The sequence below is a fragment of the Mercenaria mercenaria genome, unplaced genomic scaffold (genome assembly GCF_021730395.1).
Source record: "Mercenaria mercenaria strain notata unplaced genomic scaffold, MADL_Memer_1 contig_633, whole genome shotgun sequence".
Taxonomy (NCBI): Eukaryota; Metazoa; Mollusca; class Bivalvia; order Venerida; family Veneridae; genus Mercenaria; species Mercenaria mercenaria.
Window position 1 is genome coordinate 1,704 of NW_026463519.1, and position 67,467 is coordinate 69,170.

Sequence of the window (67,467 nt, forward strand, 5' to 3'; positions counted from 1 at the left end):
TCGGTTTGATTCACTGTTCATGAGAGGTAGTGCAACACCTCTCACGCCCCCTAGCACCGGCTTAAGCGGAACTCTATTACAGATATATTGAATGGGTGAAGTCAAAGCCTCACTCAAAGCTTTCATGAAAACCAAAACTAGTGACTTCAAATCTAAGCGTGACAGATCAAAACAGACACTTAAGGAAATTCAATTCTATCCGTGACTGCCACAAATTAAAAATGGTGCAATCCCTGGCAACAGATGCATTTTGCATTAATACAATCAGACAAAAAGCTGTCACTTGATGTGCATCAAAGGGCCTGCCAACATTAGAAGACTGAAGTATGTTTGTCTGTAGGTTCATGTACATTACTGTGCTAAACCAGAAATTGTATAAGAGTCAACAGCCCATAAACAAAACAAAATTATATACAAGGGGTGTTCAATAAATACCAGAAAAAGTGCTCTCATTTCTCACATTTCATAAAAAATGATTAAACTGTTATAACATGTAGAAAGGGGAATTTAGTTGATATGTCATGTGACGTCATCCGGCCCACTTTTATCTAATTTGCTATACCGCTAAGACATTACTTGCCAGCTGCATGTTCTTAAGTCGGGTGAATATTTATGTGAAATGTAACTGTTATGCCAAAAAAGTAAAATTATAAATGTAGCGTATTGTCTGTAATCGCCCGATAAACTGTGTTGAACAGAGGTCTGCAATACAATTTTTGTTACGAATCAAGAAAAGAGACAAATGCTTTATTACATAAGGTTTTAGTAGGGAACACAACATTTTATCAATGGTATGAGAGGTAAAAAAGTGGCCATGAGAGTACCATTGACGGCTCGCTGTTCAGACGTCGGAAAACAACGACGTTCATTCATATTTTGAAAATTAAAGCTCTCCTTATGTGGATCGATGTATCATAGTTTAGTGTCCAATTTCATCAATACCGAAGAAATAATAGTACATGAACACTTTATTTGTTTGTAGGAAAGTGTAGAAATTATGCATTTAAAAGCTTGATTCACTGGTAGTCACTAGTTGTACTGGTTAGTTTTGTTTCACAGGACAGCGTTATTCTTACATTGGACCGCTTAATTGGTATTGACATAGCCTTACAAACGGCAAATAAATAATGTTCATGGTCTAAAAACTGTAGTTTAAGTTCTCATATTCAATATGTCCTTATCTATCATATTTTAAAAATTTCAGCAGATTGTCCAGAAATAGATATTAGAGCACTTTTAACTTTTCTTGGTAGAACTCATAACTTAGTGACAGTACATTATATGCTTATGACTTTAAACTATGAAACTATTGTTATGACTATGTGCTTTTTTGACAAAAAGCAGAATAAATTAAACAGGAACATACAAATGTCATGTCTATACAAATGTCATGTCTCATGTACGAAGAAGCAGTCACATGCTCCATCGCACTAACATATTTTTTTTCTAAAGTGTCATCAATTCTCTTTGTTTAAATAGATTATATGAACACAGCAATACTAACAAAATTCTGAGTCGCGAAAACTAATGACAAACTGAAACACATGTCATTTTATTCACTAATACACACCATTTAAAATATTTTACAATTGTTGTAAAGTTCTACATGGGACTGTTGCCATTTTAAACATTCTTGATATGTCAGTTCCCATTGGTTACTTGATTCTCGCTCACATAAATGCATTCTGATTTTTCTTCTGCTTGATAGCAAATTTGTATCAAGAGGAGACAACTTTTTCACTTTTGTTGGAAGTATAGTATTTTTGATAAAACAATATGTTTGAATTTATTCAAACAGTTGATTTTACCTAATTATAGTGATGACTGTAAGTTTATATAAGAATTATAGATGATATTAGGTATTTATTAAAAATATATACATGTATGGCGGCCATCTTGGATTTTTTGGAATGAATCGCATGCTCTTTTTGTTTTGCCCTAAAGCAGTTATGTACCAAGTTTTGTGCTTTTCCCATTTTCTGAAGTATTTTTACACGATTTTACTGGACTAAAACGTATGCTTCATTCATTGCATCTAAATTTTCCTCTAGTATTTAATTTTAAAGTTTACAGCATAATTTTTCAACCATAGCGTTATTATTTTCTAAAAGTTTTTAAATCTCGTAAATCCATGACAATGTTCCGATTTTTTATCTATGAAATGTACACACAATTGTTTGAAAGGCACATATCTGGGTTCTTTTTTTAATTTCCTGTAAATTTTTCATTATTCTTATAGTCAGTAGTAGTAGGAAAACACTTCGTAGGAAATTTTAATACTTTCACACTTACGTGTGGTGGTGGTGGTGGTAGTGTGTAGGGGTAGTGTGTGGTGGTGGTAGTGTGTAGGGGTAGTGTGTGGTGGCGGTGGTAAGGTGGTGGTAGTGTGTGGTAATGTTAGATAGTGGTGGTTGTGGTGGCAGTGTGTAGTGGTGGTGGTAGTGTGTGGTGGTAGTGTGTTGAAGTGTGTAGTGGTAGTCTGTTGTGGTGGTGGTAGTGTGTGGTAATGTGAAGTAATAGTGCGTGGTGGTGGTAGTGTGTGGTAAGGTGGTGGTAGCGTGTCGTGATGGTAGTGTATGGTAAGGTGGTGGTGGTGTGTGGTGGTAGTATGTATTGGTGGTAGTGTGTGTCGGTGGCAGTTTGTTTTGTGGTGGTGGTGGTAGTAGTGGTATGTGGTGGTAGTGTGTGGTGTTGGTGGTAGTATGTGGTGGTGGTATGTGTCGTAGTGGTGGTAGTGTGTGGTGGTGGTAGTGGTAGTGGTTGTGGTGTAGGTAGTGTGTGGTGTTGGTGTGTGGTGGTAGTGGTTGTGGTGTTGGTAGTGTGTGGTGGTAGTGGTGGTATGTGGTGGTAGTGTGTGGTGGTGTTAGTGTGTGTTGGTAGTGTGTTGTGGTGGTTGTTTTTGGTAGTGGTGATTGTTTGAAGTGGTAGTGTGTGGTGTTGTTAGCGTGTGTTGGTAGTGTGCTGTGGTGGTTGTGTGTGGTAGTGGTGATTGTTTGAAGTGGTAGTGTGTGGTGGTGTGTGGTAATGGTGGTAGTATGTGGTGGTGGTAGTGTATGGTGGTAGTGTGCGGTAGTGATGGTAGTGTGTGGTGGTGGTGGTGTTGTGTTGTAGTGGTGGTAGTGTGTGGTGGCGTGGTAGTTTGTGGTAGTGTGTAGTGGTGTGTGGTGGTAGTGGTTGTAGTGCGTAGACCACACACTACCAGTACAGACATACACACACTACAGCCACCACCACACACTACCATCACACACCACCACACACTACAACCACCACACTACCAAACCACCACCGCCACACACTACCACCACACACTACCACCACCTTATCACACACTACCACTATCACACACTACCACCGCACATTACCATCAACCTTACCACACACTACCACCACCACACACTACCACTACACACTAACACCACTACCACTCACTACCATCACCACACACTACCACCAAACACTAGCAACACCACAGGCTACCACCACACACTATAACAACCACACACTACCACCACCACCACCACACACTACCATTACTACCACCACCACCATACACTATCACTACCACAACACACTACCACCACACACTACCACCACCACCACACACAACCACCACCACCACCACACACTACCTTTTGAAAGTATTAAAATTTCCTACGAAGTGATTTCTTCTAAAAACAGTGTATCATAAAAGATACATCTTTGAAAACTTCATTACAAGCTATAGGCCACTAAACCTGTATAAATCCAGTATAACAGAGGAATTGTTAAAATAAATGTTCCGGACACTAACGGAAGTGTTTCACAAGCTTATGCAATATTAATGATTTTAAGAATAATAGGGAATTACAGGAAATTTAAAAAAACAGATATGTGCTTTCAAACAATTATGTATACATTTGATGGATAAAAAATCGGAACATTGTCATGGATTTACGAGATTTTGGAAGCTTTCCAGTGGAAAAACAATTACTACAGACATGTATATATATTGACAAAATCATTACTCCATGGAGCACTATTTATTAATAACGACATCGTATCATGAATTATCTCATAGTCTTCTAAAGTTTAGGCATGCGCATGATTTCAAATGGATGGTAACATGTTCTTTTATTATTTATTTTGTCTCACAAAAAGTTAATGTTAAAAATGGAATTGCTTTCTGTCCTTTTAAACGAGGCATAAATTTGATAAAAGTAAGGGATTGTAAAGAAATATTATATGGTTATTAAAATACTGGTACTATAAAACAAATTATGAGTTATCTTTTATAATTTGGTCTGCAGTGATCTATGTAACAATAAAGAATCTGTCTTAACGTTTAGCTAGGGAGGATCATATAAAAAACTGCAAAATATAGCTCATATCTTAAACATTATCATATTCTCTTAGGCTATCAAAGCGGACCCGTGATCTATTCATTAAAAATCACGCAGCACGTCTTAACTTTTGGCCATTTTGGTACAATGCTGGACCCGTTTATTTGTCATTAAATTCAAATACTATGACAGATTTTCTCAGTATTCGTGTTAGCTACCTGGAGAGAAAACGATTTGTAATGTTTATTTCAATACTGGCCCTGCCAAAAATAAAACAATTAGCAATTTCTTTCTAGTAATAACAGATTTGATCAAATACATCCCCAAGAGTATTATAATTTCAACATGATTTGATGAACTTTTGGTAATAAATGTAAACTGTGACCGTCAATTATTATAACTGTCCGCATGCTGCCGTTAAGAGTCGATTATTAAGATTTGGTCCTTTTACAAGTGGTATTAATTTGACAACAATTTAAGTGTCCCTCAAACTTTTAGAAAACAATAACGTTATGGTTAAAACTTATGCTTTAAACTTTAAAATTTAATCCTAGAAGAAAATTTAGATGCATTGAACGAAGCATACATTTCAATTGAATGAATGGATAACGATGGAAATTCAATTAGTGCCATATGTTACTTGTCAATTACATCTAAAGATTGACCTGCTGTTAAATTTGATTTATTATTTAGTGAAAGACACCATTTAGTAAACAATCAATATTCTCTTCAAATGCATTACAGAAAGAAAAAAAATGTTTTTGAAATATTATTTGTACAAAAATAAAAAATGAACAGAGAGGTATTGCTTGCTATCTTTTCATTATTTCCAATATCTACATAAAACTAAAATGGAGGTCAGTCATACGTCATTTCGTTCAAATGAGTCCCATCCCGAAAATTGATTGCTCCCAATCCAAGATGGCGTCTTTATATAGACAAAGAAGGACAAAATGGTCCAGAGTGTCATCCTTCACTACTATAATGTTTAAATGCAGGAGTATAACAATTACATATATTTCTTTGTGAAACAATAAAGATTCTAAAACACAGATCATACAACAGAAGAGCAGAGAGAAGGTTCCGAGCCAGCTGACTTTAGAACAGTTGACGATTTATCTATAAAAACTATCTGTGAAAAAAGTGTATGGAATTTTACTATTCTCACAAAATTGTTCAGCAGATATCAAAATCCGTTACATTTTGTCCCGAAATCCGTTATACAAAATGTATTTTGTTGAGAAATTCGTGACCGAGGATCTTCAGAAAACTTCATTTCTTTTGACCGACATCCCTTGGCGTGTATTTGTGACAACTATTGATTACTTTATTTCACTTCTTTTGTTATTTTTGAAAGTCACAGATACTTTTTTTCATGAGAATATGAGTACATAGAGGATATTTGTTTGTTTTAGTGTAAGTTCGAAATATATTTCACCGGATGAACACTATAATGCAATATTTTCACGAGTTGCTCTATTTATTTTATGCATTTATAATGGTTTTAACCAAATTATATCCAGTTTGTCCGCGCAACGTTATAATGTCGTGACGTGAGGGTGTCATTGTAGAGAAACTATAAATAGTTCTGTTACGTTTCCTGATTTCTTTTAGATCTACATTTTATTTTGATAAATATTTATAATCTTTTTTTTTATATACATCTTTACCCTTACTGAAGAATATTTTGCAAGGAATTTTCTATCATTTATCATTCATATTATTTCGTATTCAAATGTAGTTCCGTACCAGTGAAAAATAAAAAAAAAATGATATTTTCACTATATCTATTTGAAACAGTGAAAATATCAATTTTATTTCACTGATAAATTTCAGTATTTCACTGAAGAGCACAATATAAATGAAGATTTTCACATTAGTTAATTTTCCTTCTCGTTATTGTACGCTTTGTGTTTTTGTGTAAAATCAAATTTTCTTGTTCGGAAAATTCAGTACGTTTTTGTAACTTTTTTAAAAATGGGGCTTGGTCTTAAGATGAATAATATTGAAATGTTGTTCAAATAACCAATATTATATTTGCAAAAAAAGTTTAACTGGTAAGTGTATGTCAATTACGTTGTACGAAACATCGTATTGCTCTTAAATTGCAGTACAATGTATATATATTTTTAAAGTTATACCCCATGTCATTATTTATAAAACGCTTACCTATTTAAGAAATGGTTATCTCACTGAAGACATAACTTCTATCTTGTACAGCCTGGAATAAGTGCAGTCAAACTTTAGACAAGAAAAAAGCTTCTATGCTTCTGAATTCCGCACAGCTCCCTGACATGAAAACTCTCAACAAATTATGCCAAGAAGACGCATTTGGTAGAAAATCTGATGTTGCGATAGCCGTGTGCACGAAGATATGTGCTTCCATTAAAGGCTTCAGTCCTGCCATCACTGACGTGTGGGCATCAAGAAAAGCAATTCCGTTAAAAAAACATGAGGAATTCAACATAAAATTTGTTGTAATAACAGAGAAATTAGAACAAAAAAGTAGAGAGGACTTAGAAAAGCGTTTACAATCACATTACGACGTACTTCCACTAAGAGACTATGATCAGTTTAGCTCAGAGGAAGAATATTTGATGAATAAAAAGGATATCGAGCTGAATGACGAAGCTCGAGCTAAAATAAGAGCTTGTATTAGACAAAACGCACAAGAATTACTACAGAGACATACATACCTTAGTGTAATTTCTGGATGTCCATTTAGATCAGTTAGGTATGGCACAAGTAATCATCAAATCATAGATACTCCGTGCATTGTTCTGAATGTTCACTACAAGGGCTATATTCCCATCGACGAAGAGCCATTTAGAAGTGAGTACGACGGAGTAAAGGTCGATGTCAGAGAGGACGCTTTTATTCTTTATAACCAGACGGCAAAAGAAAGACATGCTGATTTGAAGGCTGGCTGTCTCATTAGTGGCGAGGAAGACAATAGCGGACGTCCAGCAGGAACACTTGGTGGTTTCGCTATTCATCCCGAATACGGCCTATGTGGACTGTCCTGCTCCCATACCCTGCTATCACCATCTGAACTAAACAAAATTAGCCAGCGAGGTCAAATAGATTGGAGTCTACCTCCGTTGCCAATGGAACAGAACAGAACTCAGAAAAACGTCTATCAGCCATTTAAAAACGATGCTTATGCAGACAAAAATAAAATCGGACAATTGGTAAAAGTAATTTATCGGAGTGGTACTGCAGATTCACAAGACATGGATGCATATGGTATGGATGTTGCGCTTTTTCAGTTAAACAAGAGGTTACCAGAGTCGAGTGACTTTCCAGTTGTAAAAGGTAAAAAAGAATTTGCGAAGGTAGTATTATTTATTCTGCATAAAATAAAACAAGAAGTGAATTAGCCGCACATTACACAAATATACACTGCATTATTGAAAAATTTAAGCTTGGATTGCACGGCTATCCTTTAATCAATTCAAACTTGCTAACTTAAGTAATTGAAACAAAGTAAAGGTCAATTATATCACAGCAGCATTTAGCAAAGACCTTTTCTATACCTAATTTTATATCTTATAAAATATTTATAAGAACATGTGACCGAAAATAAAAGGTTGTGAAAGAACTAGCATAATGGTAACATATTTTTAATTTTGTAAGAAATCACTTCATAAAATTATACAAAGAATCACGAGACTACATGCAGTTTTTAAAGAAAAAAATATGTTTTAGGAATCAAAGCTGTGTCTAAATAGCCTTTTCTCGATTAATAAGAAAACGAAATTTTTTAAGGACAAAGTAGTTCCAGATGCTATTTATTCACAATATAAACATACATTTGTAAGGTTGAATTCGTTTTAACAGCTGGCTGTTTGATTAACAAGATTTGAAATATTGCAAAAGCCATATAATGAGACACATATGCATGTTTAACATCCATAGTTGCATTAAAGATTTAAAAAGAACAAAATTTAAAAAGCGGACATAAGATTTTTTCTGCAAAACAAGGAATGTTCTTTTATAAGGCATTCTTCCATATTTTGTATTTAATAATGAAATAGACAATAATCTGTGATAGATTTTGTAAAAGGAAGAAAGGAAGGATTCCTTTAACATTTATGTCTTTTTTTCCAGAGTCCGAAGATTCGCAAGGTACGTTATTCAAAATATTTATTTGGTGAATGTGAAATAATGAAAGCGGTAACTACTTCTTCATTCACCGTATAGTTGTTTTTTTTACGTCTATTAACTTGATATTGATAATCAGTAAAATCTGTCGAAATTGTAAAACAAATGTACATGTCACATACTCAAATCTTCAATATTTTATCCAGATTCTTAACTGAAACTATCACAGAAAAACCACGAATTATACTTGATGTCATTGTCAAATGGCCCTGACTGAATAAACATCTAAGTGTGTATATAAAATGAAATCATCAGGTGATTATGGAGCACAGAAATCTCGTGATCTCACGTATGGGAAAGTCAAGAATTCTGAACTTAATCCCTTATTGCAAACTATCCCTATATATTAAGTGTATCCTCGAGATCCAGTTAACGTTCAGAGAGAGAAAATATAGATTGTCTGGTCCAAGTCGGTTAATCTGCTGATTTGTGAGACAAGAAAACACAGATTTTTATGCACATGTTGAACCAGTACGAATGTGTAGTACAATTCGGGTGTGTATATAAAGCAGCATCGAAACTAATCTTATTGGGTTATTAGTGGACTTGCTGTGGCATGTGCGCGCTCGTTTGTACTGCTAGGCGCTTTATATATAAGTTCAATTTCCAAGGAATAACAGCTGTAGACTTCTGAGCTTTTTCAATAATTTTAATTCTTCACTGCAAGTGCTTTCAATTGTACATATCTTCAGGCAGTTACATTTTGTAATGTAACTGCCTGAAGATATGTACAATTGAAAGCGCTTGCAGTAATGTAACTGCCTGAAGATATGTACAATTGAAAGCGCTTGCAGTGAAGAATTAAAATTATTGAAAAAATCTCAGAAGTCTACTGCTGTTATTTGAGCCCGCCCGCTTAACTCAATAGGGAGAGCGCAGGTATACGGATCTCGTGATCGTGAGTTCGAGCACTGGGCGAGGCGTATGGTCTCCGTGGCGATTTGATAAAAGACTTTGTGTCTGAAAACATTCGTCCTCCACCTCTGATTCATGTGGGGAAGTTGGCAGTTACTTGCGGAGAACAGGTTTGTACTGTTACAGAATCCAGGAACACTGGTTAGGTTAACTGTCCGCCGTTACATGACTGAAATACTGTTGAAAAACGGCGTTAAACCCAAAACAAACAAACAAACAAATACTGCTGTTATTCCTTGGAAATTGAACTTTTATATATTTTATACCTGCACAAGGGTTTTACTGACTTTTTTAATATATATTAAATGTCACTACTGATTTGTGAGACATGAAAACAGAGACTTGAGTATATATATGCAAATGTTCAACCAGTACGAATGTGTAGTACAATTCGGGCTCGTATATAAAGCAGCATCAAAACTAATCTTATTGGGTTATTGGACTTGCTGTGGCATGTGCGTGATCGTTTGTACTGCTAGGCGCTTTGCCGTAATTGGTCTGGTATATTGTGGTGGTGATTTAGTTCGTATATATTTTCTCTACTATATATATATATATATATGTGTGTATATATATATATATATGTGTGTGTGTGTGTGTGTGTGTGTGTGTGTGTGCGCGCACTTCTAATTGCATTTTTTGGAGAGTCTGCAGTCTTTGAAAGTGGCATGATTAAGACTTTCGGAAGAGCGATCCAATCTGAGTTTGATTCTAATCTTAAATACATGATGAAAATATATTACGTATACTAAAAAGTTTTTTTTATTACCCAACGTCTGCAATAGATCTAGTTAATAGCGGCTATTACATTGAAAATGAACTGTCACATTGTTCAAAAATTTTGAACTTATTTTTTACTTATTTGAATTTTGTTTTATAATAACAGAACTTATTTTGAAAACCTTTATCAATTTTCTAGAAAATCGCAAAATACAAGTACAGTTCGGGAGAGGAGCAGTTGCAGGGTTTGCCTGGCATGACGAAACAGCATTCTTTTCTAAGTATGGAGCCATCACTGGTTACACTGTCGGAGTACCTTTTGACTCTGGTATACCGGTATCCTGTAAAAAAACTTGCACATGGACTTCTAAAAAGTCAAGCAATCCAGTAGCGGAGTTCGAATTTAAATTACATAACCAATTATGTTTTCGAAAGAACGAAGAGAAAAAATGTCATATATTGCCATTCGACAGACCACTTGAAAGTGAAAAGAGATTTGCTTATAAAGGAGATTCGGGATCATTGATGTATCATGAAACAGCAGATGGTAACTTAGTCTGTGTTGGAATAATTGAAGGTGGCAGAAGAGTACAAACGACGTGTTTTGTTACGCCCATTTTGCCGGTTCTCAAAGCAATTGGTGTAATGGACTTCAAAAATTTTGAAAGTGAGTGTATGGAGAAGAATGTAAAAACATTAGTAACAGATATGAGTCAAGTGAAAGAGGACACGGCATGTTTAAAAAAAGGCATGGCGGATGTTTTAAAAAAGTTAGACCAAATGTCTAACACTTCTCCAGCGGAATCAGATCCAGATGTTAGTATACCATCCACATCCATATGAAATCTATTCATTTCGTTTTCTCTCATTTGATATGCATTCCATGAATTTGAAATTTTAAGATAAAGTAAAAGTGACTCATTTGTTAGTTGAAATCTACATTTTGGATTCACACAGCAAGCCAAATTCATTTTCACCAGATTGAATCTAGGTACTAGACAATGCATGTAATTGTGTATTTTAAACATAAACAGATTTTCAGGTGAACAATTAGAACTAAAAGACAAATGTGAATGTTATTCAAAAGAATAGGAGAGAATTACATATTTTATGAATACTTTATCATATTTAATGATTTAAGAGTCAACAATTGTTTAAACATCAAAGCAAATTCAAAGAATTAAAAACCACACATTTGGAACCACCATCTATGTTTGTATTAAGTGCTCTCAAAAGAATAATCAGCAAAATGAAATTTGGGTTATATATAGTTACATCACGGAATATAATATAAAATGCATTGCGGTGTTGAGAATGTATGGAGACCGAATGCCTTCTCGCTTATTATAAGCAGCTGTGTTTTGGCTTTTGTGAGTATCAACGTAATTTTACTGCTTTGAGGAAAGTGACAGAGAGACCATTTTTATGCAACTATTTTAGGAGTTTCAAGTTGATCAGATTGATATTGAAAATGGTAGAAACAAAAATACTGTTGCTGTAATAGCAAATACCTGCTACTAAATGCATATTTTATATTTTGCCTTTAATATATTGTAAATCTACATGTTAACATTCATGAAAAGTCTGAGGACATGTCATTTTGTAGCTATAGAGAAATCCTGAAAAATGTCCATTTGTTTACTAATTTCTTTGTCAATCTCTTGTTGGCTAGAACCGGCCACTGAAAATGATTTATTACAATATTTATAGAAATGATTTTTTTTCAGGCCTGAAATTTACTTTTATGTCAAGAATGTTATTGTTAAGTAATATTGAATTCTGTTGCTTTTTAGGGACCTTGTTCTCTTAAATTTTTTAAAAATGACTCTTAGGTGTGAAGACATAGCTAGCTTTGGAAGCCATATTAGTTATTGGGAGAGATTGTGTCATTTTAGTGTCGATTATTTGACACTTTTTAATTCTTTGACACTTGATTTAAGTACTTTTAAATCGTCATTTGTTATTTGCAATATACTGATAAGGTTTGGTTTTCCCATAATTAATCCTTATGCAATTGAATTTTAATGACATTTATTCTAGTTCTTGCATATTTGGGAAAATGTCATTGCTTTTTTGCTTGTTTATAAACACGGGCTAATCAGTTATTTCTTTGCTCTTCTAGTGTGCACTTTGGATTTAACACTTTTTCTTGGATTGGAAATTATATGGATAATTAAAGCCAGTTTCAGGAAATTTGGACTTAATTTCCATTGGAAAATAAATAAGAATTTAAGAATCTTATCATAATATTATTATTCACAGAATATACTGATGTAGTATTTGAATTTTATTTGGAATATAGTCATATGCAGTTGTGGAATTTTCTGACAATGTTCGGCCATACTTTTAAGTGAATGAAATTGCAGAATTTTGTATATTATTTCAATCGTCTATTACAGTAGAAGTTTAATGATATCTTTGTAGTTATGAATATGTGTTATGAGTAAAAGATTTAATAGATTGTTTAAAACTGGACTTATTTTTGAGTGTTCTTTTCATTTTACACGTTTGTTGACTTTGCTTAGGGGAAAAAATAGGTGTGTTTCCAGTCACCCGACCGACCTGAACCATTTTCCCCCGACCTCAAACTTTTTTTTATTGGTTTTGAGAAAACAAATATCAAAATTTGTTTCTATGGTCGCACACGCCGAGAGGCGCTACAGTAGTCGTAAAGAAAGGCACGGTACGGTAACGGTTATTATACACGTATCGTATAAGTTACGATATTGTAACAGTAATTATACAGGGATCAAAATGGCAGCGCCCCCATGTACGAAAATAGGACCTGTTTTACAGCTGTAAAACGTCTGTAAAAGACCTGCATTTTGAAATTACAGCTGTAAAAGACATGTTAGTGGAAAAATGATCAGAAATACAGTTGAAATTTATAGGTGTAAAATATGAAGGTCCCAAAAATACAGCTGTAAAAATTTACTGTTGAAAGTTACAGCTGTAAAATGGTCATGTCTCAAAATTACAGCTGTAACTTCTTCGAAGGGAAACATGAGTATTGTAAGCCATCTTTAATGCATTTTGGTGGGATATAACACACAGACATCACTTCTTCTAAAATTTTGGAAGAGTAAGTACAAATGTTTAACAGTCAGGTGTGTAACTGTTTCAAGTTATCGTAGTTTATAACCCATTTGAGTTATTGCTTATACATTCATAACTTGTTTCAGTTATCATAAAATATTACAAAGCCCACCTGTGCCAATTTCTCATTTAGAATGAGACTAATGCAATTATTTCCTGAATGAATCCTTGACCTTTTATCTTTCCAGCTATGCAGTAAAAATTTTTACACAAGGCTGATATAAGTTTTACCCAAACGTTTTAAAGCTATAAAACTCTTAACATCCCATTATGCTTATCAGGTCATGATCAGACTAAAAGAGAATTGGATTAACTACAGTTTGCTACTAATTTCACTTTAAAGGTCACTTTGTAAGAACAGCAAAAAGACTTTTTTTATAACTTACCTGAGTTAACTATATTTTATAACTAATACAGGTTATAAAATGCTTGAATTATGTTGAAAAAGTAACTGAAATAGGTTACATAACTTAAAACATTTACACCCCTGACTGTTTAATTATCTATCATAGTTGTAAAAGGACATGTATAAGTACATAGTTACATTAACTGTTTACACTATAATGGGAGTCGATAAGTTTAAAAGAAATAACTACAAGATTGTCATGTGTTTTCATGACAAAGAAAGTTTTATAAACAAGATCTGCATAGTTTCTACTTTGTATCCTACTCTTGAATTTTGCAGTTGCTATACTGTTAACATACTACATAATGTCCTTTACTTACTAGATCATTTATTTTGCTAATTTTATAGTAATTGCTACCCTATTTAGAAAATTGCAATTCATCCTAAACCTTTTTGTACCTTTGCTTTCGTCCCTTAAAATAATGCCCTCTTTTTCAACACATAATATTTCTACAGCTGTACCTTTTAGGCATTTTACAGTTGTAACATTTTTATTTTTACAGCAGTAACTTTTTTTTACAGCTGTAGCTCATTTGCATAATTCGAACTGTTTTACAGTCGTTTTACAGCTGTAAATTGAAATCTATACAGCTGTAAAATCAATGTTGTTGTATAAAATCTACAGGTGTAAATTTGAAATGATCATGACTGTTATTTTGAATAAAAATACTGGTCTTTTACAGCTGTAAAATTTGTACAGGTCTGCACGGTCATGTTTTGGCAGTAGATTTTCGTTCTGAATCTCAATGTAAAATATTTTGTCTTTAATAATACACCAGAGGATTTGTATATCACTGCATTCACCCAAAAGCCTGACGCATGTGAAAATTGATCCTGCAGGCTTCTGAGAAGTTGAAAAAAATTACCGGTCATTCGGACTGACAAAGCCAAAAATAGTGTCGGCCCAAACGAAAATGTTCGGTCAATAAGTCGCCTCTTCCTTGGTTTCCTAAGATGAGCTACTTCAAACAAATGTAAACTAAAATATGTGAGAAGAACGTGTCAGTAGTGAGGCATTTGTCAGATACAGTTGAAATTGTATCCTGAATGATTGACATGGTATGACTGGATTCGTATTCCGTCTTTAACTTAAATATTTCATTCACAAATCTTCGGACATACGGTCCGGCAGTTGCTCAGAAATCGACGGACCTAACGCAAAAGCTCCGGTCAGGACCAATGACTTTCCAGAAGCCTGTCACATACAATTAGAATTTTGTTGTGCCATCAAATTATTGTTGGGTGAACATTTTTCGCACATGACTTGTATGATGTCACCCACATGTTGGACTCTCTGGTATCATGTAGTAGTGGTAGAGCAGCGGACTCTAAGATCCGGGGATCACTGGATCAAATTCCACCAGAGGGAGATTTTGCTTTTCCTTTGATCCACCTCTTCCATCTCTGTTCTGAAGTGTGTCCCACTAGAGTTCATGGAGCATATTCGAGACTGAACTTGTTCGTTGGTAGTCGTTTTTTGACGAACCCTGCAGCTCTTCGCTGAATCATCTCCAGCTGGCTGATGTAGCTGTCTGCGTATGGGGACCACACAGTGAAAGCATACTCCACCGTAGGACGTAGGCTGTTGCTTTGGCACTTGGTGAACTTGAGCGGATGTTCCTGCGGATGAATGCCATGGTGGTGATGTTATTTATATGGGTTTTCCAAGAGAGATCGGGTGTGATGGTGACTGCGAGATATTCAGCGCCTTCTGTAGGTTTCAGTCGGGTTCAGTCGGGTTCCATGGATGTTGTATGTTTAGTCAAATGGATTTCGTTTGTTGGTTATGTGAATAACTTCACACTTGTCACACTCACGTTCCCAGTCTTGCAAACAATCAAGATCGCGTTGGAGTTGTCTGGCGTCTTCCTGGCTCCAGATTTGTCTGTACATTAGACAGTCATCTGCTATAAGGCGGACTGTTGACCTGACTCTCAAAGGCAAGTCGTAGATGTACGTAAGGAAGAGAAGAGGGCAAAGAACACTGCCCTGTGGGCAGGGTTGGTAAAAACCCGGGTTTTAAGCATATTACACAGCCCAGTGGGTAATACTGGGAAAACCCGGGTTTTACTGGGCAATAGTGGGCAATACTGGGTAGTATAATATTTCAGTTCATACTTCAATACATATTTCAACACTTTAGTTGACTTACAACCCATATAGAGATAACAATGACACCTGCATGCCTAATGTTATAATACCTATAAAAATCTATTGAATATACATTATTATGATGAAGATTGAGCAATTATTGAACAAGATTAAGGGATTATTAAAGTTAGAAGTGTGAACAACTTAAATCTGTCCATTCAGTTTCCAATTTAGATCACATTGTCATTTCTATCATATAACCATGAAACCTAAGGACCCTTTGAGGAATTGTTTTAATGTTACCGAGGATGATTATCAAAAGTTTGCAAAATGTAAAGACTCTGGTGTTGAAAGCATTCCCCTCTGGCGAAACTGATGAAATCAAGCAGATCCATTTACACAAAAATCAGGTGATTGAGCAGAAATCATTTTCAGTGACTGAAAACTTAATTTACTATTAGATCCAACTGTAGTGTACAAGCACATGTATAGTAGACAAGTGAATGAAGTATTGCCATGCGATACAAAGTCCCCTACTTGAGGGCACCTAATTTTCTCTACTGAAGTATAACACAATGAACTGATATCTGTCAATGATGTATAAACAATATTGTACTATATATACAATATGTTATAACAAAACACTTGGATTAAAATGTGCATATACAAAAACCTACAGTTGTTTTCATATTGATGGTTTTTTTTCGGCCGATTATAAAAAGGTTATCATATAAGTTATTTATAGTAACAACAAAGGGAAATCAATCCTAAAAAATATATATAATAGAGATAGGTCAAAATACACCTAAACATTGGATGTAACATTCATGTTGTACATGTATCACAGAAAAGTGGTCTCGATTTTTCCCTACGGCCAGTAATAAAAATGTTACAATATATTCTACTTATAGTGAAAACAAAGGGAGGTAATTCTAAAAACAGGACTGCCTCATGGTGGTGAACATTTCTGCCAAGTTAATCAAAATCCCTCCATGCATGAAGAAGAAATGCTCCGGACAATGTTATTCTTAAATTTGACCTTTAACCTCTAAGTGTGACCTTGACCATAGAGCAAGGGAACTGGGTCTTGCGCGTGACAATCTGTCTTCTTATGGTGAACATTTGTGCCAAGTTACATCAAAATCCCTCCATGCACGAAGAAGAAATGCTCCAGACAGTCATTCTTGTATCTGACATTTGGCCTGTAAGAGTGACCTTGACCTTAGACCTAGGGACCTGGTTCTTACGCACGACACTCAGCCTCATGATGGTCAACATTTGTGCCAAGTAATATTAAAATCCCTTTAAGGATTGTTGAGCTGCAGACTGGACAGGAAAAAAGCCCTTTTGGCTTTTGACTTCCAAGTATGACCTTGACCTTGTCGCTAAGGGCCCGGGTTTTGCGCGTGACACGTTGTCTCATCCAGCGGAATATTTGCGCAAACTGATATTTAAATCCTTTTTTGTATGCCAAAGTTATAGACCAAACAGGAAAAAAATTTTATCGACCTTTGATCTCCAAGTGTGACCTTGACCTTTAAGCTAGAGAGTTTACGCATAACACGTCGTCTCATCATGGGGAACATTTATGCCAAGTTATAGTGTAATCCCTTGATGCATGACAGAGTTCTGAACCAGACAGGAAAAAAAACCTATTGACCTTTGACCTCCAATTGTGAACTTGACTTTTGAGCTAGTGGTCCAGGTTTTGTGCATGACACAGAGTTATGGACCAGACAGGAAAAAAACCCTGTTGACCTTTGATCCCCAAACTGTGACCTTGACCTTTAAGCCAGGGGTCCGGGATTTCCGCATGACACGGCTTCTCATCATGGGGAACATTTGTGCCAAGTGATATTAAAATCCCTTAATGAATGACAGAGTTATGGACCGGACACGAAACAGACCTGTTCATGCCATGTTAACTTTTGACTGCCAAGTGTGACCTTGACCTTTGAGCTAAAGGGCTGAAAGTTGTGCATGGCACATCGTCTGATTATGAGGTACACTTGTGCTAAGTACTATTAAAATCTCTTCATGGATGGCAGAGTTGTGGACCGGACAGGAAAAAAGCCCTGATGACCTTTGACCTCCAATTGTGACTTTGACCTTTGAGATAGGGGCCCGAATTTTGCGCTTGACATGTCGTCTTATCATTGGAAACATTTGTGCCAAGTAATATTGAAATCCCTTCATGGATGACAGAGTTATGGACCGGACAGGAAAAAATCCCTATTGAACTTTGACCTCCAATTGTGAACTTGAATTTTGAGCTATTGGTCCGGGTTTTGCGCATGACACGTCGTCTCGTCATGGGAAACATTTGTGCCAAGTAATATTAAAATCCCTTCATGGATGGCAGAGTTGTGGACCGGACAAGAAAAAAACCCTGTTGACCTTTGACCCTACAACTGTGACCTTGACCTTTGAGCCAGGGGTCCGGGATTTGGGTATTACACGGCGTCTCATCATGGGGAACATTTGTGCCAAGTGATATTAAAATCCCTTAATGAATGACAGAGTTATTGACCGGACACGAAACAGACCTGTTCATGCCATGTTAACTTTTAACTGCCAAGTGTGACCTTGACCTTTAAGCTAGGGGTCTGAAAGTTGTGCATGACACATCGTCTGATTATGAGGTACATTTGTGCTAAGTAATATTAAAATCCCTTCATGGAATGCAGAGTTGTGGACCGGACAGGGAAAAAAAGCACTGTTGAACTTTGACCTCTAATTGTGACCTTGACCTTTAAGCTAGTGGCCCGAATTTTGCGCTTGACACATGTGTCATCTTATCATGGAAAACATTTGTGCCAAGTTATATTGAAATCCCTTCATGGATGACAGTGTTATGGACCGGACACCAAATTGCGGACGGAGGGACGCATTCCTATATTCCCCGAAACTGGTTTTCAACCTGTAGAGTGTATGTGTGTGTTCGGGTTTAACGTCTTTTTCAACAATTTTTCAGTCATATAAACGACGGCGTCTGCTTGTAGCAGTGAGCACAATGCCCAACTTTATAGTGCTGCCTCACTGGAATATCACGCCGTAGACACGTGGCATGATACCCCACCCAGTCACATCATACTGACATCGGGCTGACCAGTCTCAACCAGTAGAGGACTAATAAACCAAAGTGGTAATTGCCAAATAAACTTAAAATGTTCGGGCTACCAGACAAAAATACTGGTAGCCCAATAGGCTACCAAAAATGTGCAGATTTCTGAAACCTCTGTGAACTTGACCTTTGACGTGCCGACCCCTAAAATATAGGATCTCTACTGACCACGGGCAAATAACCTATGAGGTTTGACTATTGTGAGACCAAGCATTTTCTAGCTATATCCGAAACCGAATGGTTCTCTTCTTCGAAGCTAGCGGCAAAAATACTTAATAAGGTTCATCCAAGGAAGCTACAGTCACAAATTTTGTGAAGATCCATCAAATGGCTCATGACAAGAAGTCTTTAAAAGATTTTTCTCTATTATTAGACCTAGCAACCCCTAAAAGGTGTCAAGCAGAACCAGAGGTCAATGCACGGATGATACAGGCCAAATATGGTTTTTGAAGGTTCATCAGGCGGTTCATGAGAAGTTTAAAGGTTTTTCTATGTTTAGCTCTGGTGGCCTTTGAAACAACCTTGAAAGAGGTTCAAGCAATTCATTAGAAGAAGTCGATATACTATTTTTAACTCTGGTGACCCCTGAAAGCGACCAAGCCAAACCATTTGAATCAATTTAAGAGACGAGTATTTTTGCATTTATAGCCCTGTCAGCCCCTAAAAAGGGTCTAGTGGAAACATTGCACAAACTTGAGGGAGGTCTGTACAAGGATGCTATAGACCCAGTTCAGTGAAGATCCATCAGGTGGTTCATGAGAAGTTCTTCGAAGCCTTTCTAATTTGTTTTGCTCTTGTGGAAAGTAAAGGAACCAAGCAAAACCAATTGAGTAAAATTAAGATGTCCATAATAGACTGCTAAAGACCAAGTCTGGTGAATGTTCACGAAGTGGTTCACGAGCAGTTTTTCACAGATATTTTTTTCTTTTTTCAGCCCTGGCAGACCCTAAACTGATCCCCAACCATTAAACAAACATGCGAGATCCATACAAGGATCCAGATCAACGTTGGTGAAAATCCTTCATGTGGCTCATAAATATGTAAGTCATGGATTTTTTTTCTATTTAGCTCTTCCTTACTAGCTGTTCCTAAAAGGCGTCAAGTAGAAATATCTCAACAAAACAGAAAATGTTCTATGCCAGGATGCAGGACGTCAGGAAATATGGTGTAATTCTGGCCGGTACTTTCAGAGGAGAAAACATTGATGCAGGACGATGGATACAAATAGTTCACACTGAACAAAGTCAAGGTGACCTGAAAAACGTCTCATGAATCTTAAACAAATGTGGTTTGTAGTATCTTTGTGTGGGCGGTTATAAGTTTGTTCAAACGATTCTGCCTGGCCTCTTTGAGTGAGGGCGAGAACTGAAAACACAAAAACTTTCAAAAAAACTTCTTCTCATAAAGAGCTTGATGTAATTTCATAATCCGTGACTCACGACATATATTCAAGGTCAAATGGTAATGGTCTGTTAAACGATTTAGGGCCATCGTGGCCCTCTTGTTCCATTTTGCCTTTGATAATAAGCATGGGGCAAATCATGAAGTACATTTTGTAGAGAAATAATTTTATTTGCGTAAAAATAATATGATGCATTACCAGAATGCCATTTATAAGTAACAAATATCACATTTTCCTCTTAACATACAATAAATAAAACGAAATAGAAATATATACAAATAAAATGACTGGTTTCTAAGACAAAAAGGTCCTAAATGCTGTGTTTTCTTACTAGATTTCCCTGTAATTGAATCATTAAAGTTTTCTGATTTTTTTTATTTGACCCAGTGACCTAGCTTTTGACCCCACATAACCCAGATTCGATCATGACCTAAAGATCAACAAGATTAACATTCTGACTAAGATTCGTAAAGATATAGTCATAAATGTGGCCTCTAGAGTGTGAACAAACTTTTCCTTTGATTTGACGTAGTGACCTAGTTTTTAAAGCCACCTGACCCAGATTTGATTATGACCTATAGATCATCAAGATTAACATTATAACCAAGTTTCATTAAGATATGGTCATAAATGTGGCCTCTACAGTGTTAAAAAGCTGTTCCTTTTGACCTGGTGACCCAGTTTTTAATCCTACATGATCCAGATTCAAACTGGACCTTGAGATCATCAAGATTAACATTCTGACAACGTTTCATGAAGATACAGTCATAAATGTGGCCTCTACAGTGTTAAGAAGCTTTTCCTTTGATTTGACCTGGTGACCTAGTTTTTAACCCCAGATAACCCAATATCAAACTTATCCAAGATTATATTGAGGATAACATTCTGACTAAGTTTCATTAAGATTAGGCTAAAATTGTGACCTCTAGAGTGTAAACAAGCTTTTCCTTTGATTTGACCTGGTTACTTTGTTTTTGACCTCAGATGACTCAATATCGAAATTGTTCAAGATTTTATTGAGGGTAACATTCTGACCAAGTTTCACTAAGATTGGGCCAAAATTGTGACCTCCAGAGTGTTAACAAGCTTTTCTTTTGATTTGACCTGGTGACCTAGTTTTTGACCCCAGATGACCCAATATCGAATCCGTCCAATATTTTATTGAGAGTAACATTCTGAACAAGTTTCATTAAGATTGGGCCAAAATTGTGACCTCTAGAGTGTTAACAGTCAAATTGTTGACGCCGACGGACGGACGACGGACACAGGGCGATCACAAAAGCTCACCTTTGAGCACTTTGTGCTCACGTGAGCTAAAAAAGTAATCTTGCACTCTCCACTGACAGACAACAATCATGTTACCCAGATTCTGTACATTTCCTTCAGTAGATGTAAAACTCACTGTCTGAACATTGACATAATTTTGCATTAAAAAAAAATAGATTTGAACAAGATTCAAGATATTGCCATGGTTTCTATGTAATGCAATATCCTTTAATTGTCATGTCAATACTAAATGCACAGTGGTTTTTGATGTTTTTCATCCAATTTTGAATTGAAGCATATAAAGTTAAGTAGAACAGATACATTTTGCTGCAAAGCTGACTTTGGTTAAATTAGAAACAAAAGATGATCAAGCGATGAAAACGATTTGTCAGCTTTAATTCGTCAATGTCTGAATTACTTCCGGTGTAAACGAAAATAGAATTAATGCATGTCGCTGATGGATTAGGGTATGATAAACACGTTGGATTTTAGTTGATTTGTTGATCAGTTGATGACCGAATATCCGAATATTCGTTCGGAAGGTTGACCGAATATTCGAATACCAAAAATGCTATTCGTTGCCGTCCCTAATATATACCAATTTCTGTCACAAAAAAAGTATACAACTGTTGATATAAATGGAAACTTGGACAGACTATCGATTAATCACTGAGTAATTATTAATAAGTATTAAACAGCTGAACGGATGATCAATTAGTAAAGGATTGGATATAACCAGTATATCTACAACAAATACGCTAAACAAGTACTGCAAAACACTTACTATTCACAAGAACTTCATTTTCACAAGTATTTGCGATTTTCAACTCTCAAAATTTCCAAAATAAAATTTGACAAGTTTATAACTGTTTACATTTGGTAAATCCAAACTGCATATCCCTTTCACTTTTCACAACATCACAAGTTTAACACTTTAACAATAAATAAAACAGGAAAAATCATAAAATTAAGTTCTCGCAAATTTAAAGTATTTTACAGTACATAACATTACTATTAACATTAACATAAAAATTTACATATATCAAATACAAGAAGACACGCAGTATGTACCCGACATACAAATGTTATTGCAAAAAAAATGTGATAAAATAAATGAAGACAAAACACATACAGAAAGTAACAGTTGTGCAGAGATAAAAATAAAAGTCTACATATACAATAAAAACCTGATAAATCAAGCTAACTTTATCACTCGAAATAAAGAATTATATAAATGCAAAAGTAGTCAATTTTAGTCATAAATGCTAACAAATGGCCTAACTTGGCCTTAGTCGCTCACCTGAGGAGACATTGACCTTTTGACAGAGTCTTGTTAATACATATTACACAGATTTTAACAGCTTTTAAAAGCTTTTTCTAGTTTTGCTGTGAGGTCCGCAAAACATGTAACCGTTATAGCAAACTTGAGAATCTTGTTCACAAAGTTCATGAGAAGAAATTCTGATGAAGATCCATCAAGTGGCTCATGAGCGCAAGTCATTTAAAGGATTCTTCTACTTTTAGCTCTGGCAGCCCCAAAAAGGGGTTAAATTGAACCACATGTACTGAATAAAAATGAGAGATGACCGTACAACTATGATACAGACCACATTTAGCAAAGATCTATTGAGAATTTCATAAGAAGTAGTTGTTTAAAGTTTTTCCTACTTTTCGCTCTGGCAGTCACTAAAAGGGACCAAGCAAAACTATTTGAATAAACTTGAGAGAAGACCATAAAATGATTAAAAGGTTTCTCTATTTCTAGCTCTCGAGTCAAGCTGACCTAAAAGATAATACTATACAAGGATGCTACAGTCCAAATTTGATGAAAATCCATTCTGTTTCATGAAAACGTTTTTTTTTTATCGTTTTTATATTTTTTAGGTCTTGCTGCCCCTAACTGGTCTCAGCATTACTATTTGAACAAGGCAGTCTGAAAGACAGCTATATCTCCGGCTGTTGTTATGGATAGTGAAAGGGTTGATGGTTGAAAGCATTGACTGTTAAGTATATTTTATAGTCCATGTATGAGGAAATCAATGAATTTGAAAATACTTAAAGGGGTTTAGGAGATACAGAGCATACATAAAATGGAAGGGTCAAACCTTTGACCTTGAGTTGTGACCTTGACCTTTAACCAACAAATGGCTGACTCGTGAATACTGCACACTGTCTTGATGAGGTGATCATTTGACCCAAGTTTCATGAAAATCCTTCACGGGGTTTAGGAGATACAGAGCTCAATCCTTTGACCTTGAGTTGTGACCTTGGCCTTGAATCAACACAGCCGACACATGAGTTCTGCAAATTGTCTTGATGAAGTGATCATTTGACTCAAATTTCGTGAAAATCCTTCAAGGGGTTAAAGAGATACAGAGCGGACACACAATGGAAGATTCAAACCTTTGACCTTGAGTTGTGACCTTAACCTTGAGCCAACATGGCTGACTCATAAGTTCTGCACATCGTCTTGATGATGTGATCATTTGACTCAAGTATCATGAAAATCCTTCAAGGGGTTTAGGAGATACAGAGCGGACACGAAATGGAAGGCTCAAACCTTTGACATTGAGTTGTGACCTTGACCTTGGGCCAACATGGCTGAATCATAAAGTCTGCATATCGCCTTGATCAGGTGATCATTTGACCTAAGTTTCATGAAAATCCTTCAAGGGGTTTATGAGATACAGAGCGGACACAAAATGGAAGGCTCAAACATTTGACCTTGCATTGTGACCTTGACCTTCAGCCGATATGGCTGACTCATAAGTTCCGCATATCGTCTTGATGAGGTGATCATTTGACCCAAGTTTCATGAAAATCCTTCAAGGGGTTTAGGAGATACAGAGCAGACACAAAATGTTACGGACAGACGGAAGGATGGACAGCGACCATTCCTATAACCCCCACCACTCGTGACGAGGGATTAACAAAATCAAAATAGGACCACACAAGGATGCTACAAAGTTTGGTGTAGACCCATCAACTGGTTCATCAGAAGAGGTCATTTATTAAAGACTTTTTAGCCACCAAATAGGGGCCCAGCAGTACTATCTGAACAAATCTGAAATGAGATCTATGCAGAAGTCAAAGTTTGGTGCAATTCTATTTGTTTGATAAGACAAGATTTTTAAGTCAAAATGTTGACAAGACACAATGAAAGCAATGTACAACGGACGATCCACCTACACTTATAGCTCCAGTTTGAACATAGTTCAGGTGAGCTTAAAATGTAAATGCACTACATGAATAAAACCATGATACAACCATGACTTAAAGCTGCACACCTCCAAATTCATATCTGTTTTTGTGAAATTTAGAAAATGCTGAATTAGATAGTAGTCACAATAGAAATATATGAAAGTGATTCTGTATATTTCATCAAGTTTGTATCTATTATATATCCATGTATGCTGAAAACTCTCAAAGGTTTAAGTAATTCTGATATCATATTTATAACTCTCATATAATTTATATAGTACAAGGAATTTAACTGTGCCTTATATCATACACATTAAAATGTTTACTTATCAGGTTTTTAATATCTTATATCCATTATTTCTGTTCATCAGGAGGCATATCCCTTTATGGCAGGTGGAACATTAATTTTCACTGAAACAGTCCTATTCAAACACACATGTATGTCTCGATTTGTGTTGCGTTTTTGTACTAAATGAGTAAATAGTGAAAGAAAATGAGTTCACTATGCAAATCTTGGGCAAGAATGGAGGCTTCCATCTATAATAACCAAGTTATGTATTTTACATTATCATAAATATCACAGTCAACTAACTTTGCAAATTGGAAATACAAAGTTAAGAGATTCTGGTTCACAATAACTGATAATAACTTGATTGATTTTATTTTCTCATCTGTGTCATTAACTTGATTGATTTTATTTTCTCATCTGTGTCACTTAAGTTTACAAAATATGATTGAGATAGTTTCTAAGGGGGAATCTGTTTCAACAATCTATTTCTTTAAAGAAAAATGTATAAGAAAATTGTTATTTTCAATTATTCATAAAAGTCATTGCAAAGAATAAAATGATTTAAGAAATAATATATCCCAAACAGTGATTTGTCAATGTGTAAAATCATTTTTTGGAGTCTAGATGCGAAAGAATTATATCACGAGGGCGCATCCCGAGTTTTATTATAATACGCATCTTAACGACAAACATTGATTTTATTTATAAGCAAATAACTGTTTGAGATGTATTATTTCGATTCTAACACATTATCAACGATTATTGTGTACGTCCTTGACGATATCCATCAAATATGTGCATGATTTGCCGTCTAACTCTATGACGTAATAATTGTGACGTCAGAAAAATGAATTGTTGAATAATAACACACAGTTTTCAGCCTTCTTTGTTTAATAGGAAAACAAATCGGGTCTTGTTAACACGTGCTACATCAAACATCTTAACCTATATAGCCAAATGAATCATGAGGTATATAGTGTCGCAACTGATATGATTACCAAATATATCTTAAAATCTATATGACCCTATCTATTCTCTAAGGAGTGTGTCTACATTTTTTTCAAATTAGATGACATTAAAATCAGTTTTGAGACCAGTCTATAAATTTTAACTTCTGACTGGCTGTTTCTGAAACAAAATCTGGAACTGACCAATGGCGATGTTGCTGTCAGCATCTGGTTAACAAACTCAATATTTATAATGTTGGATCCAGGTAAGATCATATCACAGGTTTACAGAATTGTACATTTTGAGTTTTCTGCTGGAAATTCTACATTATCAAAGTCGTTGTCGCTAGGTAATCTTGGAATGCCGTCAAGAATTTTTAGGTAAGGCAATGTTGCAAACACCCTGTAATACACAAAGTATCAGTAACATGCTACAAGTAAAAGCAATTCTAGTATCAGTGTTTTTTTTTGTAATGTGAATGCTATAGTTTACAAGAGCACGGCAATGCGGAGCAATATATGCCCGACGGTATGATATTTGACCCCTAAGTGTGACCTTGACCTTCATGCCAGCCATCCAAAACATGCACTCTGAAAGTTGTCTTGATGTGCTGAACATTTGTGCCAAGTTTCTTTAAAATCCTTCAAGTAGTTCAAGAGTTAGAGAGCGGACACGAAACAAAGTCATATGACCTTTGACCGCTAAGTGTGACCTTGACCTTGAAACAAGCAATCCAAAACTGGCGCTCTGCAGTCAACATTTGTGTCAAGTTTCTTTGACATCCTTCAAGGCGTTTATGAGTTACAGAGCGGACACAAAATTGCTAACGTATGGACGGATGGATAGGCACAAGCGTCATAACATAATATACCCCATTTGGGCATATAAAAATGTATCAAATTTGTAAAATTTAACTCTGGGTACAGGCTATATTTACTTCAGACATCATACCACTTTACTTGCCTTTATTCAACACAAAGGGTATGCAATGACAATACAAAAACTGTTATAGTTTGCAACCTGCTTTTATCAGTATGATCCATTGGTCAAGAAAGAGTGCTGGTTTTACTGTACTTTTCAAGGACATTTTTTTCTGGAAACATCAACTTAAGTCCAAATAACGTTGATTAACTATATCTAACAGATTATATTCAAATAACATCATTCATATCTACACATCTTCAAATGACCATGTCACCTGATGTGTAACATAATGTTGCATTTGAAACCCTTTTAAATTGTGTATATAGCACATGTCACAATTCATTTGCAATGGACACACTGATGTGCAAGAAACTGAATATTGTCTCCAACAAACCCTTAACTTCAGGGGTGTATGTGGGAAGTGGGGTAATAAAAACCAATCCTCAAAGAAGTAAGAACAGCCAGGTTTATGTTTTACCTTTTTGTGTAATTAATCTCAAAAGAGCAGTTATTGCCGCTGATTTAAAGTTCCTCTAATGGAGTCCCTCTAAGACTCTGCAGACCATCCAAGCTTCCAATATTGTTTTCTGTGGCAATAATTTTCCTTGCTCTAGGCAGGACAGGGAAGTCCTTAAAATTAAAATAAATCTTAACATAAAACTGGCATGTACTGCTTATACATAAAAAATACAAATACTCGATCCTCATGTTATAAGCACATCCACTAAAAAGGCAGTATTCAACTTTGGTTAACGGCCTACTAAATCTGCTGATTTTTTTTCAAGCCAACGGACTGGCTTGCTGACATTCAAAAATAAAGTCAAACTAGTATTGGAACACTGTACCTTTCCAATTATGTAATATGAAAGTGTATCTAAATAAGACAATCCCTGAATTTGTTGATTTTTTTTTCTCAGTTCTCTCTTACATATTGCATCTTAAGGTTTGCCATTTTCTTGTGTTTTTACTTTCTGTGGGGAAGAGGTGAACATGGCTCTTCACTATTTCAGTTCTGTGTTATAAATTGAATAAAAATTTTGGTTACCTATTAACATTACACTATTATTATTACAAATTACTTACCTTTATTGAACCAAGGTAATTTGCATGCAAGTTGATGTACTCACATCTGCAAATACAAATACTTTAGTAGCTAGAATTTACAATTCTTGGCTTAAGATAATGATATCAAATATGACAAAGAAATATCATATAACCTTTTCTCATTTTGTTAGTCAGCTAAACAACTGTAGAATGGTGGCCCTTTTTTATGACTTCATTTTCTAGTCGCTATATTCACATTGTTAAAAATCTTCAAATTGTGACATTTGCTATTTTTAGACATATTGTTGGCAAGTATTCGGACATAATTGTTCTAACCCTTAGCCTGCTGGCGGCAAGTGATTCTACCTTTGCGGCCAGTGCAGACCAGGAACAGCCTGCATTATTTCCGGCAAAGTCTGGCATTTGAGCAGAAACTAGCATCTTTCACAATGCAGCTTGATAGCTTACTCGCATGAGATCTTCACTAGCGAGACCCAAAACCACAAACGTTAGGTGTCAGAAACTATACCTGGCCTTAAGTTAGCAGTGCTCCTGGTCCCTGTGCAAGAACTAATATGTTTTTGCAGAGATAAATGATAATCTTGCTACAATAACCATAGGTGCTGGTCAAACTGACTGTATTGTTGCATACCAGACGGGGATTTCCGGTATTTTTACCGGTGCTGGAAAAATCCCTCTTACACCCCGGGATGTAAGATGACTCTCGTGCTTTAAATGACGTATTACGAATTACATATATGTAGAAGATTTATGTAGTAATTTATCATGATTTATATTTTATTTCAAAGAACGGAATAAAAATCCAATACCTTGACAGTTTCTCTTTGTTCCTGATAGTATATTTCTCGATTCAAAACACGTTATTTTATCAAAAATTCATAACGTTACGCTGCAACTGATAAAACAAAACCGGAACTAAACATTGTTATTTGTCTTTGAAACATCATGACGTCTTTCCTGTTTACGGGCGTTGCTTTCCCGCGCATTGTTTAAATACGCTGCTATAAGAAATAGCTCTAAAAAGAAAGCCGTTTGACTGATTTTATTTTTATCATTATTTCTTGAAATCGGTATGCAAGAAAAAGATTCTGCCACTGGTTATAGGTGCAGATGGAAATATCCCGATCTCGGGCAACTGTTTAGGCGATAACTCGGCAGGGAGCCTCGTTACCGCCTAAACAGTTACCCTCGAGGCCGGATATTCCCATCTGCACCTACAACCAGTGAAGGAATCTTATATTATCCTGTAAAATATACACCTTACAGAGGTACATAAGAGACAGTCATATTCTCCATTGCTTTGTTTTAGTTTTTCAGTCTCAAGGTCCTTGACCTAGACTTCTGACCTGCTGACCTCATAAGAATATGTGTCATCTACTGATTGCAGGCAATCATGCTACAAACACTGAAGGCAGTAGGCCAAAGGGTTCTTTATTTACTGAGCTGAAATCATTTTCAGACTCAAGGTTACTGTGACTTTCACCTTTGACCTAATAAGTCCAAGAACAACAAGTGTCATCTACTGACCACAGGCAATCATCCTATGAAATTTGAAGGTAGTAAGCAAAATGTTTCCTTAGTTGGAAAAGGCAAAGACAATTTATAGCCGAAATGTTACCATGGCCTTGTTATCTGACATACTGACCCCTAAAACAAGAGCACCGCCTTGCGGGTGCTGACGCTCATCTAATTTTTTGTATAATAGAAACATTGTCCTACCCACAATTTTCTAAGTCCAAAAAGGGCCATAATTCTTGCAAAAAGCAGGATGGAGTTATGTTTCTTGATGTACAGAGTCAGCTTTTGATGGTGAACAACAGTTGCAAGTTTCAAAGCAATAGCTTTGATGGTTTAGGAGAAAAGTTTACCTAAACATAAAACTTAACCAATAAATCTGATATTTTTTAAGTCCAAAAGGGACCATAATTCTTGTCAAAAGCAGGATGGAGTTATGTTTCTTGCTGTACAGGGTCAGCTTATGATGGTGAACAAGTGTTGCAAGTTTTAAAGCAATAACTTTGATAGTTTATAAGAAAAGCTGACCTAAACATAAAACTTAACCAAGAAATCTGATTTTCTATGTCCAAAATGGGCAATATTTCTTGCAAAAAGCAGGACAGAGTTATGTTTCTTAATGAACAGGGTCAGTTTATAATGGTGAACAACTGTTGCAAGTTTCAAAGCAATAGCTTTGATAGTTTAGAAGAAAAGTTGACCTAAACATAAAACTTAACCAAGAAATCTGATATTTCCTAAGTCCAAAAGGGGACATTATTCTTGCAAAAGCAGGATGGAGTTATGTTTCTTGTTGTACAGTGCCAGCTATTGATGGTGAATAAGTGTTGCAAGTTTCTAAGCAATACCTTTGACAGTTTAGGAGAAAAGCTGACCTAAACATAAAACTTAACCAGGCAACGCCGACTCCGACGCCGATCAAGTGATGACAATTAGTTATATATCAATTGTTTTCCTTTACAGGGTTTAGCAGTTATGACTTCATTTTTTTTCACCTAATGGTTCTTGGTAATAACACAAGTGTTTCAGTGTCCAGTTGTTCAATCATTTTTTTTTTTTTAAATTTATTTCGAAAATCTAGAATATTGACTTTGTCTTAAAAGCCTATGTCAAAATCAATATGTATTCTACAATTACTGAGTACAAATTGCAATATCTATTCATTAAGAAATTAAAATATAAAACTAGAAAACATTCCGTTCAATGCTTGTATGTAAACAATCCATTTATGCCATTGCTGGCTTCGTTTGGGTTTATCAGCACTGCTTTGTTTATAATAATTGCATGTGCGGTTTATTATTGAAAATTTTAATGGTCATAGATAAATAATGTTCTTACCCAAAGAGGTATTGAACGTTCAGACTCTATAATTTTCAGTCGCGAGCAACAACAGTTGAAATGCAAAGCCGGAACCTACGTAACGTTGTTAAACGTCACCGACAAGTCCCGTTAAAAATCGAAACGTATAAATTTACGATGCACAGAGACTTTCGTTATTTATCTGGTAAATATGAAAGTAGCCCTATATAATTTTACATATTGAATGGACATTATTGGCAACAAATACGTAAATTAATAAATATAAATGTATGCAGATGCATGCCAATTGCACGAAAAGCATCCATGTTAAACTCACAAGACGGCAAAGAGAACAATCAGTATACATGTACTTCAGTTTCGGGATAATCTGATATATGGGGCAGTGTAGATATATATGCTAGTACTACAAATATATTTACAAAAAACAGATGAACGTAAACAAAGATATTGACTGAATTTTATATTCAACCATCAAGAAATTATCTAATCCATAAAATAAATAGTACGAGGCCTAACAAAATAAAAACTATAAAAATAAAAAAGGTTTTAGAATAAAAGGAAGAAGTTTGAAAAATTACTATAAATAACATTAGAACACGCGTGTTAAGGTCTGTGAAATTAAAACCAAAATCTTATAATTGTACCTTAAAAGACAAAATGAAGGAATCTGATATATAAAAATACATTAAATTAATACAAAATGTTATTAAACAAATCGGAAAAGGTATTGCTATTTAAGCTCTTAACGGATTGAGTTTATTTATAGATATTCTCTTCAAAGAACACGAATGTCTGTAAATCGTGCATCCGGTCTAGTTCTTTAATATGTCAGTAGTATCTACTGTCCTCTTTCATGTGCTCTAACATTGTAACACCGACATCATCAATGTTGTGATCACATTTTGAAATGTTCTGTCGGTTTTGTGCGTTTCAGACAAATGTCCTCTTCATGCTCCTGTAATTAAGTGATCTTGATTTTCACCAACATTATGCATGCACACTTTTATCGCACTGAATACTGTTTATCCCATATATCAGACTCTAAAAGGCATATATTTGTTCCTTGCCTTTGTCACTAATGGACGAACACTGACATTATTGAAGACAAAAGACCATATTCTTATATTTTCCCGAAGTTGAAGTATATTGATTGATTTTATTTGCCGTCATGTTAACTTGGGATGCTTTTGGTGCAATTGTCATGTATCTGCATATATTTAAATAACATACTAGCATTGGTTCCCAATAATTTCCATTCAATATGTAAAGCTATATAGGGCTACTTTCACAGTTTCCAGATAAATATTGACAATCTCTGTGAATTGTACATAATACATGATTCGATTTTAGCGGGACTTGACGCTGACGTTTAACAACGTTACGTTAGAGTCTGCTTAGTGTTGTTGTAAAAACGCTATTATGATGAGATTTACTCGAAATTTGTCATTTTGATAAGGGCATAAGGCCCAAACGTTAGTGGAATAAAAAAGAGTGAATAGATAGATAAACAGATATAATGTGTAAAACATTTTTTTCTTTTGCTATATGAAGGCTCAATAAAAATGTAAAGGAATTTAGACTTTTGCGTAATTCCGTTTCAGAAACGCTGCAGAGACATAGAATGTTTATTTCCGAAAACCGTTAAGAATGGCAGATGTGTCAATCTAGTAGAAAATCTTGGAGGTGTCACATACGGCATATTTCTAAAGATGACACCATCTGAAGATATCAATGTTTCTGATCGTTCCGATACTTTGTATATTGCTGGAGACATTAAAGAAGTGATCATATCTTGGTTGAAAGTAAAACTTCAAAATACTGATCTCGTTTCATTATACATTTATAATAAAATTTACGAATCGGAAGTCTTTGACAATTATACCGATTATTCTATTGCATACCTTGTCGTGTATGTTGAGATAGCCTTTGGGCTTCGTTCACCTGTTAATTCAGATGTAATAGACTATATGCTAGCAATTCAAGATACTTATTTAGACACAAGAAATATTTCACAAAATAGCACCGGTGTGAAATATAAAGTAGAGATAGACAAATATGATATTGGCGATGTTGGCGCCCCGCAAATATTTGATGCATCGTCAGAAGAATTAAATGTAACACTGATTTATGGTATTGAAATAAACTATCCAAAAACAGTACTGAGTATTCTACATGTGTGTCCGTCAGTTCGAATAAAAACAACGATTTTAACATTGTACGACTTTCTCACTCTATTTATATACAAGAGCTTAATACTACTATTGACGAAAAGAAAGTGCTTATAGAAAATGTAAATGGCAGTAAAGTATTCTCAGTTCGAATGTGCACTCACATGTTTGAAGAATTAATGAAACCCTTTGCGGAAACTGGGAAGCAGTTGGAGAGGATAAACAAGTGCGTGACAAAAACATTGTCTACGAGCGCTATTTTATCGCCGGTGTGTACTAGCATTTCTTTAACATTTTCGGTGTTAACTCTAATAATTTACTTGAGGTTCAAAGAACTAAAGACACAACCAGGAATTAACAATATCGTACTGTGTATAGCATTGATTATTGCACAGACGTTATTCCAGTTTGGAAGTGGACAGGCATGTAATGTTTCAAAGGTAGCATGTCAAATAATCGGTATTTTGGTTCATTTCTCCTGGCTTTTTCTTATCTTTTGGATGAACTCTTGTTGCATACACATGTTTCGTGTTTTTAGATTAAACCGAACTAGGATGGCTTTATTCAATACCATAAAAACTACAGTTGTCTACATACTTTACAGCTTCATTGCAGCCTTGATATTTGTACTTATTAACGTCAGTGTGTCACTTCAGGGAAGTGCGGGGCATGATATTGGGTATGGAGGGTCCATGTGCTATATCAATAAGGACTACATGGTGGCGTACTTGTTTGCATTGCCCGTAGCAGTTATTGTTTCCATAAATATAATTCTCTTTATTATTGTTACGTTTCAGATGAAAATGTCACCAAAGGTTCAAAATGATAAAAATGAAAGAAATCTTTTATATATTTACGCAAGACTTTCTACATTAACCGGTGGTACATGGATCTTTGGGTTCTTTAGTTACTTTTTCAATGTTGTTGCTTTGGATGTGATATTTATCATTCTTAATGCAACTCAAGGTATATTTTTGTTCATTGCCTTTGTTGCTAATAGACGAACGTTGTCATTACTGAGAAAGAATGAGCATAAACAAGCTCAGAATACTAGCAAAACACAGACATATAGTAATGACAGGGGTACTAACACAGGTAATGAGACCATTTTAAGTACACGAAGTGATCATTATATACAGTCCAACTAAACGCGAGCACTAAATTGTAAAAAGTCGTAACAATTTGCTTTATTAGTAAATTAAGTAATATTTGCTCTATCTACTTCGTGGAATATGAAAAGTAATATATCTTTTTTTGATACATGGGTATGAATGTATCCGATTGCATCGTGGCATATGCATATGGTTTTGCTGTGTAAATATCTTAATAAGACTATAAAATGAACTTTTATTCAATGTAACATGACACCTTATGTTTGATAATTACGTATTCCTTGTTTATACTAATTTTGTTTCTTGTTTTCTCATGTGCATGTATATAGTTGTCATATATGTTATAATCACTGAAAAGTGGTAATAAAGAGTATATATATACCAACAAAACAAAAATTGTATTATATAATATTGTTAGGTATAACCCGTAAAATAACTTCAACTTAGTTGAAGACAAATGCGTCAGTGTTTCACTAGTAAAGGTATTCTGAAAAGTTAGAATCTTTCTACAGGTATGTAGAGGCTTCTATAGTAAGGACAAAGAAGAGTGTAACGTCACATCGGCCCACTTTTAGTGGAAAATGCGGCTCTTCAGTTTTTGGTGGAGGAAGCAGAGAACAGGAAAAGTATTTGAAGCCAGCCACAATAACTAACCAGCCATGGAGGCCCTAAGAAATTAAAATACACTAAAACAATTACTTTTGGTGTGCTAGAGTGTGCTAGAACTATACACTGCTTGAAATCGTGGTTGTAGAGGACTTTAGGAAATGAGGAACCATACAATTATTTGAAAATTATTTAAGTAAAGAATTTCGAAATGGCCATATTTAATGATATTTAATTACAAAAATTTTAAATGCGTTTATTGCTTTAAATTACAAGGGAAAGACAAGGCGTCACCATATCCTTAAAGATATAAAAAATCCCTTTGATTTTTTTTTGCGAATATTGCTCATACATGTTTTCTTTCGAATTTACCTTTCTTATTACGTCTGTCTGGTATTTACATGTGTGGTGTGAGTCTGCGTCTATTTTATACAACTTCTAAGAGAACGTACATATCCTGTCAAGCAATGAACGATTGGTAATTAGGCTTCCCTACCCAACCCCGCCTCGTGACTGTTGCCCTTATTGCGGTATTAACAAATCAACACGTAGTCTTTATAACTTGTGAACAATGAAAAAGTGTCCGCAAAAGAAAGAAGCATTCTACTCACTGACATTTGGGCTAAATTGAAAAAGTATCAAATGTCAGAAGCAGCAAATCAACACTAACCCTTACCCTGCCATATTTCTGTAATGAACTTGTCCCTCTTTCAATTTGGACAGTACCATTACTGTTAAAAGGGGTGCTTACCAAAAAGGTACCGACTGAATGGCGACCAGTGCATATCATGATCTCAATGGTCGCAAAGGCATATTCCATCGTGTTCAGAATGAGAAGGGCTAATAGCTTGAAATGCATAATAAAATGAAAAAAAAGATAAGCTATTATATTTCGGACTGCACTGATATGTTACCATACTAGCTGCTTAATTTGTTGATGTAACTTTGGGAGTACCATATATACTCGTATACATGTATATAATATATTATAAATAATATACCCATTAGAAATTGCATGACTGAATTCTAGACTGTCGATTAAAAAGATATCTAGGTAATTGAAAATAATTTAGAAAAATATTTTGGTAGTTATAACTGCAGTTCCATTAATACACGTAAATGCACAAAATAAATATGCATTTTACATCAGATTGCATTCACCAGCTATAAATATTAAAAAGAATCTATTTGACATATTAATACAAAGCTCTGGCTTTATACCACAACTAACGTCCTAGGTTTGTCGTTATTTATATTGTATTCTATCTATTTCCGACATTTTAGTAATGACGCTTAAAGGATTTAGCCGTCTGTTTCGTATACAAGTTTACACACATTGTGTATTGTTCCCATACAGTGTATTTATATCGCCTGATCATAAACCTAAAGCTATTTTTACTCTTAAGTGTAAATAACATAAACTATACAACCTTATTGTAAATAAATTGCACTATACACTAAACAGGAAAATACTCCGACGAGGAAGCTAAAACGAAGGTAATTTTATACTAAAATCGGTAAAATTTTAAGGTTATTCTATATAACAAACAATTAAAACAATATCATTTTTATGCATATTTTTGGGAAAGCGGTAAAAGGAAGTGGGTGGGGAGTGGAAATTGGATACGCAATAAAACTTTCTAGTTATTTTGGAATTTTAAATATCAACAAGTTAATTTAAATCTTATCAAATTTCAGTGTGCAAATTTCAACATTGTCAGTACACAATAATATTATTTCTTTTTGTTTTGCACCACGGAGTAAATTCAGAGGACTTTCGTGTTGTTTTCATTTTTGGTCATTGAGTATATTCAATGTTAATATTATTTCTGCTAAAGCGTAAGGCGCATTGTAATTGTACAAAGCCGTTGTCTGAATTCGATCTACATGGCCATTATATTGCTATTAAGACGTTTTGTAATTACATAATTTTTATCTTCAAATGACAAAAACAATGGATACAAATATAACACAGAAAAAACAACGGTACAGTCTCGGGTTAATTTTGCGATAAGTTAATATAATTGAAAAAAGACAATTTGTATTTAAATTTAACGAAAGCCAAAAAAGCCTTATAAAAATATGTACAAGAATAAGCGAAATCTCTTGTAATATGCTCAAAACTTTTTACACCACAAAATGCTTTTACATGTTTACATTTTAGATTATATCTTTCTTATATCAACATGAGAAAAGCTTCACCGACTTGTACGTTCGTATTTTTTGTCGGTTGTTTAATTAATCAAGACCTGGTAGTGGGGGAAGATCTGTCAGATTACCTGTGGGAACAGACAAAGGTTGAACGACAGGATGCGCTGGATTCGGTCTTCGTCCAGGAAATTAAAAACGTCTCATTGGATCCAGTTCAATTTGGTATGGACTATGTATTTCCCCATATTAAACAAACTTGATTTTTGTGTAAGAATAATATTGCTGTTATATAATGATAAAATATCGAGTTATTTTTCTGCATTAACCATAACCTGTGAGTGTTTAAACATGGGTTTGCACTGTGTAAGATGCTATGCATTGTGATCATTGTGTGTTTAAACTGAGGCTTACCTTGTCTAAGATGCTATTTATTATTGTTGTATGTTTGAATAGGAACTTGCCTTGTCCAAGGTGCTATGTACTATGATGTACGGGATGTAAACAGGAGCTTTCATTGTCTACGATGCTATTTATTATTAAAATTATCTTTGTGTGTTTAAATAAGGGCTTCCCACGTCTAAGATGCTATTCATTATTATGATCTTTCTGTGTTTAAATACGGGCTTACATTGTCCAAGATGCTATGTGTTATGATTTACGGATTGTAAACAGGGACTTACATTGCCTAATATGCCATTTATTATGCCCCCCCCCCCCATCCCACACCTTCGAAGAAGGAGGGGTATATTGTTTTGCAGATGTCGGTCGGTCGGTATGCAGACCAATCCGTTTCCGGATGATAACGCAAGAACGCTTGAGCCTAGGATCATGAAAGTTGATAGGGTGGTTGGACATAACCAGCAGATGACCCCTATATATTGCATTTGAGATCAGTAGGTCAAATGTCGGGGTCACAGTGACCTGGAACAGTTAAACGGTTTCCGGATGATATCTCAAGAACGCTTGGGCCTAGGATCATGAAAGTTGATAGGGAGGTTGGTCATGACCAACAGATGACCCCTATTGATTTTGAGATCAGTAGATCAAAGGTCAATGTCATTGTGACCCTGAACTATTAAGACGTTTTCGGACGATTACCGGAGAACGCTTGGGCTTAGGATCATGAAACTTGATAGGGATTTTGACTATGATCATCAAATGACCCCTATTGATTTTTGAGGTCAGTAGGTTAAAGGCCAAGGTCGCAGTGACCCGGAACAGTTAAAAAGTGTTTCCGGATGATAACTCGAGAAAGCTTAAGTTGATAGGGAGGTTGGTTATGACCAGCAGATGACCCCTGTTGATTTTGAGGTCAGTAGACCAAAGGTAATCGTCACATTGACCCGGAACAGTTAAACCGTTTCCGAACGATAACATGAGAACGCTTGGGCCTAGGACCACGAAACTTGATAGGGAGGTTGATCATGACCAGCAGATGACCCCTTTTGATTATGAGACCAATAGATCAAAGGTCAAGGTCACATTGACCCAGAACTGTAGAACTTTTATGTACAGTGACCAAATACTATCTGTTCCTTGTGCAATTATTGAATGCATCAAGGGAGGATTTCGTGTTCTAGGATCTCTTGTTATCATAATGATCTTTGTGTGTTTAAATAGGGGCTTACATTGTCCAAGATGCTCTGTATTATGACCTACGGGTTGTAAATAGGGGCTTACATTGCCTAAGATGCTATCTATTATTATGATGATCTTTGTGTGTTTAAATAGGGCTTCCCTTGTCTAAGATGCTATCCATTATTATGATATTTCTGAGTTTAAAAATAGGGGCTTACATTGCCTAAGATGCTATTTAGTATGACTATGATGATTTTTGTGTGTTTGAATAGGGGCCTCCCTTGTCAAAGATGCTATTTATCATTATGATCTTTCTGTGTTTAAATAGCGGCTTACATCGTCCAAGATGCTATGTATTATGAACTACGGGTTGTAAACAGGGGCTTACATTGCCTAAGATGCTATTTATTATTATAATGACCATTGTGTGTTTAAATAATTATCTAAGATGCTATTCATTATAATATCTTGTGTGTGTTTAACAGGGGCTTACATCGTCTACGATGCTATTTATTATAATGATCGTGTGCGTTTAAACAAGAGCTTACCTTGTCCAAGATGCTATTTATTATTATGATCTTTGTGTGTTTAAATAGGGGCTTACATTGTCCAAGATGCTATGTATTATAAACTACGGGTTGTAAACAGGGACTTACATTATCAAAGATGCTATTTATTGTAATAATGATCTTTGTGCGTTTAAATAGGGGATTCCCTTGTCTAAGATGCTATTTTTATTATTCTCTTTTTTTCTTTAAACAGGGGTTTACATTGTCTAAGATGCTTGTTTTGCGATTTTTGGGTGTTTAAACAGGGGCTTACATTGTCTGAGATGCTTTTTATTTTTATGTTTTTTTTTTGTGTTTAAACAGGAGCTTACCTTGTCCAAGATGCTATTTACCTTTACTCAGCAAAGAGAAGTATGGACATAGCCGCCAGCAGGACAAATGATGTCACACTGAAAACATTCTTACAAGAATATGCTATCAAACGTTACACAAGGTTCGTTGTTTGCTATAAAAAGTTCTGTTCTTTTATATGCATCTTCTTGCATAAAAACGTATCGTTTTATTACACACTAGATTTTATTGTAGATAAAGTCTTTTGAAACCTCTTTCCCGATGAACACTATTTTGTACTTGTATCTTCAAAATTATTTTTCTGACCATTGATCTGTATTTTGCTAGTAGTTCAGATAATGCCCGTTTTCCTGCAAATATTAAAATAGGGTTGAATTCTGTGACAAATTATGTACTTGTTCTATTTCGTATTATGCGGATAGTGGTATCAATGTTGGAATATACTCGTATATTTTTATATTTTTGCTAAATGTTATCTACAGTTTATTTATCCCATTTTTAGAGATGTCCAGCTTCAGACTGAAAAGACTGCACGTGAATGATAATTATTATTATTATTATACCAGATTTATATAGCGCCCTTTTCATGATAAACACGTTCAAAGGCGCTTTACAGCAACTGCAGCCACACAGGGCGCGAAATCATCCTCTACTAGTACAGACACAGAGCGATCTGACCAGAGGGACAGAGTGAGACAAAGCCCCCACAGAGAGATCAGAAATCAGATACAGGCTTGTCCGGCTAACTTAGCCTAGCTCGTTGCGAATAGACAGACTGGTTCTTTAACGTGCCCAGTGTATAGCACTGATACACGCAAGGATTGCCTGGGTTCCTGACCAGTACACCTCTAGCTGGGTGGGAAACACTGAAAAGCGTTTCTGAAAATTCCCGAGTAGCTGCCGGGGATCGAACCGCCGACCTCAGGATTGGAAGGCCAGTGTGCAAACCACTGAGCTATCCGTCCACCCAAATAATATTCTAAGATAAGATTCTTTTTAAAACACGACCTAATTTCTATGCAAGTCTTACATCTGATAAAAATTTCCATTTATCACATAACATTGAAATGTGTCTCTTATCATTGTTGCAGTCTTTACACAAATGCTTTAAAAGACTGGCACATAGATGATCCAAGTGCTATCTCTCTTGGAAATGGCTGCGAAAATTATGTAAATCACCTACTGGCCGTTGCTGAAACTATGGATCCTATTTATCTAGTAGTCGCCAATATACCATGCGAAAGACTCTGGCCTTGGATTGGTGAGCAAGTCGGTGTTGGTTCGGTAAGAAAGTAACGTATTTTTTTCTAGGTATTTCTGTAAGTTGTTTCAACAAAAGGTATTAAGGAATGTGATTTGTTGTGAACTTTTAAGTCTCGGAAAATGTCATATGGCAGTGTAGCTGTATTCTAGGTTAATAAGGGATTCAGTCGCATTGTGGTCCCTCCTCTTCAGTGGTATTAAAAGTCCTGACTGGCACAATTTTTCCGCAATTCGAATGGACTGGAAATGTCCTTATATTTAAGTGTAAAAAGTATTTCATTTTTAACGAACATGTTTATTATTGGTATAAAAATTAAATTAAATTGTAAGAATGACAATATCATAATATCATCTACAGTTTAAGTGTAAATCATTTACGTTCAGCTTTAGTTGTGAAGACCAACTGTTAACCAAAGTTAGATATAGTTTCGGGGAACCCTGGGTGAAGAACTCCAAACAGTGTTTGATAAAAGCGACTTGGATGCAGTATTCAAATTGCCATGCTCAGTCGAAAACCTAGATGTCTTGAGTAACTTTGGATAATAAGATGAATAAATTTCCGTGTATATGATATCAACTATAAAAATATTTCCGTTTTGTTTTTCTCACAGGAAGATTTTGGCATTTATAATAAATGGGTGAATGAAAACTGGGACCCAAAAATCGACGTTCACCTTGAATTTGAACAAGTTATGAACGACGCTCATGCTGAGGGTAAAATAGATAAAGACAAGGCACTGAAAGTCTATAAAGAGAGCATGAAAGGAGAAGTGGAATTCTTTAATTCCGTGTAAGTTCTTGTTCTTCATATTATAGAATATCGCAGGTCGTCTTAATTAAAGAAAAACAACGTATTTAAATATTATTTTGATTTTTCATGACATATTAATACATAATTCTAACTCAATTTTGTTATACTTTAAACCGTTTGATGAATACAGTCTATTTCAAAACAAAGTGTAATGCACATAACATATGAGCCGCACCATGAGAAAACCAACATAGTGGCTTTGCGACTAGCATGGATCCAGACCAGACTGCGCGGATGCTGTTCGCTTTCAAAGCCTATTGCAATTAATTAGAGAAACCATTAGCGAACAGCATGGATTCTGACCAGACTGCGCGGATGCGCATGCTGGTCGCAAACACACTATGTTGGTTTCCTCATGGTGTGGCTCATATGTCATTTTACATTTTAGATTGGCTCCTGCTGTACAGTTACAGGGTGCACGTGATGAATTATAAAAGAATAATGGATCAGTACAAACATACAAAAATGAGCCGCGCCATGAGAAATCCAACATAGTGGCTCTGCGACCATGTTTATTATTCGCTTACAGTTTCTCTAATTGCAATAGGCTTTGAAAGCGAACAGCATGGATCCTGGTCTGGATCCATGCTGGTCGCAAAGCCACTATGTTGGTTTCCCCATGGTACGGCTCAAATGTTTTTATGTTGATACAGATTAAATAAATTCTGTTGATTTGTGCAGTCAGACAGTATAGAAACAAGTTAAATGAAAAAAGAATGTCCTAAATGTCTTCATTAAAAAGCATTTCAGATGAAAACCAGTATGATGTCTTTATATCAGTTTTCTCTATGTGTTATTCCTTGGAGTCTGCAAAAATAAAGACACTTTTCAAGATTTATTCAATATGATATCTAGATTGAAGTATAGAAGGGAATAGGATTTGTCTAAAATCATTTGGATATAATGATTAAACATATTTAAGATATTGGAATTGTTCAACTCGAAACCAGTAATTTTATTAATAAGACGTTAACACTTGAAGATATATGGTAATACATGTATATAGTTATATATAACTTATAAATAAATATTTAAAAAAATAATAATTTTTGTTTATTAATTAAATCATAGCGCGATCAACAACGTTCACGTGAAGTTTTTTTCAGGCACTTGGATAGAACCTTTAAACTTACATAGCCAGCTGGATGGCTTCTTCACGCGATAAAATTGTACACACCTAGTGAAGTTTCCAACCCACTGCATTGAGTAATAAGTTAGCGACGTTCAGAGTTTCCTTACAGATGGGTTTAACCATGTTAACTGACTGTGTATCGGCTTCTCTGTTCTCGAAGGAGGCTTTCAGAGCCTGGGGATACTTTACGCAAAGTTCCGATTGCCATACACACGTACGGTTTGAGTGTTTGGCACAAAAAGTGACACTTTTTATTAAATCACATCTAACGCTCATAACCGGATTGCGAACTTCTATCATGTCCAATTGTAACTTGCAGGTGTTCAATAGATAGTTTTTGATTCTGGTATATAGTCAATTACTTCCACACTAACAGAGATATTACCTTTAGCCTAACGGAGATGTCCCTATCACACAACATCATTCGAAGTCTTTATATTACATCGTATACATTTCGAAAGAGATTGCTTTAAGTAAGAGGATTATTTAAATTATAGAAATCTTTATATTATTAAAAATGTTACGATGTTCAGCGCTTAACGTTGTCACAAATTGCGGAATACCACTGATCGTCCAAGCATTTAAAAAAATGTAACACAAGTCTTAACTTACACATACCCGTATACTATGGGGATGTAGAAAAAATCAAATATGATAACTGCTTAGTGTAATCAAACATTTGTAAAATCTGTCAGTAAATGTAAAAAAGAGTATATATTGCAAAGATCGTAAAGCACATAGCATCTATGGTTATTGGCCTCTCTTCGGTTTCCTGTTTGACGACGCAGTGACTTCTGAGGCGTGAGTGTCTGTGATACGTTTTCTTCCAAACTGTGGTTTTTGACCCTATTCATACGTGTTGATATTTTGTCACTTATATTAGAGCTTCTATAAGAGTGGAATTCATTTATCACTGTCATGTCTGACTAGTTGAAAACAGAGTGTGTCAGATTGGTATTGGTCGACGGACGCAGAGTGATCACAATTATAGCTCACATAGAGCTGAGCTGAAAACGGTTTGTTTTGAGTAGATATGGAATGTGTCTCACCAAGAAGAGCGGCAATTTTTACATTTCTTACGTGCACGTAACAAACACACACAAATAAAGTACATAACTCAGTAATTTCAATTAGCTAAATTAACTCGTTATACATTTCGGATACTGACGTAGAAACTTCCTTATTACTTGTGTTTCCATGCTTATGTAGGAAATGTTAGCTTTGATTGTGCATTGCGTGAAGCCTGCATTTAATTACACATACAGTAACCAAATTCCTGTTCAAGTAAAGCCAAATTTTTTAGCTATTGTGGCTGTATAGGTCACTGCATAAGAAGCACTGTGGGAAAAAGTTTATTTTTACCATCTTAGTCCGTAGATTTTCTGAACAACTCTCGTAAGTATATACTATTCCAGGAGATGGCTACTCAGTAAGATCCAAGTATATGAGTGACATCTAGGTCGTGAACTTATTCACAATGCTATCATAAAATCACAGTTTTCGGAGATTTAAAAACATCTCATTAATCACATGATAATGATGATGATTTAGATAAGTGTTAACTTCCCATTCGGGGACACATGTATAATTGTCTCTTCTGCAATATATTTGCTCAGTTACGAGAATATGTGAAACGTAGAGAGAAATTAGTAAACGAAAATTTAGTTCATTAAGGCAAATTATGCAAAAGGAATAAATCTTTACAAGGTAAACATAAACACCTATAGACCTAATGTGTTTATAGCATATATCTTATACATGACATCAAGCCAGAATGTCTCTACATAACTGAAGAACTTAACAAATCAACAGCCTTATTTAAAATACAAAACATAAATGGCATCCAATATTTGAACAGTGTAAATCTTATTCTTGCAGGTACTTTTTCAATAATCTAGTCACAGTTCTGGTGTATTTGTCTCCTTTCTAAAAACTGGAGAAATTCACACGATACCATTTCATTTCGACAGCTGTTGGCAATTACTTCATTAACATGTGTCCAGGGCAAAACGTACCACCTATATACTTGACAGGCACACTGTATACCCTACAACACATCAAATAACATGGTGTTGCAATTGTGACAATTCAAATTATAGCATAAGTGGTACTTTACTAAGGTCGCCATTTGGTATTTTAAGAGAGGCAATCCAAAATTACGCGTATCTGTCTTTCACAATTTTATTTTTCAAATCATTAAATTTAAATCTGTGTAAAAACAATTTTACACAGTCTTGGCAGCAGCTAAAACAAATATTACTTCTGTCAAGCTTTCATTATAACAAAACAAGAGCCGTTTGTAAACACATCTGCGCCCCTCCCTAAACTGTGAACTTGGTCCAGTGTACGAGGCACTAACAATGGTGTATAGTTTTGTTGTCGTTAAAACAACGTCGCATTAGTAAGCAAACAATTCCAATGGTGCAAATCGGGAATTAATGTAACGAACATTCAAATACAGGTGAGATAAAAACACACCGTAAAATGGCCAAACTGAACTGTTTAAAATCTTTATCATGATTCTGACTTACAACCTCCCCATAAATCTTTGCAATAGTATTCGGAAAGTAAAGCATTGCATGTTCTCTTTCAAAAGAAGTATTGTTTTCACTGCCATTTCACGGAAATTGTACATACAGTTTTTTGCAATTGCCATGACTTTCTGAAGTATGTTTTCTATTATCAGTCACTCTAAATCACTTTAATCACAACAGCTCCTCAAAGTTATGAACTGTCACGACATTTTGAGAAAAGACTTTATGTTTGGATAAATACCCAAATTCATGAAATCAGAAAAGTCTCAAATCCAGCAAAAGTCGTGAACTCCGTGCAACCTTTCTCGGTATAGTCTTCTCTAGTTTTACATATTTTTGGGAATATCTCCAGTGATGCTACTATAGATCCACCCAGCCAGGAAGATTTCCTTCTTTCTGGAGGGGCAATTACGCAGATTTTATTGTCACATTTTCCAAATTCTTCTTTAACATGTGTCTCAATCCGTTCAACAACTCCTGAAAGAACAAAAGCTGTTTGTAAAACACGATTCTTCCCATGTGACTTGTCCCACTTTCAGCACCGAGATCACAATGACCTTGTCCTTTGACCTACTGATCCCTAACAACATAAAGGTCATCCACTGACAACAAGCAATCATCCGATGAAACCTGTGGACTGTAGGCCATAGCGTTCTTTACTTACTGAGTTGAAACTGTCTTTAGTGTAAAGATCATTATGACATTGACCTTTGAGCTACTGATTCCCAAAACAATAAGGATCATCTACACACCACAGGCAATCGTACTATAACGGTTATAATTCAGTAGATCATAGGGTTCTTAAATCTAATTTACTGAGACAAAACAATTTACAGTCTCGTGTTCCCGTTGACCTTGACCTTTGACCTATAAACACTTAAAACGAAAGAGGTCATCTACTGACCACATGCCATTAGCTATCCGTTGAAGTTTTACGACTGTTAGTCAATGTATTCTTTGGTTAACTTACTTTTTATAAACTATTCTTAGACAGTTTATATCATTGTGGCCCTGACCTTTGACTCACTGATCAAAAAACAAAAGGGGTCATCTGCTGATCACTGGCAATCATCCAATGAAGTTTGACGACAATAGGTCCATGTGTTCTTTAATGAATGAGCGGAGATCATTTTCAGTATCAAGGTTACTTTTACCTTGACAACTGACACTGAAACAATAGAGGCCATCTACTGACCACAGGCAATCAACCTTGGAAGTTTTACGACTATAGACGAAGTGTTCTTAAGTTATTGAGCGAAAACTGGATCCACTATCAAGGCCTTTGTCACCTTGAAATTTGACCTAGTAACTCCAAGAAAATAACGGTCTTCTACTTACGGTATTCACTCCTATGATGTTTGACGACCGTAGGTAAGAGTTATCCAGTCATTGTACAATGCCGACTTTCAGTTTAAATTCACAATGCCTTTGACCTAGTGACCCAACCGGCCACGGGCAATCACCGTATGAAGTTTGACGACTGTAGGCCAAAGCATTCTTCAGTTATCAGAAGGATTTTCATTTCAATGACACTCCAACCTTGACCTTTGAGCGACTAATTTTAAAATCAAATAGGATCATCTATCGGTCATGACCGACCTGCCAACCAAGTTTGAGGTTCATGTTCTAAAGCGAACGGAAACCGGGGAACGGACGGAAGTTCAATTACTACAAGGGGAGGGGGTGTGTATAAAATCTATGCAATCGTATAAAAGAAAGGTATTAAGTTTCACTGCAACAAGTTTTAAAATGCATGTAAGTATAACATACAAAGTAAGACAATACTTTATGCAACTAAGTAATGCTATTATTATTACAGCACCTTCATCTTCAATGTTCTACTAGATCTAGTTTTCGATCTGTTAGGCCTGGACCTCACCTCGCAAGGTGCTTGCGCCAAGTGTGATCTGGTCTAGCAAAATCCACTATTATAGCCGAATGCGATATTGTAGATCCGCTTTAATGTCTCTTTTATTATATACGTATAAATCGTTTTTTAGTGTTACACTAGCAAACATGGACTGCAAATTCAGGTAAATAATTAAGCGGACAGTGAATTTTTAAACGCACGGACCTTCGTGACGTAATCACTACTACATTTCTGAAGTCATATTTGACGTGACGACTAAAGCAACAGACCAACCACTGAATATCTTTCGGAATCCGATTGGAGTTGAATACAGGGTTTTGTATTCGTTAGTGTAATATACATATTTCAAGGAGAAAGTTCGAATAAAGTTATAGTGCATTACATATTTACATGTAATAGTTTCGGACTAGTAAGCGCATTAGGACGAACACGAGACAACAAATCACTATCAGGTTCAATTCCAGAAACTAGCGACTGTTGTACTTGGAAACTGACTGAAAAAAGCGTCTAACATAATTCGTTCTCTACCTCTTATTATGAGCTACTTGCGGAGAACAAGTTAATACTGGTCACAATACAGGACCAATGTTAACGACAAGGGGTAACCATACATAGTGATTTGTTATTAGCTTTGTATCGGGCAATGTGCACGGGTTCTGTGTCGGAAATATTGCGCAACTTTAGGAGCGCAATATTCTTCCGCTAAAGAACGAGAGCATATTTCCCGATGCAAAGATGATAACCTTTTCAGTACATACGTATCTTCATGTATAAATGTAATGTAACTATTATGAATTTGTTAAATAGCATGAAAAAATGACTGAACTAGAACTAATGCAACGCCACCCACTAAATTACGTCACGCGCCCGATATGAAATTCAGGCGTCACTTTATGGAAAAAATATTGAAGTGTCCGGTGCCATTGTAACTTAACAGGGAATAGAATCGAGTATGTAATAATATATAATATTGTGAGATGGTAATATTGAGAATTATGTGCACGAGATTTAAAAACTTTTCCTATAATATGGACGCATATATACAGTGAAAAATATGTCAAACCTGGTGTGAGCGTTGTCCCTCCAGAGATAATAATGTTTGACAGTAGTTCCTTCTTAATGTCATCTTCACAGGAATGCAAAGCATTACATAAGAGTTTATCTATTCCTGGAGCAGTCGACCCTGTGTTAATACACAAAAAAAATGCAATAATTATTACTTAAAGAGTGTTAATGTGCTAGATAAGTTATGTGCAAATTGCAAAATGGATGTATACTTTGCATCTCAATTTTCAAGTATAGATAGCACCAAACATTTATTATTTTCGTTATAGAATCTACCACATTCCTACAGAACTTCTTTCATAACGGGATAATTTCCTTTGTTAAAGCCCTGCTCCGCGGCTATTCAAATTCTATTGTGTGTATGCAACCCACGATAACAGTAGGTAACAGTTAACGGCCACATGCCACACTTCATATTCAGGATTTTCATGCTTTTTCAGTGACAATTTAAGGTTAAAAGGTAGGACTGGAGCAGGTCTTAAATATATTCCCACCTGTTTAACCGAGCCTTGTGAAAACCAATCTATGTATAGGATAGACAGCGAGTGCCGTTGTCTACGGGATATATACAACGAGCAAAGCGAGTTGTATATATCCCGTAGACAACGGCACGAGTTGTCTATCCGACTTAGACCACGTGACATAAAAACTGCAATTATTGAAAACTCTCCCAGGCGTTCAATAGAAATTAGGATTAACGTGTTTTTATAAAAGTAATATCATCTTTGTACCGTTAGCGCTTAATTGTCAGTAGGGCATATGAAATAATGCAGGTTATTTGTATAAATTCAGTTTTACTCAAATACCGGATTTAATAAGATTTAACGTTCATTAACACTTTGAGTCATTTGCAATCACAAAATTAATGCTAAACAGTTAAGTATGGAATTCTCAAAAATACTCAAAATTGGACTGCATGCTGAACAATTAGTTTTTGTGAGGAGTTTGCATGTTGGCGAAACACGATGACAGATACGTTGATTCAAGAAGATAGCCAGTTTATTTATTTTTTTAGTTAGTTAGTTATTTTTTATTTGTTTACTTTGTTTATCAGGATATAGTTAGTGGGTAGATGCTCGTAGGACTAGGAATACCTTTTACTATATCGTGCCCGTCTTGTAAGAATGATGTAGTTTTTTTACTTTCTAACTGGGCCAAGTTGTTCGAAACTTGAACGAGCTGTAATTTAGTTTAGTTTAGTTTAGTTTAGTTTATACTAATTTGTTTTAGCTCGATTGTGATGAAAGCTTAACTGTTTAAGCTTATTGTAACCACTCTCGAGTCCGTTTCCTATGAAAACTAGTACTGGGGTCACATGAGAAGTCATGGACGTGACCCCAATGATGCTGGAACCCACGACCACTGCATTAAGCTGTTAAACTAACCGCCTGTTAAATTTCTATTCAAGATACTAGTCTTGGTGGGTGGGAAACACTAGTATGATATTTTAATTTTACTGTAAAGATGATTTAGTGTTTATAAGCCTTAACAAGTACATTTGATTTTCTAAGTTTTCTAAACTGTCGAAATCTACTGATAAAGTTAATCAACCGTTAAGTCAATCACCTGTTAAAGTTTCGAAGAACTGGATCCAGTTGTTTGCAAATGTAAGGATCGTGCTGACATGTCTTTTTTATAACAAGTGAACATAAAAAGTTACAACTGTTTGAAACATTTCAGTGAATGTGTAAATTACGTTTTTACCCAGTTGGTTCTACACTACAAATATGTAGTTTATTGTAATTCAATTTTATTGATATCTAATAACATGGGGTCATTTTCACGATATTAATATTTAGACGTTGTCAACTGAATTTACCTCCAAGTCAGTCTTATTTTTTATCCCATTGATAACTGGTGAGAATATTGCAAGGTCATCTAACTCCGGCGTTCGCCTGTATTGTTAGATGGTAAATTGACACGAAATTCACGCGTTTTTTGCCCAAGTTTCACGCGATATATATACAACGCTACTGTTGTATATGAAATATAGACGGGTACAAGTCTGCTTTACGATTGGCTATTTACAGATTATCGTGGTCTAACATATTTAGACCACGATAATCTGTAAATAGCCAATCGCAAAGCAGACTTGTACCCATCTATATTTCATATACAACAGTAGCGTTGTATATATATCGGGGGAAACTTGGGCAAAAAACGCGTGAATTTCGTGTCAGTTTACCATCTAAAAATACAGGCTAACGCCGGAGTTAAATGACCTTGCAATATTCTCAACAGTTATCAATGGGATAAGAAATAAGACTGACTTGGAGGTAAAATCAGTTGACAACGTCTAAACATTAATATCGTAAAAATGACCACATGTTATTTGATATCAATAAAAGGGTTCACATGACTGAAATAAAAGACTGGAATAACTATAAATATAAAACTCAAATTGAATTACAAGAAACTACATATTTGTAGTGTAGACCCAACTGGGTAAATACGTAATTTACACATTCACTGAAACGTTTCCAACAGTTGTAACTTTTTATGTTAACTTGTTATAAAATAGACATGTCAGCACGATCCTTACATTTGCAAACAACGGGATCCAGTTGTTCGAAACTTTAACAGGCGATTGAGCTACGGTCGATTAACTTTATTAGTATATTTCGACAGTTTAGAAAACTTAGAAAAACAAATGTACCTGTTAAGGATTATACCCACTAAATCATCTTTACAGTAAAATTAAAACCTCATATTAGTGTTTCCCACCCACCAAGACTAGTATCTGGAATAGAAATTTAACATGCGGTTAATTTAACAGCTTAATGCAGGGGTCATGGGTTCGAGCATCATTGGCGTCACGACCATGACTTCACATACGACCCCAGTACTGGTTTTCCTAGGAAACGGACTCGAGAGTGGTTACAATAAGCTTAAAACTTTCGTCACAATCGAGCTAAAACCAATTAGTATAAACTAAACTAAATTACAGCCCGTTCAAGTTTCGAACAACTGGGCCCTGTTAGAAAGCAGAACGACTACATCATTCTTACAATAAAGGCACGATATAGTGAAAAGTGTTCGTAGTCCTACGAGCATCTACGCACTAACTATATCCTGACAAAATAAATAAATATATATATAAACAAATAAATAAATAAATAAACACCGGCACTGGTTCCTGTTTAAATAAGAACAAAAAATGAATATAACCATAATTATTTAGTCACTTTATACCGATTGTTGAAAAGTGATTTCTAATAGAATCTGATAGTTTGTATGTGATTATGTATATTATCAGTAAGCTCTAGTCCATATTTAAAATACCAGATTACTTCAAACAACAGTATTTTTTCTATCCAACATGTTTACCTCCGATTTGCTGTCAGCTTTTTTTGTAGTTTCGGAACATGGCTATCTTCTTGAATCAACGTATCTGTCATCGTGTTTCGCCAACATACTAACTCCTCACAAAAACTAATTGTTCAGCAGTTCAATTTTGAGTATTTTTTGAGAAATCCATATTTAACTGTTTAGCATTTGCGATTGCAAATGACTCAAAGTGTTAATGAACGTCAAATTTTAGTAAATCCGGTATTTGAGTAAAACTTAATTTATACAAAATAACCTGCATTCTTTCATATGCCCTACTGACAAAGCGCTAACGGTACAAAGATAATATCACTCTTATAAAAACACGTTAATCCTAATTTCTATAAAAAGCGTGGGACAGTTTTCAATAATTGCAGTTTTTATGTCACGTGGTCTAAGTCGGATAGACAACTCGTGCCGTTGTCTATGGGATATATACAACTCGCTTTGCTCGTTGTATATATCCCGTAGACAACGGCACTCGTTGTCTATCCTATACTTCAGTAACTGTTGTGTTTCATACATGGAATATATGAATATCAATATATATGGGTACATGTATCTGCTGAATAGGTCAAAATTACAAAAATGTGATTTCATTAATTAATATCGACATAGAACAATAGTCTAACAAAAGTACATTCAAACTGACTAAAATCATACTTAAAAGTTCGAGGTAAATGGGTTATAGTATTAAAGTCTATAATATATTCTTTTTATCCGTCTGTCAACTTTGAAAACAAATACAAAGTAAAACAAAATACTAGACAATTTGTCACTGTTTTCAATTCAAGGTTTTCGAAATGTTTGCTCTAAGCCGTTAATAAATCGAAGTATTACAGATCAATTCAGACTGTCAGTATATGATTATTATACCTATCTTATCCGGATGAAACAAGATGTCCCCACAATTGATCATATCCTCATCAACGCGAACACTGGTGCCGTCCGGAAAACTGTAGTCAGTTCCCTTATTTTCTGACATTGTATAATTATATAAACAATGCTTTAAACCTTCTATATCAACCATTGCATGACCTGAAAATAAGGTTTAATATATTTTATAGTTTCTCTTTATTTGTTACAAATATATACTTCTCATGAACAGACTCAATCAAACCGGGTATTATTCTGCTTGGTTGCATTTTATGCTTCCAAAAAATCTTCTAACAGATTTTATTTCATTTTATTTCTGATAGAATAATTACGGGTCAATAAATCATGTCCGTTTATTTATATATATTTGGTTTAGTGTCGCAACGACACGTTTAATGTCACATGGCGGTTCCCCGTTTTTTGATGGTGGTGCCGCTCAAGCCATTATTTGAGGCATGGGCGGACACATGTATAGTTACTGGCCTTCCGTGAAAAATTATGTCAAATAGTCAAATATTGGCCATTTTAAATGAGTTATCATTTTAACTCATCAAAAAAAAATCCATAAAACAAAAACATGTTGTTTTTTTTGTGTTTTTTTTTTCAAAAATAATTCATGTCTTTTAATTGAAAATATTGTTTAACATGGAACATTTGCTTAATTAATTACAACATACACCAATTGTAGCGGTTACAGTTTACGAAAACAGCTAAGGGATCCTGCATTCTAGCGTATCGCACGGCTATTTATGTAATATTTAATGTTGGTAGGCTTCATCAAAAAGTTGAATTAAATTCACACAGGCAAGCGAATAGACGTGTAACTGTTACTGTTTTGCCCCATTTCTGTAACAGTTACAATAAACAGTGCGAGCCATTATATCATTATATCAAAGTTAGCTAATATTTGTTTTAAAAAATGTACAATGTCATAACAAAAAAGTACCACTAGGTTCAAAGTTGCTCTTTCCAATTATCTTTGACAAATACTCAGTCACGTCGTTTCCACCAATATCTGATCTGCAAGGATACGCTGCTCCACCTGCGCCATTACAATTCAGAAGCGACCCTGAAAAAGCATATGAACACACTTTGCCACGAGACACAATTGCATAACTTCGTATATGAGTAGCTGTATTATAGGAAGTCAGGTGGCATACTTAAGGTGGGTAGTTGTACCAAAGTTCCCGCCCGTTACGAAGTAATGCCAAGAGGGGCGTTTTATGTCATCCTCCACATACAAAAGCTTGGAAGCCGAAATATATGACCCAAAATGGTCTTAAACCCAACAAATTACCTCTGTTTACGGACTGCTGAAATAACATGTAGGATTAGGATTATGATTGATAATGTAAAGATTTAATATACTCATATTTGAAAATACCAACAATTACTTTGTACTTTCATATAAACAAAAAAGTAGCAAGTTTGTGTGTACAACCAGTACTGTGTGTAATGCCACATAATACATATACAGCTATTGGAAGTATAAAATGTAAACCACCACTAATGGAAGCTTGCTAAACATGTGGCCCTCTGATATTCAACTGTGAATGTAGCTATAGCACCAGTTTATGCATTTAGTCACGTTAAACCAATCTGAGGAGGCGTTTCCAAATTTAAAAAGATGCACCTTTTTTATTACTTCACATAGTGGTTGTAGTTAGCAGAACAACTAAGATGAGAAGTTAGAGTAATTTGTCTTATACTAGTAACAAATCATTTAATCAAACCAAGAGAGTCGAGCTTTCCTTCCGCAAATGGCTGAAAAGGCAATTTAAATGACCAAATGTGTAACATAAAACATGAAAATTTGTTATAATTTATCAAAATTTATCTTTATTTCCCGTCAAACTTGGTACGGTTTAAGCATGCATGAGACCGACATACCAGAAAAGAATAAGTAAATTTTCATAAATGAATTCTCAGACACAAAAATTTCAATTTAAAGCAATGAAAACTAGACGGACCATACCCTGATGTATAGCTGTGACATGTGTAACACTTCCGCCAACATCCAACACAATCCCTGTAATTCGACCGGAACTGATCAGAGCCAATCCTGCTGGGTCTGTGATATACAGAGCAGGAACTCGAAATTTCTCCATCATAATCTGTAAGTAATCGATACAAATCATAAACTTCATGCATCAAAATACGATCTCGGAGCTGATTGTGATATAAGTAACTAATTTAAGACATAGCAACTTCATTCTACAGTAAAGGTTTAAGTATGCACAAACCGTAAGGCAGCAGCCTTCTTACTCAAACATTAAACAATCAAAACGACTTACATTACGCTTCCTGTTGTGTTAATTGTTCACGCTTCTAATAAAAATCTGGTGGATCGATTTAAGTCTTTTCAAATAATGGTAATTTTAAAATCATTCAACGATTTAATTTATCTAAAGGAACTGCTGGGGGCAAAGTCATGCTTCTTTCGCAAAGATATGCTACCTGCTATTTGGATGTGATTAAGCCGACTTGGGTATGAGACAAAATACGGGAATATTACCCATGTAGTAATATCATGAACATTTACAATCATTTTGCAAAAAAAAATATGATGGGTGTAGATATAATACCCTTTCAAATATCTGTATTAAACTGCGAGTGTATTTTTGGCTCTCACCTCGACCATTTTCTGTCTGTTTTTGGGACTGTTACCAGGAACCTCTGTTATCAGAATAGGGCGGCCCTCTATACCGTCACGCAGTTCGTGTGTGAAAATATACTCCCAGATGCTTGAACAAAATATAAACAGTTTTTTTTATTCCATCACCATATAGATCAAACCAAACTTTACACGAGGCCGACAGTGTCATCTGATTGCTTGACAATGTTACAGTATCAAAATTTTCCAGAGACTCTACAGCTGTAACACCATTAGATTTTGCCTTCAAACGGGAAGTAACTAAAAATATAAGTTGTATATAATACTGAACAACAAAAGCAAACTTACCTTTCCATATCATCCCAGCCGCAGACAGATCCCCTGTGCATAGGAAATGTTAACTTGCTCTTTCTGTTGAACCAAGCCCTATCTCCAAACAGCTTCATACCGGCTCCATCCTGTAAAATAGTTCATGTTTTAGCCTTACATCTGAACCGTCACAAACAAATATTAATCAAGTTAGGGTCCAGGGGACACAGTATTTTACATAGACATTTTTCTTACCGGTACTTGAACATTTAGTTTAAGTAAAAAAATACGGCAGAAATGTAATGACTTCCATAGATGTATTGTCAGTAAAGAAGACGAATGGTAGTGTACTGCCTTAACGCTTAAATACGTAAACACGGTATGAAAATCTTGACCTACCTTACGTTGACTGTTGCTTTCTCCCACTACATCTGTACCAATCACTGTTCTCTCGTAAGCACGGGCTGTTTTGTCACCAGCATACCCAGCCTTTATCATCCACGTTCCATTATCTATAACCACCGCTTCTAAGTCATCGTCTATATCAGACATTTTGCATACTCTTTCTAATCTACTATACTGAAAATCAAAACAAGTGCCAGAGGTTCATCCGGGGAACCATGGTAGACCTCTGGTATGCGAGCATAAACAATGCAGGCACGTCTTTGTACAGTTACTAATTCGTATAATTATTATATCAAATATCTACATGAAATGTATGATAAAACCCAGACTAATGTATTTCATACTTATGCACATTCATATTCATCTCTATAATAGTAAAAGTCCTCAACTTAATATTTTAAACAATACTAAAACATTTCAACGAAGGAAACAAAATTGACAATTAAATATGAGCTTAGTTTAAGTAGTGAATTTAACGAGTGAATTGAATAAAATGGCATTATGTCAGGCTCTGGTGAGTGCAATATTCTTTCGGTCAAGGAGTTCAATATGGTAACAAATATTTACACTCAAACTATTACCAGAATATTTTTACTGAAGCAACAATGTTTAAAGTTTTTGTTTTTGCTGACGCCAGTAAATTTAACAGTGTTATACATTTTTCATTACCTTTCGGCAAAATTATACACATATGTATTGGACATTGAATATAATGAACAATAGGCAGACCGCATGTGATTACAGGATTAGCTGTTATATCGATACACGTAAAGATACATCACAGGTAAATGAGCATTGGGGGAAAGGTCATTTTCTATGTAAACAACACTTACAGGCTGAATAATTTGACAATACGCTATCCTCAATTAAAATGATTTAATTTGATATTTATTGGCAGTGATCATTTCGACTTTTGAGATATATATTTGACGACACTGGCATGTTATGGGGAAATATAAATCTTATTCCGGGCCTTTATCATTGCTTTAAGATAACAACTACCGCTTCCTATAACTAACATCGCCAAATACATCCAAGTGTTATTTCATACCTTAATATTGTGGTATGATGGCAGTGTTTAATAAAATGTTTAAAACATAACATGTGGATGTTGGCTTCCTTAATAGCAATGAATTCGTTCTTGGAATGGTCTCCCTTTACATAAACAGTCCAGCCCCAGTCTGATTCTATTCGCTGAGAGGCTGGCAGCTGTAACCATCTAATCTGTATCTTTGTTTTAATCTTAGTAATTGTAGTTGTTTTAAACTTTTCACCTCATGAACTTGCTCATTTTAAACAGTCTGTCCAACACAAGCGCCAGATCAATGATCGTACTAGACGAGTCTGATAAAGATGTAGATAGCTACGATATATGTGTTCAACATTGTTCAATGTGTAAATAAATTTCATTAAAATCAGAATTATTCTTTATAATATTATACATGTTTTTAAAAGCAATAAAATATGATTAGATAAAATAAAAGTTCTTTATACAGGATTTATAAATCAAACCAAAATACCAAATATGAAAATATCAAACAAAATGAATCACTAACCACGTCTGAAAAAAGTTTCAAGTCAAAATCTAGAACATTAATTTAACACTGTCTATCTATCTACGTACTGTCGACTAACTATCCGTTATAATAGTATGTTTAAAACTTACTGAATTTGTCTACACATCTACCACACTTTAAACTAACAGTTAGCAAAATTATAACAGTACGTTCCACATGTGAATTGTTTAATTTGTTGGCAGCTGATCAGAGTAAATAGAAGACAAATAAGTACGCAATAGGCTGTTTAAATTAGTACAAAAGACTTACCTGTATGCAAGATTTCAATCTACCATCATTAACAATATCAATCTGTCACTAAAATTCTCAAAAAAATTAAAATTACAATTGTAGCTACATATCATGTTTACAACGATACAAATGGCGACTATTCTAAAACGGGAGGTAACTCATACGCTGGATTCTAAAAGATTGACACCAATCAAAAGTAAATTATTCAACCTCCGCGCAGGAATATAACATTAAATCTCCCGCATTGAGTGTTCGCAGGCATTGAACGCGTACACCATTAAACCTATGTTAAACCTAACCCTAACCTTTAGTCAGTATATAGTACACTCAATGGGCATTAAATCTCCTGCATTGAGTGTACGCACGCATTGAATGTACACTATTAAACCTATGTTAAACCTAACCCTAACCTTTAGTCAGTAAATAGTATACTCAATACGTGCGTACATCCAATAGGGGCTACCAATAGGGGCGCCGTGTCAGCTACTGTACCGATAAGGGAAAGTAACACTGTGTCAAGTAAGTACCGCCATTAATGGAAACTAGATGTTTGTACACGATTTCTTACATTTATGTGTATTCCAGTTAAATATAAAAGAAAGACGTTTTAAACAGCATTGGAGGAATGCCCAACACCCCTTCTCTGTCGGATAAAGAAGTATTTAAATGTAGATTTAATTCTTGCAGTAGAAACTATATAATTAGAATAATAAAAAAAACACTAAAATTTGATGACATGAAGTGACATTTATAATACTTTTTGTATGTTTTTACAAGTTATATTGACTTGTTAATATTCCGTAGTCACTATAAACAATAGTAGGAAAATAATTGCAAACGAATTCACGTGTATTCGCCTTGTGTCGTACAAAAACATGCATATACAAAATGTTCTCACTGTTTAGCAGATCATATCTTTGACTGTTATGTTGTGATGTGAAACAACAATAACAACCAATTCTAGATCATCATGTTTAGTAATGTTTCACAACCTATTAGAGAACAGAATGTAACTGAGATATTTCAACTAATCAAAGCTTTATCAATGTTCTAAATATACGTGCTTTCAGTCAGTCCAGGACGAAAACAAAAAGTGTCGTTCTGTTGCGCTATCGTACTGCCATGCTATCGTACTGTCGTGCTATTGTTCTGCCGTGTTATCGTTCTGTCATACTATCGTACTGTCGTGCTATAATACTGCCATGCTATCGTACTGTTGTGCTATCGTACTACCGCGCCATCGTACTGTCCTGCTATCGTACTGTCGTGTTATCATTCTATCATGCTATCCTACTGTCGTGCTTTCGTACTGTTGTGCTATCGAACTGCCGTGCTATCGTACTTTCGTGCTATCGTACTGCCCTCCTATCTTACTGTCGTGCTATCGTTCTTTCGTTCTACAGTACTGTCGAGCTATCGTATTACCGCGCCATCGTACTGCCGTGCTATCGTACTGCCGTGTTATCGTTCTGTCATGCTATCCTACTTTTGTGCTATCGTACTGCCGTGCCATCGTTCTGTCCTGCTATCGTACTGTCCTGCTATCGTACTATCGTGTCGCGACAATACGATGGTTCGAAAATGATAGCTATATAAATAGATAGATAGATCTTTCATTTGTCTTATAGCGAATTGAACGATTGAAAAGACGAATAATAAAGGAATTGTTGTGTCACATAAGGTTCTTATCATATTACTATATCATATATACAACACCAACATTTATATTTACAAGATAACTTAAGCACTATAGAATGAATTACATTGCATATGATCTTTCATAATATTAAAACTTGATATTATGTGATACACATATTACTCCAACAGAGTTATTTTTGATTCAGAATCATGATTTATGTATACTTTACATATGATGGGTTTTTTTTAAGATATGTATTGCCTTAAAGTAAAAGTTACCGAAAATTAAAGAATTTTGTAACATGATGAGTAAAGCGCACACTTATTTTATAGCTAGTCACTGATACTCATAATTGGGAGGCTAGATAGCATATGAAAAACTAGAATTTGATTTCGAAGAAATGGAAAATGTTACAAACAGCCTATTTGCAAGTTCTGTATGTGTGACAGGATGGACGAAACGGGGACAGCAACTACCAGAACAACTTAACACTCATCACAATATTTACAAGTTTATTTACAGAAAATGATTACTTACAATGAATGAAGGAAAAAACTAATAAGAAGAAAAGAACAAAGATAAAGCTATAAAAATTGAGCTCAGTATCTGTTTTCTAGAAGATGTGCAGTCCTATTAATTACAGTTCATTTCTATCTTGACGTATAACAGGTGTTTCCTTATACTTCAAACTTAAAGTAGCACTAAGAAATAAACTTAAAATAATGTCCCGCTAAACCACGAAAACGTTGACTCCTTTTTTGGCTCCCCATGTCCAGTGTTTGTAGGTGTTTATATCCCTGAGCTGTCTCAGTTGACTACAAAAATAAGCGTCTTGGCGGTTAAGGCACAACAATGGGACGAAGGATCTCTGCGCTGGGAAATCACATCCAGGCGAATAACGACAAATAGACTTAGGGTAAAATACTTCCAGGTCATGACATCATCACCAGGTAAAATGTCGTCTGGTGGAAGAAGCTAAAACATATAACATATAGTAAGCACCATAGCAAATACAAATAAGGGCATACAACTGCTCCTTTGGGTACACCATACCTCTGTAGGCTCCCATAAATAATACGTGCTACTTATACAAAATATACGTGCTACTAAGTTCATACGTCACGTGAATACAATACGTCACTTCCATTATTTCTCAAATTAAGGTGGAGTGCGACCTTTAATTTTTTTTTAGATAGATCTATGAAAAATTAACAGAAGAAAATTGAGGATATTTCTGATTTATTCCAGTTTTCCGTTTGGCTCTTATTTAAGCCACATTTGTTTGGTGCGCTGTCAAACTTAGCCACTAACGGCACTTTTTGGGCGTCATTTCTTGGCGTCATTTTCATTGTTTCTGTACGGTTTTCAGCATATCCCTGTTTTAGCTGGAAGCGGACGTGAATGAAATATATATATTTTTAAAAGATTTAAAATTTCCTTTCCTGTGATATAAATTTCGCGAATGATTTATGACGTACCTTAAGATTATGACGCATTAAAGCGTCAGACTTATATAAAACGTAACGTAGAGTTTAGCTGGAAAGTTGTCCGTTTTTCGAGAATAACATTTTTTCAGGTCGAGGAATTTTGTTTAAATTTCAATCATAAATGCGCAAATATATTTACTTGCGTTTGATTAACAAAAAATTGTATGTCACCGAATTCGTTTTTTCAGTACCACCGATTTTGTTTCCCCACCCGCGAGTTGAAATGCGACGTTATTTGGTGGTATTTTTAAAATTGCGCTAAAATTTCGGCCGATTTCGGAAAACTTGTACTATGGAAGATGTTGTCGACATTCTATCGTAAAAATATACGTTCAATGAAAGCATATTCTGAAACATAAGAAATAACACATAAACAGTAAATAGAATAATAGTAGAAAAAAATAGCCCCGGCTGGTTTTGAGTTGCGAACTTTTGGTTTTTACTTTTATTATAATAATTTTTATTAGCATTCGATTTTGATACGTAATTTTAATGGAATTACTTCTATTAAAACATCATTAAAAGTTTGTATTATCTTCATTATTGGTATTTAATGTGAATATGTGTTATAATGGACTCATGCATGTTACCGTTTCAAAATTTTCTAAAGGACAGCGAGATCGTACATCCATGGACGATATCAATGTAAAATATCATAACCGTTTTTGCAGGAGACATATCATGCTTACTGTGATGTCGAAATGGATATGCACTCTTTAAAGTGTAACAAGCGGCAAGGTTTGATCGAAAAGCAACACTCAACTATTCCGGGTTACAGTAGAAGATGTGTTCACAAATAATGTCGCAGAGAATTGCGATTGACACTCAGTTAGAAATTTGCAGCTCAGCTGATATGTAATGGAAAAAAAACGTCATATCAAACAATCAACCAAACAAAAAATGATGGCGAATTGTGAGAGTGCGATGGTGAAGTGCTGCAGTACTGCTTCGCCATTGTACTGTCGTGCTTCACCATCTTACAGTCGCGCTTCGCGATCGAAGTGTTACCACCGCATTGTCACGCTTAACCATTTTAGTGTCACCATTGCACTGTCGTGCTTCACCATCGCACTGCCGCGCTTCACTATCATACTGTCATACATCGCTATCGTTCTGTCATGCTTCTCCATCGTAGTGTTACCATAGCTCTGTCACGCTTCTCCATCGTAGTGTCACCATTCTACTGGCACGCGTCGACATCGCTCTGTCATGCTTCTCCATCGCAGTTTCGTCATCGAACTGTCGAGCTTTGCAATCGCACTGTCGCACTTCACCCTCTTTTTCTGTTTATATACCTTATTTGCGTTGTACTGTTCAAGAATAGTATCCGTCGGTCTATTGTTTTCATGAGGTTTGAAAAATAAATATCAACCTGTAGGGTGTAATTCAAACGAATACCACCCGACCGAATGTTATTTCTAAACAAAATTATATTCAAAATTAACCTCTCAGCTAGAAAATGAATAATAATACATATAATTGTTATTAATTGTTTTGTAAGAAAATATTTTTAATCAGCTCTTATTGCAAGCCATGGAACGTTAAAAATATTTGTTGTCAGGTTAACATATAAAAATACACGTGCGACAGTGCGTTGGCGAAACGCGACACTTTGATATGGTAAACCTCAACACTAGGATGGTGATACTACGATGGTGAATCGCGGACCGCGACACTACGATGGTGAAGCACAACAGTTGATTCCGAAGAGTAGTTCAACAGACTGTCACCATCGTACTGTCGTTGTTTTCGCCATTGTACTGTCGCGCTTAGCCATCATACCATCGTACCTTCGGGCTTCCCATTTACAGGGAGTAGGCGCTGGCCCTATCGGAACACCGTAAATCCCACGATTAAATCGAATTCTTATAAAGTTGAAAATCATTTTTTCTTCATATGATGCGCTTTCTGACAGGGGTAATTTAATCATAATTACACATTAAACTCGAATGCTAACTAAGTTAATTATAATAAATTATAAAAAAAACCCGAAAGTTCACAGTTCATAACTAGCCGGGACTTCATTTTTCTATTATAATTCGAATTGTTATTTTCTTATATTTCAGTATATGCTAACATTAAACGTATAACTTAACGAAATTATGTCGACAATAAGCTCCTTAGTATAAATTTTCCGAAATCGTCCGAATTATCGGCGTAACTTTAAAATACCACCAAATAACTTCGCGTTTACTTCATTTTTCATATATAATTCGATTTACTGTATATGAGATGTTTTTTTTTCTATTTCAGTATATGCCTTAATTGAACGTATATTTTTACGATAAAGTTTCGAAAACTGGTTCCAAGTTTTCCGAAATCGTCCGAAACTTTAGCGTAACTTTAAAAATACTACCAAATAACGTCGTATTTCAGTTCGGGGTTGGGGAAACAAAATCGATGGTACTGAAAAAACGAATTCGGTGACATACAACTTTTTGTTAATCAAACGCAAGTAAATATATTTGCGCATTTATGATTGGAATTTAAACAAAATTCCTCGACACGAAAAAATGTTATTCTCGAAAAACGGACAATTTTCCAGCTAAACTCTACGTTACGTTTTGTATAAGTCTGACGCTTTAATGCGTCATAATCTTAAGGTACGTCATAGATCATTCACGAAATTTATATCACAGGAAAGGAAATTTTAAATCTTTTAAAAATATATAAATTTCATTTGCGTCCGCTTCCAGCTAAAACAGGGATATGCTGAAAACCGTACAGAAACAATGAAAATGACGCCAAGAAATAACGCCCAAAAAGTGCCGCTAGTGGCCAAGTTTGACAGCACGCCAAAAAAATGTGGCTTAAATAAGAGCCAAACGGAAAACTGGAATAAATCAGAAATATCCTCAATTTTCTTCCGTTAATTTTTCATAGATCTATCTAAAAAAAATTTAAAGGTCGCACTCCACCTTAACTAAAGTTAAGGTATGAAAAAGATGTGAAAAGATTATGATGAAAAATTATAGATAAGATGATAATAACTGCAGCTATTATTTACAACCACAAATTAACAAAATGCAATGCAAATTAAACGTTATACCATAGCTGATTTGGATGTAATATCGACTATCATACAACAAAACGGACATTGTATAGATATGCTATAGACTGGCAAACAATAATTACAATAATTTCAAATAACAATTACATATTAAATACACGGTACTATACTTGCCAACACATACATTTATACATTACAATGCAATGCAGTACCGGCGTTCCATAATTTATAATGAAAAGATTTTAGATCCCTCTTTCGAAATAAATAATTTACAAAAGTCTGAAAAAATTAATAAATTAGCCTTACATACCGAAACTAGCTAATCTCTTGCCGAAAAGTAAACGTTTTACAAAATTCTGTAGAATGAACAAAAATTTACTAAAATAAAAATCGTAATTCAAAAATTATACAAAAGTCATAACCAATAAATGTCTTACTTCGATCGAGCACAATTTCTACCAAGAAAATCAAAGTGACATAATTTCGTCTGACTGTCAAAAATGTTGTGCACTAAAGATGTCTAGTTCAGTCTGTTTGTAGGGTTATGTCCCGCCAAATATTGGATTTCACGGGACTCAGGGCACAGACGTGAACTCTTGCTATTTCGATTTTCACGGGAATCAGACATAGCCGTGAAATCCGACTACTTAAGCGCGGATTTGAATTGGACAATTTAAGGCCTGTTATAGTAGTTTGAGGATAAAAACATAAATTACTGAAGTTTGAAGAATATAAACTTTTTTATTACTGAATCGAATTTAATAAAATTTACATGGAAATTTAAGTTATGAAATACAGAAAAACATGAGATGTATTTTATCCGTAGAATCTGACATTAACTCAAAAATTTACAGAAAGATTATGCAATACCTGCATTTAAACTACAGATACATTGAGGCCCATATGTCAGTTTGTGACAGTATGAAGTTACCCAGAAAATTTGCCCTAGTGCATAATTTACAGTTCAAGGGTCAGTCTCAAGACGCGTACTTATAGGACAAACTTAGAAGTTAGGTATAAGGTATTTCACGTACTAGTTTCATTTAATCTATTCGGCTATTCTTAAAATCGGAATTGAAGAGGATGAAATTTACGACTTTTTGTTAAACAGGCCACACAACAAATTACAATGGCCGCCTACATACTCTGTACAAATGTGCTTAATTTACAGAATAGGGAATTAACCATGTAAGGCATCGAAAAGTAATACCACCGTCCTACAATATTTCAGTTGATCTTAGTATGTTTGTCGAAAGTTCCATATGACCCATGATGTTACTTCACAAGGTATGAGAATATCGTTCTAGCCGTTGTCATGTAATGCACGTACGTCAAATTTCGTTCGTGTTTTCTATATTTTTTTCACTGTCTTTCTTCAAGTTTCAAAAATCGGATATTCTCCTTCATAAATATACTTACATGTATATAAAATATTTTACAAGTTATGTTTACCCAGAATTCGGTATATATTTCTGGTATAAAGCCAATAATTTTAGTTATTATTTTACTAAATATAAATAATCTGTTAATAAACATCTAAAAAATTGTAATTTTCATTTACCGATCTCGTGTTCAGTGGAGGGTTATATTAAGCAACAGAGTGCGACGCCGGCTCTGCTTGAGACATTAATATATTTCACGCACTGGCAATGCGCTCATTCTTAAAGTTGTATTTGTGTTGATGATAAATCATTCCAAAGTTCATAGTCAACAGTATCGTGTATTTTTGTGTATGTAAAAGGTTGAAGAATTTCTATGTGCGCCACAATAAGTAAGTTAAAGTATGTTTCTTTGATATGTCACAAGCATTCATGTCTATGTATTTGTTTTATTTTTCATACAGTTCAGTTAATTTTCACATTTACCAATATACATGCACATAGCCATTTGTGAAAAACTTGGGATGCAAATGTCTTATGAATTAACATTACATAAATGGTTCAGATGGTACTATTTCAGTGAAAACTGACGGACACAAACGTTTTGACTCCTGTTTGTATGTAGAAAACTTTTTATAACGAATGTATGTTATCCTTGCAGAAATTGAGGCGAGGAGGCATGCAGCATCCATTTACGGCAAATATTTCATTCTTGCAAGTTGCATGAAAATATTGTGACATATATCCATTATTATTCATTCTAATAATATCCGATCTTATATGGTACTGGGGTCACGACCATGACCTCTCATATGACATCAGTACTGGTTTTTCCACGAAGCGGACTCGAGAGTGGTTCCAATAAGCTTAAAGCTTCCACAATCGAGCTAAAACAAATTAGAATAAACTATATGGTAGATCCTTTTATAGTCACGAAACATGACCTTTGTCACATGTGCACGTAATTCATGTAAATACAGATTCCATAGATTGTGCAATATGTATTTGCAAAAATCAAATGTTAACGAATGTAAAAGTCAATTACAAACATGGGAACCCATATTTCTTCATAATTGCCAAACTTTAAACCCGCCCTCGCCCCCACCAAAAAAAACAAACAAACAAAAAACAAACAAATAGCTCATTTCATTAAAGTCGTAATATACTTTTATTCGCATCAAAAACAGACGTTTGTCCCTCATTGATCCACACTCCATCCATATAAAATGTCACTTTCCAGCTATATCCTTTTTCTTCTTTGTCTAAAGTACATTTCTTCTGTTCCTTTTCTTCTCAATTCTTCAGACTCATTCGGCGTTGTAAGCTTTAAAAGTTCTCTTGATACTATTTGCATTCGCATGACGGCCTTTCTTGAATTTATACTATCAATCCTCTCGATTAAATGATTTTAAAATCATCGTCAAAGCAAGCCGTCACGTACACGTATCGATACCACGGGCTCCTACCAGTTTTTATTCACTGCATTCTGTTCTTAAGTATACATAGGTGTCTTGAATATGTCGTACCACTGCATAACTCGCTGCTAGCAAATACTCACATTTCTAACTCGATTAAATATCCACGAAAAACCGTTCACCTGAATATGCAGCGGCTCCACGATATCCATATTGTTCACTTATTCTCTATTTGTTGTCACATTTTTAACAGGGCTGGCTTGCCTCCTACTTATTGCTGGAGATGTTCACAAGAATCCAGGTCCAGTATCCACAACTTCTTCGTTATCTCTCAAACAAACACATTCCCTCATGAATAATTGATATCAAACCATTTTTCCTTCATTCAGTTAAATGTCCAGAGCATACAACATAAATCTGATATTTTTATGCCGAACTTTGTAAATTTGATATTCTGGCTTTCTCTGAGACATAGTTGAATCGCTCAATTGCATCTGAGGAATTATTGCTGCACTCATATCATAAACCTGAACGAAAAGATCGTGATGGTGATTCTCATGGAGAAGTTATTTTGTATGTTAAAGAAAATATACATTTACTTACGCAGACCGGACCTTGAGATCAATCGCCTTGATATAATTATTATATGGGTGAAAATAGTAACCATGAACATATACTTCTTCTATCGACCTCCCAGTTGAGACACTATACACAATAACCTAATTTGGGTTTCTATTGGTCTCGCAGTTGACACAAATATCTCTGATATCACAATCACTGGAGATTTCAACTACAATGTCCTATGTCCAACTCCACATCGGAACACTCTCTCCATTACACAACAGTTTAACCTCGAACAGCTGATCGACGAGCCAAGACATTTCACAGAGCACTCTACATCCATATTAGATTTTATTTTCGTGTCAAACAGAAATAATACTCTTCTTTCTGGTGTTGGCGAACAATTTCTTGAACAAGACCAACATTACCACTTTCCAATTTTCTGACTTCTCATTTCTTAAACATAAATAAAAATGCTTCGACAGACTAGTATGGGAATATGAACGAGGTGATTATGATAGTCTATGTGTGGAAATTTACAATTTTAATTGGAATATATATATGCCTCAAACATAACTAATCAAATCACAGCCATTGCAAAGCATAACATTCCTAACACAAATGTCACAGTTAGACTATCAGACGCCCCTTGGATGAACAACGACATAAGGAAGAACAATAGCAAGCGTAAGCGAATTTACAGAAAAGCTAAGAGAAAG

General features: G+C 35.2%; 4 protein-coding genes across 5 annotated transcripts; 2 read left to right on the top strand and 2 right to left on the bottom strand.

Moving 5' to 3' along the window:
- Positions 1-2,292: 2,292 nt before the first annotated feature.
- LOC128554677 (histidine-rich glycoprotein-like) lies at positions 2,293-6,468 on the bottom strand (the record flags this gene model as incomplete). Its single annotated transcript, XM_053535987.1, has 2 exons — positions 6,464-6,468; positions 2,293-3,195 (listed from the first exon to the last, which is right to left on the bottom strand). Coding segments are annotated over exons 1-2 (908 nt in total), but the record flags the coding sequence as incomplete, so codon positions are not given.
- A 26,262-nt stretch (positions 6,469-32,730) lies between these two features.
- On the top strand, positions 32,731-34,291 carry LOC128554678 (latrophilin-like protein LAT-2). Its single transcript, XM_053535988.1, has one exon. It carries the CDS (start codon positions 33,089-33,091, stop codon positions 34,082-34,084), a length of 996 nt encoding a protein of 331 aa, XP_053391963.1. The 5' UTR covers positions 32,731-33,088; the 3' UTR covers positions 34,085-34,291.
- A 1,723-nt stretch (positions 34,292-36,014) lies between these two features.
- LOC128554676 (uncharacterized) lies at positions 36,015-42,363 on the top strand. The gene is made up of 6 exons (XM_053535984.1): positions 36,015-36,151; positions 36,819-37,027; positions 39,256-39,385; positions 40,335-40,527; positions 41,118-41,296; positions 41,706-42,363. Exons 2-6 carry the CDS (start codon positions 36,841-36,843, stop codon positions 41,749-41,751), a joined length of 735 nt encoding a protein of 244 aa, XP_053391959.1. The 5' UTR covers positions 36,015-36,151; positions 36,819-36,840; the 3' UTR covers positions 41,752-42,363.
- A 1,741-nt stretch (positions 42,364-44,104) lies between these two features.
- Positions 44,105-57,391, bottom strand: LOC123526715 (uncharacterized). Of its 2 annotated transcripts, XM_053535986.1 has the most exons (9): positions 57,276-57,391; positions 55,444-55,623; positions 55,084-55,193; positions 54,754-54,865; positions 54,097-54,235; positions 53,068-53,190; positions 52,122-52,283; positions 47,917-48,036; positions 44,106-45,460 (listed from the first exon to the last, which is right to left on the bottom strand). In XM_053535986.1, the coding sequence occupies exons 2-9, from the start codon at positions 55,594-55,596 to the stop codon at positions 45,231-45,233; spliced, it is 1,149 nt and encodes a 382-aa protein (XP_053391961.1). In that variant the 5' UTR covers positions 55,597-55,623; positions 57,276-57,391; the 3' UTR covers positions 44,106-45,230. The 2 variants fall into 2 exon arrangements, with proteins under 2 accessions (XP_053391960.1, XP_053391961.1); XM_053535985.1 differs by lacking the exon at positions 57,276-57,391 and having other exon boundaries at positions 44,105-45,460.
- Positions 57,392-67,467: the final 10,076 nt, after the last annotated feature.

What these genes read in the sequence shown, in the direction of transcription:
- LOC128554678 (XM_053535988.1), top strand. Translation starts at nt 33,089, where the DNA reads ATGTGCACTCACATGTTTGAAGAATTAATGAAACCCTTTGCGGAAACT.
- LOC128554676 (XM_053535984.1), top strand. Translation starts at nt 36,841, where the DNA reads ATGAGAAAAGCTTCACCGACTTGTACGTTCGTATTTTTTGTCGGTTGT. An exon ending in GCTATCAAACGTTACACAAG is followed by an intron (nt 39,386 to 40,334) that starts GTTCGTTGTTTG and finishes TCATTGTTGCAG; the next exon opens with TCTTTACACAAATGCTTTAA. An exon ending in AGCAAGTCGGTGTTGGTTCG is followed by an intron (nt 40,528 to 41,117) that starts GTAAGAAAGTAA and finishes TTTTTCTCACAG; the next exon opens with GAAGATTTTGGCATTTATAA.
- LOC123526715 (XM_053535985.1), bottom strand. Translation starts at nt 55,596, where the DNA reads ATGTCTGATATAGACGATGACTTAGAAGCGGTGGTTATAGATAATGGA. An exon ending in TGTCACAGCTATACATCAGG is followed by an intron (nt 53,191 to 54,096) that starts GTATGGTCCGTC and finishes ATGCTTTTTCAG; the next exon opens with GGTCGCTTCTGAATTGTAAT. An exon ending in GTTTCATCCGGATAAGATAG is followed by an intron (nt 48,037 to 52,121) that starts GTATAATAATCA and finishes GTATTAACACAG; the next exon opens with GGTCGACTGCTCCAGGAATA.